Source organism: Castanea sativa, chromosome 5, assembly GCF_040712315.1.
Source record: "Castanea sativa cultivar Marrone di Chiusa Pesio chromosome 5, ASM4071231v1".
NCBI classification, from domain to species: Eukaryota; Viridiplantae; Streptophyta; class Magnoliopsida; order Fagales; family Fagaceae; genus Castanea; species Castanea sativa.
Genome location: NC_134017.1, coordinates 49,824,618 through 49,896,706, shown reverse-complemented (window position 1 = coordinate 49,896,706; position 72,089 = coordinate 49,824,618). Strand labels below are relative to the sequence as shown.

The 72,089-nt window shown below is 36.2% G+C and overlaps 2 protein-coding genes across 2 annotated transcripts; both read left to right on the top strand.

Annotated features, from left to right (window-relative positions):
* The first annotated feature begins 7,355 nt into the window (after window positions 1-7,355).
* Window positions 7,356-8,000, top strand: LOC142635350 (uncharacterized). Its single transcript, XM_075809526.1, has one exon. It carries the CDS (start codon window positions 7,356-7,358, stop codon window positions 7,998-8,000), a length of 645 nt encoding a protein of 214 aa, XP_075665641.1.
* Window positions 8,001-31,068: 23,068 nt separating this feature from the next.
* On the top strand, window positions 31,069-66,264 carry LOC142635349 (putative leucine-rich repeat receptor-like serine/threonine-protein kinase At3g14840). Its single transcript, XM_075809525.1, has 22 exons — window positions 31,069-31,200; window positions 39,958-40,052; window positions 40,130-40,201; window positions 40,477-40,548; window positions 40,676-40,747; window positions 40,888-40,959; window positions 41,052-41,123; window positions 41,248-41,319; window positions 41,412-41,483; window positions 42,357-42,425; window positions 43,133-43,198; window positions 44,486-44,548; window positions 44,640-44,675; window positions 44,781-44,821; window positions 45,036-45,409; window positions 45,478-45,673; window positions 46,010-46,144; window positions 47,290-47,408; window positions 47,552-47,762; window positions 47,871-48,108; window positions 49,811-49,961; window positions 65,828-66,264. The coding sequence occupies exons 1-22, from the start codon at window positions 31,069-31,071 to the stop codon at window positions 66,200-66,202; spliced, it is 2,805 nt and encodes a 934-aa protein (XP_075665640.1). The 3' UTR covers window positions 66,203-66,264.
* Window positions 66,265-72,089: the final 5,825 nt, after the last annotated feature.

Sequence of the window (72,089 nt, the reverse complement as noted above, 5' to 3'; positions counted from 1 at the left end):
TGTGTCTCACACTTTCTCACACCGTTTCTTTTTCTTTTCTAATTTCTTCTCATAAAAATTCTGTATGTTTCTCCCTTTATAACTAACTGATTATCTAATTGGGCTGGCCTATTGGGCCTTTCCAATTGGGATTTAGTGTGTGGCTTGGAGTGGGACCAAAAGGGACCAATAAGACACTAGCTCCAATGGGCCTTGGGCTTTTCCGTCAACTCTTGACAAGTCCAAAGTTACCATTAATTATATTTAATACCACTATATAAATATAATTGCACTCTAGGCCTTATTAATAAATTATATCCCAAGACTTTATTATACAAGTAACCCCTTCATAAAATATTCGTAGTAACACAAAGTCATAAACGTAGACTGCCACTTTGTAAATTACTACATCTTATCCTTGAGTATCCGGTTTAATTCTTTAAAGTTATTCATTATATATTTATGAAATCCAATTTCATAAATATATATACTTTAGTAATTTCTTACTAAAATGGTTAGGCCTAACTCTCTGAATAACTGAAACCATTAAACTTATCTCAAGGGAATATTTTATATCTCCATCAAGAGACTATGAATTCCATATTGAGAATATATGTTCCATCAACACTAAATGTGGCCTGCCCAACATACCGAGGTTTTGACCGTCACTTCAGTCTCACTCCCGATATATCAAAGCAACCTACACTTCATGATCGTGTCCATTATTCTCTCAGATTAAGAGTTCATGCAAATAGAAGTCGTGAGATTTATTATTCATTTGACAAATAAGTTAGAACAATAATAAATCTCACATGTCCCGTTCAATATGTTTTAACTCTTAAAACATATCAACATATCAACTAGAAGCTTCCACTTCCATGATCAAGACAAATCATCTTAGTTGACACGTTATAGTCTTCGCAGATGAAATGCCCAATTTCATCACCGACTACGAACTATTAATTCTGAGTTTACAAAAAACTTGTGATTTACATCTTCTGTGACTTTTAACATAAATCACATACAATGCATCTCATAGACTATATGATAATGTCCCATATTCATGTTACCATTATTTTAGATAATAATAAAATAACTTTATCAAACACAATATTAAGTCATACATCATGTCTTACATAATGTCATACATAATATCATACATAGCATCATACAATAGGATTTAAGGGCACTAATCCTAACATCGACAACTTCTCGATAGCATCTCGATACCTCTATCTGTCGAGGTTTAAGAAAAACAGATTTTGAGTTCTGTTTTGATTATGATCCGTGGATGTGTCTTTCAGCTTTCTTTTCTTCTAACCCTAGGCATATAAAAAGATTATTTTAAGGGCCGTCAAAGAGTACGCAAGTTGCACAAGCATTGAGAAATCCTTGTTCAAGCAAATTGTGACTTGAGACAAAGTTCTTGCCCTAGTTCATATTTTTGTGAAGAAGCTGCTGTGTCTTTGCACCATAGGGTTTTGTAACCAAGCATTTTCTTGATCTTTATCGTGTGGATGAATTGAAGAACTTTGCAGCCAACAATCTTCTCCAGTTGGTGATTGAAGTTGCTACTAGGATCCGCATAATTGGTTAGTCACATACTTGGGAGCCGTGCATTGAAAGGAGAAATTGTCACTACAGAACAAGTCCAATTAGGTATTGGGGTAAGGGTTCAACTGTAGGTTGGTAAGGTACTTAGGATTCCTTTACTTGTAACCGCTTGTTGTGATAATAGTGGAATTTCGGGAGTGGTGACCTTAAAATCACCTGGTGGGGATTTTGCCGTGTAGGTTTTTCCCATTCGTAAACAAATCACCGTGTCATTTATTTTTCGTTGCATACTTAGTTTAATTGGTGATTTGTTTGTGCTATTATGCAATTTGCATGCTAATTTGATTAATTAATAACTTGGCTAATTAATCAATCAATCCATCACAAGGGGTCAAAACGTTTTTGGCCTATCACTAATTATGGGTGTTGTGCTCATGCTTGGGCTTGCAGTAGCTACTAATTTAGCTTCAAGCTCATTGTTTGCTTGATCATTGCTGCAACAACACGACCAAGCTCATCGCCTTTAGGACATCCACGACGTGTTTATGTCCTGGGCTGCCTACATGAAGTAGTTGTAATAGTGCTAAATGGCTTTCAATCTGAATGGAAAAAGTACCAGTAGGAAATCCAACATCACCATCAAAAAAATCCTACATACCATTAGATTTAGGAGTGCTCCATTTTATGATTTATACCCTATCAATTATGTATAATTTTTTTTTAATCATAATCTTAATCTATTTCTAGCTTTTTATAAGAAGGTGGTATGTTCTAGTTGTTGAAACATTAAAGTTGACAAGGGTGTTTTAAAGGAAGAAGTAAACTCTTTACCTACAAAGAAGCCGACGACTCCATTAAGCCTGTCAGCTTCACATACATGAGAAGAAGTATGAAAGTGACGGTGCCATAGGCCGACGACCTCGATGCCCGATGGCTTCTGCATGAGACGACGAGAGTCCTCAAACGGGACAAGAGGCCGACGGGATAAAGAGCATGACGTGTCCAACGTGGCCTTGCTTGACCTCTACGAATGTCTATACAAGGAAACATCTTGTGCCCCACGATTAACCCTTATCAAGAGGATCCCTATAAGGAAAGGATCTCGCAAGATATGTGTATTAATGAGGATCTTCCCTACAAGGAAAGACCATCTCTGCCAAGAAACAAATGTCAGCTCTATGCTACTATAAAACCCCCAAAACCCTCACAAACCAAGGTACGCATAATTTACCCTAGCTCTAGCACTCTAGGCTTGTAAAAGCTTTCTAACTTAACCTTCAGAGGGTATTTGGCCAGTACAATATCTGTACTTTCTATAAGGTCTTCTTTTTCTTTAATTGCGCAGGTGTTGTCTCGAGCACGTGAGAACTGTGTAAATTACTGTGATTCTCGGCATCATCAGTTGGCGCCGTCTATGGGGATTGCCGTAGTAGAAGCCATACTACCACTTACCGGACAAAGAGTTGTATGGTACTCACTCACTTGATGGCTACCACCAACAATAACAAAAGAGATGAGCCATGTACCACCGCTTTTGAGAGACAGGTTCAGACTCTTGCTGTGGCCATGGAACGCCTCACCAAGAAAAACCACGACCTAAAGGAACAATTGCAACAAAAGAACGCAGGGCCTAACACTTAAGAAGAGGACCAAAAAGGTACCAACGCTGAGAGAAGGGACCAAGAAGGTCCGGAAGGAAAAAACGCCCCAAGTAGACAAGAGCGACAGGATCCAAGTTGTCCATCTGCCACAGATACGGCTCCACAATACATGCTCGTAAAGATGCAAATGATGAAGGAACAGATGGACTTTATGATGAACGCCCTTAGAGGATGGGTGTTGAGTGACATCGAAGAATTGGTCTATCGAATGGATTCACCCTTCATTGCATCCGTCACTTCATTCCCCCTCCTGCCGAAGTTCGACATGTCACAGGTAGAGGCCTACGACGGATCTAGGGGTCCTTTAGATTACTTGGAGTCTTTTAAAACCCTAATGCACCTGCAAGGCGTGGTGGATGAGATCATGTGCCGAGCCTTTCCAACATTGCTGAAGGGTCCCGCAAGGGTATGGTTTAGCAGGTTGACACCAAACTCCATTAATACCTTCAAGAAGTTAAGTGCGCAGTTTGCTTCGCACTTTATCAGGGGGCACAGGTATAAGAAGTCCACTGCATGCCTAATGAACATCAAGCAACGGGAGGGTGAGACGTTGAGGTCTTACATAACCCGCTATAACAAGGAGGCCCTCTCGATTGATGAAGCTGACGACAAGATACTCGTGGCTGCATTTACCAATGGGTTACGAAAGGGGAAGTTTCTGTTTTCCTTATACAAAAACGACCCAAAAACTATGTCGGACGTGCTTTATAGGGCTACTAAGTACATGAATGCGGCAGACACGCTGCAAGCCTAGGAACAGAAGCTCAAGAAGAGGAAAAGACAAGAAAAGGCAGGGCAGGACAGGGGACGGAAGACAACAAGAATTGGAGACCGACGGGAGGATAAGTGCTCCAAACCTCCTACTGGGAGGCTCTCAAGTTTCACCCCGCTGACTGCCCCGATCAATCAAGTCCTAATGTAGAACAAGGACGAAAGAGCCTTGACATTTCTTGGCAAGCTAAAGGTATACCCTTGTAAGAGGTCCAGAGACAAGTACTGTCGTTTTCACCGTGATCACAGTCACGATACATCTGACTGCTACAACTTAAAGCAGCAGATAGAGGCTCTTATCAAACAAGGAAAGTTGCAAAGGTTTGTCAGCAAGGAAAGGACGTACCCATCGCAAGAACAGGCTGCCCGAAGAGAGAACGAGCATCCTAGGCCACCCCTAGGAGACATAAGAATGATTGTGGGAGGTACTATAGCTTTCGACTCATCTAAAAAGGCCCGTAAGACTTACCTCAGGAAGGTTCAGAACGTCTAGCTAACGGGCTTCGTCCTAAAGATGGCGTGGGTCGACAACCCCATAATTAGATTTTCGGAGGAAGATGCTCGACGTCTTCACCATCCACACAACAATGCACTCGTTGTTAGCATACGGGTAGAGGACTACAGCACACATCGGGTCCTGGTTAACAACGGTAGCTCTGCTAACATCCTCTACTACCTGGCGTTTTAGCAGATGAGGATTGAGAGAGAACGGCTGATTCCGACCAACGCCTCTCTCGTTGGGTTCGGAGGAACAAGAGTGTACCCCCTCGGTGCAATCACATTACTCGTAACAGTTGGTGATTACCCTCAGCAGATTACTAAGGAGGTTGCATTCCTTGTTGTCGATTGCTTATCTGCCTACAATGCCATCCTAGGTCAACCTACTCTCAACTCATGGAAGGCCGTTACCTCGACCTACCACCTGATGATAAAATTCCCCACCGAGTACAGACTAGGAGAGGTACGTAGGGACCAAGTGGCAGCACGCGAGTGCTACATAGTGATGTTAGAAATGGACGACCATTTACAAACCTTAAGTATAGAAGAACAGCGGGCTGTTGCGGAGTTCGTCGAAGGATTTGAGGAGATACTTCTTGATAACTCTAGGCCTGAGCAAACGACTAGGATTGGCACCCTCGCCAGTCCGCCAAGCACTTACGACGTTCCTAAAATAAAATCAGGATGTCTTTGCCTAGAGTCATGAAGACATGCCTAGAATCGACCCTTCAAGCATGGTGCACAAGTTAAATGTGTCGCCCATTTTTCCCCCCATTAGTCAAAAGAAGCAATTGTTCGCCCAAGAACGAGACCGAGCTATAGCGGAAGAAGTCCACAAGCTGCAAGATGCAGACTTCATTAGGAAAGTATATTACCCCAACTGGCTGGCCAACGTAGTGATGGTCAAAAAGGCCAACAAGAAATGAAGGATATGTGTGGACTTCATGGACTTGAACAAGGCGTGCCCCAAGGATAGCTACCCACTCTCGTGGGTTGATGTCCTGGTAGATTTGACAGCAATACACTAGTTACTAAGCTTCATGGACGCATTTTTTGGCTACAACTAGATCGAATTGGACGAAGCAAAACAGGAGAAAACTTCGTTCGTCACCAGCCAAGGCCTCTTCTGCTACAAAGTAATGACCTTCGATCTCAAGAACACGGGCGCAACATATCAGAGGCTTATGAACAAGATGTTTGCACATCAAATTGGAAGGAATGTCCAAGTCTACATTGACGACTTGCTAGTAAAAAGCCAAAGGGAGGACAACCATTTGGACGAGCTCAAAGAGACCTTTGACACCCTCCACTCTTACAACATGAAGCTCAATCCAAGCAAATGCGTGTTCGGAGTGAAATCTGGAAAGTTCCTAGGGTTCATGGTGTCTCAGAGAGGTATTGAAGTCAACCCAGACAAGATCTAGGCCATAATGGAGATGGCATCACCAAGGAACATGTAAGAAGTGTAAAGCCTCAACGATAAGGTAGCTGCCCTGAATAGGTTTGTATCAAGGGCAACTGAAAAATGCTTACCTTTCTTTCCAACACTGAAAAAGTCCTTTGAGTGGATAACCGAGTGTCAACAAGCATTCGAGGATCTAAAAGCCTACCTCTTTTCCCCGTCGTTGCTAAGTCCCTTTAAACCAGAGAAAGAGCTATTCCTCTACTTGGTTGTATCCCCGGCTGCCGTAAGCACGGCCTTGGTCAAAGAAGAAGACAAGGTGCAGAAGCCCGTATACTACACTAGCTGAGCACTTCGAGGTGTCGAAGAAAGGTACCCACCAATGGAGAAGCTCACATTCACTTTAGTTACCATAGCCCGTAAGCTCAAGCCATACTTCCAGGCCCACACTATGGTCGTCCTCACTAACAAGCCTTTACGGCGAGCAATGAGTAATCTCGAAGCCGCCGGACGGATGGCACTATGGGCGATAGAATTGAGCGAGTTCGATGTACAATACCGCCCGCATACTGCCATAAAAGGACAGGTGGTCACTGACTTCATTGTGGAATTCACCCATATAGAAGTCCAGGGGGGAGAAGAACATCCTCAGTGGAGTATTCACACGGACAGATCATCTAACAGGCAGGCTGGAGGCAGCAGGTGTAGTGCTTCGTTATTCAGAAGGGGACGAAATCAAGTGCATGATTCATCTCAACTTCCTTATGACAAATAATGAAGCAGAGTACGAAGCTTTAGTGGTAGGACTAGATCTCACCAAAGCCACAGGGGCTACAAGTGTGCTTGTGTATTGTAACTCTAAGGTGGTCACGAGCCAGGTAAACGGTGACTACGAATGTAAGGGGGAAAGAATGAAGAAATACCTGGAGCAAGTAAGGAATCGAGTGGGCAAGTTACAAGCCAAGTTTGTTCAAGTCCCCAGGGATGAGAATGAGAAAGTTGACCGTTTTGCCAAAGCCGCATCAGCAGAACACATGATCACCCTCAGCAAGGTACTTTCTTTCGTTCAGCTTTCACCTTTGATAGATGTCATCAGGTTGCAGGAAATAAACTTGGGAAGCAGCTGGACCACACCTATAGTTTCTTATTTGAAAGATGGCACACTACCTGACGGTAAGAAGGCCACAAGAAAACTGAAGGTCTAGGTAGCCTGATCCATCCTGATAAAGGATATCTTGTACAAAAGAGGCTTCTCTTGCCTATACCTAAGGTCTTTAGGCCCCGAGGAAGCGAACCATGTCATGAGAGAAGTCCATGAAGGGATCTGCGGGAACCATTCCGAGTCACGATCGTTGGTGCACAAACTAATTCAGGCTAGATACTATTGGCTTACTATGCAAGAGGATGCCTAGGCTTATGTCAAAGCCTGTGACAAATGTCAAAGGTTCAGCAACGTCATTAGATAGCCAATAGAAGAGATCACTCCAATGATGGCTCCATGGCCTTTCGCTCAATGGGGGTTGGACATCATGAGCCCATTCCCTATAGCAATGAGACAGCTGAAGTTCCTAGTGGTAGGCATAGACTACTTTATCAAATGGGTAGAAGTTGAAGCTTTGGCCACCATCAAGAACCATTACTCCTCCCCCGCCCACCCTCAGGTCAACGGGCAAGTTGAGGTCAAGAATCGATCCTTGCTTAAAATTATCAAGACTTGGCTCAAGGGGGTAAAGAGTATATGGCCAGAAGAGTTGCCAAGCGTACTATGGGCATACAAGACAACAGCCAGAACGCCAACAGAAGAGACGCCGTTTTGGTTGGCATACGGAAGTGAGGCAGTTATCCTAACTGAGGTCGGACTCACAAGCTATAGAGTGGAAAACCATAATGAGATTAGGAACGAAGAAGCCATGCGCCTACAGCTTGACCTAGTGGACGAGGTCAGGGCGACAGTTGAACAAAGGCTAGCACGATACCAGGATCTCATGGCCAAGCACTACAACTTTAGAGTCAAACATAGAAACTTCCAAATTGGGGACCTCGTCTTGAGAAAGGTAAAGGGTGCCACGAGAGATCCCTCCCAGGGAAAGCTTGGACCTAATTGGGAAGGACCCCACAAATTCACGTCATGGTAAAGGAAAGGCATCTACCACCTGGAGACGCTAGACGGGCAGAAGTTACACCACCCGTGGAATGCCGAGCATCTCAGGAAATACTACCAGTAGACGACGGCATGAAGAGCGCCACTCTTCATTTCTAGTTTATTTCTTTTAGTTAATTTTTATCTACAGTACTTTCTAAGCCCAAAGGGAAGCTTGTTATTCTTTTTAAGAACAATTTTTTACTTATGCACATATTAATCACAATAAGAGGAGTTATTCAGATATGGCATGTGTATGTATACGTTTCTACAAAACTACGTCTACATGTGGATGGATCATCCCAAGGGATGCTTAGAAATTATAAAGTCCACAAATGGACGAATTTGTTGTTCACAAGTGGACGAGTTCACTACCACAAGTGGACGAATTCGCTAAGTCCACAAGTGGACGAGATCATTACTACAAGTGGATGGATTTACTAAGTCCACAAGCGGATGAGCTCATCCCAAGGGATGCCTAAGAATTATTAAGTCCTTGAACGAACGAGTTCATTACGAAGTCCACAAGTGGACAAGCTCATCCCAAGGGATACTAAGTCCACAAATGGACAAGTTCATTACTGAGTCCACAAGTGGACGAGCTCATCCCAAGGGATGCCTAAGAATTATTAAAGTCCACAAAATGGACGAGTTCATTACGAAATCCTTAAGTGGATGAATTCATCACTAAGTCCACAAGTAGACGAGTTCACTACTAAGTCCATAAATGGATGAGTTTATTATTAAGTCCTTAAAAGGACAAATTCATCACTAAGTCCACAAGGAGACGGGTTTATCCCAAAGGATTCCTAGAAACCATTAAGTCCACAAGTAGACGAAAACATTAGGTCCACGAATGGACAGATTCGCCAAAGTTCCAAGGTGGACGGGTTTGTTCCTAAAATGTATTAAATCCCTAGAGGGATGGGCACAACAAAGTGGATGAATGTATACTAACATGTGTGCTAGTCCCAAGGTGGACGGGTATACGCATATCTCAAAACAAGGAGTCAACACATAACAAAAGCATACTAAAAGTGACAGATGAAAAAATATTAAGCAGACGCCATAAATAAAAGGGTGCTTAATATTGTCTGAAAATGAGATACAAGAAAGTTTTTTTTTATTTAAATTTAAGCTAAAAGATTTTGAACATCCTCAGTAGAAGGGTTCTCTCTGTCTTGGGCTGAGGGGTTCTCTGCGTCTTAGCAAGAAGGTCTTCCACAGATGGGACCACTAGGTTGGGCAAGGACCACGCTGTCATCTTTCGAATCCTGCTCAGTGTAAATGGAGTCATTGGTCTCCTTATTGACGTTGTCACCACCTACTGGAGTCATTGGCAACGGATCCTCCATGGAGATCCTAGACAAGTCAAGATTTGGGTAGATAGACCCGACCTACTTCAAGCTGTCATCAAACTCGTCACCATAGTAGACCTTGCATGCATCAATGAAAGGCTGGGAAGCCTTGAACTTCACTATGGCGTCGGCCTTGGCCGTCCCCACCTACTCATGAAAAGTCGTCGACTCCGTCTCCAGGCTCGCCTTGGCCTCTTGCGCCTTCTCTCGGAGACAGGCTTCCTCCTTCAGCTTCTCAATCAAAGCTATCACCTCCTCGTTAAGGGTATGGAAGGCCCCCTTATATTGCTCCAGCTTCTTAGTCAGGGTCTCTTGATGCTTTTGAAGCTAACAAATCACCCCTTCTTGGGCGACGCACATATCTTGAAGTGCCTTCATACGCACTACTGCTTGAAAACAAGACAACCGTCAGCTAATGAATGAACAACAGATTGGAAGAAAGTCTGAGAAAAGAACGTACCCTAGAAAGGTCAAAGAGACCCAAAGCCCCCAAGTCTTCTGTAGTCTGCTTGGCATAAGGGTCCAAATCCATCTCCTTGATGATTGACTCAACCATCTCAACGACATGTTCCTTATGCGTAAGAAGACGGCAAACAGTTCCTTGGGTGATGGGACCCGTCACAGTCATTAAACCTTTACCAACTCCATGGCTGGGTTTGGGAGGCAACAACTTCTTTGATTATTTGTCACCTACAAAAGTGACCGGTCCTTTCTTGAGTGGACGGTCGTCCTTCCCTTCATTTTTCCGTTTGGACGATCCCTTACCAACAACCTTGGGAGCCAACGTTGACGCCCCCTCTTTTTCCTTCTACTTACACGCCGCGGCTGATGCCCTTACCAAAGCTCGTTGCCTAGCTGCCTCCATTTTTGTAAAGAATAAAGGATGAACGTTAGCTAAGCAGAAGAAAAGATGATGACGGGAAGAAAGAAGCAAAGAAGTAAGAACTTACCCCGACGGTAGTACGTGTTTAGTCTACGGGCTGCAGGCGTCGGCATAAGACCATCACAATAGGCGTGCAGCGTGTCGAAGGTGATCAGGCCCCTACACTTTCGTTCATCAAACGGGATGTCAAGCACCCAACGGATAAAATCCTCCTGCTCGTCAGTTAGACACAGGCGAACACTAGCTGAAAAAGAAGTAGACGACATTAAACACTTAATAAATAAACAAAGAAAAGATGAAAAGGCTGACGACACTAATCCTGAGTCCTTGACGATACCCCAAGTATTGTCAAAGCCATGAGGCATCGTAATCCACTCCTCCTGTTGGTATACCTCGTCCATCCCTTGGACAAAAAAGTATCTACCTTTACAATTTCTACTGGAGTCAGGCATGTCCGACACTAGCATAAATGCCTTCTTCCTCACCGCAAAGTGGTATATCCCTTTAGACAAGGAGATATGTTAGGGTCTGTAACACCAAAAGAACTCGTCAAGAGTGAGCTGACGATTCCCACCACTAAGACGACCCCAAAGGATTTCAACGCCTATGAATATCCTCTAAGCATTGGGAACAATTTGGCTAACGGATAATCCTAAGAAATTGGCCAACTGACGGTGTAGTTCTATCAGTGGCAATCTCAATCCTGCCACGAACATGGTGTTATACATGCCAACGTCCATGGTCTTCCCGGAGTAGCACTTTTCAAACATCCTGAGCAAACAGATTGTGATATTATCAGATTTGGTAACGATCCCGTAGGTTTTTGTAGCTGTTAGTCGTCATCATTGGCTTGAAACCATTGATGGTCCATATCGTAGGAAGAATGAAGGGACGGGTATGACCATCCCCTGGGCTTCTTGAACCTCCTCCCTCAGGAGCTTTCTCGTCACCCTCACCTTCATACCCGTCATCTTCTCCTTTGTACTCCTCTTTATTCTCCCCTTCTTCACTGTCCCCTTCTCCCTCATCGTACTCATACTCGTCCTCATCCTTTCCTCCCTCTCCTTCTCCTCCATCATAATCTTCCTCTTCTTCATCAGGAGAATAGGCAGAGGATTCCCTCTCTAACGACCAGGATAAGTCCTCATCGGGCCTATGTCCTGATGGGTAGATTTCATCATAGCCTGCACCCTAACGAACTGACGACGACTGTTCACTCATCACTTCTCTATCACCTGACATCTTTTCATCTACAAGCGACGGAGTATTCTAAGAACCTATTTGATAGGTCTCTCCATAGAAGTGGCGACTGACTAGAAAAACAGAAGTAAAGAAGAAATGAAAGGAAAAGAGGACTTACAATACTAGTTGACAAATTTGTAAAGGTGACGGGATCTGCAAGCCGACAGCAATAAAGATGACAAAATGATGGCTCTCTCTCTTAAGATTTGCATAAATGAAATAAGGAAAAATGAGAGTGGGTGATGGGATATTTATAGGACAAAAGGACGCAGAAAATGAAGCGACGTTTTTGTTCAGAAATGAGGCCAACCAGCCTATGCCACGTGTCCTAGCATTTGATAAAAAGCTACTCAAAGAGCCATTAATGAACACCTTTTTCCAATGGATAAATAATAAAAATAAGAGCTACACTTCATGACCTGTCAACTAGAACTGACGGAGCCATGGAGTAGGGGGCAGCTGACAAGGGTGTTTTAAAGGAAGAAGTAAACTCATTACTTATAAAGAAGCCGACGACTCCATTAAGCCCGTCAGCTTCACATACATGAGAAGAAGTATGAAAGTGACGGTGCCATAGGCTAATTGTTGGAAAATCTGGTTTTGTATCTCATACAAAACACACAACGGAAGCAACAAACAAGGATCTATTTCATTCATAATTGATAACATGCACTATGCAAATTTCAAAATTTAAGAACAAGATAGCGTATCTTGGTGTGGAGAAATTCAAAACAAAGATTAGAAGCACTTGGAAACACTTTTAATTTTCACTCCAATTCCACTTTATGCCCAAGAAGTGTGGTCTCTCAATCAGTTTTCAAGGGAGAATAATCGAGTGGCTTCACTCACACATACACACCATTTCACAATGATGTCTCTCTTTTTCTCATTAACACTTAAATATAAAAAAAATTATGTATGTTTCTCCCTTTATAACTAACTGATTATCTAATTGGGCTGGCCTATTTGGCCTTTCCAATTGGGCTTCAGTGTGTAGTTTGGAATGAGACCAAAATGGGACCAATAAGACACTAGCTCCAATGGGCCTTGGGCTTTTCTGTCAACTCTTGACAAGTCCAAAGTTACCATTAATTATATTTAATACCACTATATAAATATAATTGCACTCTAGGCCTTATTAATAAATTATATCATAAGACTTTATTATACATGCAACCCCTTCATAAAATATTCGTAGTAATATAAAGTCATGAATATAGACTGCCACTTTGAAAATTACTACGTCTTAATCCTTGAGTACCCCCGATTTAATCCTTTAAGTTATTCATCATATTTTTATGAAATCCAATTTCATAAATATATACTTTGGTAACTCTTTACTAAAGTGGTTAGGCCTAACACTTTGAATAACTAAACCCATTAAACTTATCTCAAGGGAATATTTTATATCTTCGTTAAGAGATTATGAATTTCATCTTGAGAATATGTTTCATTAACACTAAATGTGGCTACCCAACATACTGAGATTTTGATCGTTACTTTAGATCTCACTCCTGATATCAAAGCAACCTACACCTCATAATTAGATCCATTATTCTCTTAGGATTAAGAGTTCATGCAAATGGAAGTCGTGAGATTTATTATTCATTTGATAATCGTTAAGAGAATAATAAATCTTACAGCAGTCCAGTTTAATATGTCTTAACTCTTAAAACATATCAATATATCAACTAAAAGTCTCCACTTCCATGATCAAGACAAATCATCTTAGTTGATATGTTATAGTCTTCGCAGATGAAATGCCCAATTTCATCACTGACTACGAACTATAAATTCTGAGTTTACAAAAAACTTGTGACTTATATCTTCTGTGACTAAATCACATAAATCACATACTATGCATCTCATGTACTATATGATAATGTCTCAATATTCATGTTACCATTATTTTAGATAATAATAAAACAACTTTATTAAACACAACATTAACTCATACATAATGTCATACATAGCATCATACAATAGGATTTAAGGGCACACATCCTAACACTGACGACATCGATAATCGACGGCATCTGCATGAGACGACGAGAGTCCTCGAACGGGACAAGAGGCCGACGGGAAGAGAGAGGCCGACGGGATAAAAAGCATGACAAGTCCAGCGTGGCCTTGCTTGACCTCCACGAACGTCTATACAAGGAAACATCTTGTGCCCCATGGTTAACCCTCATCAAGAGGAACCTTACAAGGAAAGGATCCTACAAGATACGCGTATTAATGAGAATCTTCCCTACAAAGAAAGTCTTTCTCCGCCAAAAAACGAATGTTAGCTCTACGCTACTATAAAAACCCCAAAACCCTCACAAACTAAGGTACGCGTAATTTACCCCAGCTCTAGCACTCTAGGGTTGTAAAAGCTCTCTAACTTAACCTTCGAATGGTATTTGGCCGGTACCACACCAGTACTCTCTATAAGGTCTTCTTTTTCTTTGATTACGCAGGTGTTGTCTCGAGCATGTGAAGACTGTGTGAATTATTGACGATTCTCAGCATCATCAAAAGTAATACTCAAGAAAGTTTTATAGACCAACAAATAGTCCTTTTTTTTTCTTTTCTGGCTAAGAACCCAACAAACAGTCGTAGATAATAAAGAAAGTCGATGCATGATACTTCCTCTGCCTAATTTATGCTCAATTTTTGTCCAATTTAGTTTAAACTTACAATAATTTTGTAATGAAATTTAGTTGAAACCGATTTCTTAATAAAAAAAAGTTGGAAAAATAAAAGCTAAGTAGAACACATTACCATTATATCTAATTTAGCGTTGTTGCAGTCGACACACTTTTAAGTGGTGCTACGGTACCAATGGAGATATGGATGATCACAAGTTATATCACCAATCTTACAAGGTGCATGATGGACTCGTTGTTGTCGAGTATCCCATCGATGGATATACTCTGCCTGTACCTCCCTCCAATTTTTTTCACCTTCCTGCACAAGTCTATTGCATGCAATCTTGTACTAGTGTCAACACGAGTGGGCTCATCCTATGCCAACCCAAACTGGAGCAAGACACGATCTGGGTGGTGTGTCTCTACTATGCAGAAACATACAAGTGGCACGACTGCCCTCCACAAATCCCTCCCTGCGACACAAAAGGCAAGAAGGTGGCTTAATTCTACTTCATATGGCTGCCACATAACCTTCAATAGATAAAAAAAAATTATGCAAAAACATTAGGCACCTTTCATATTGATGTAATGGATCTATATTATTACATGAAAAAAATAGAGCAATTAAGTGTCTGCTTCATAGAGGTATTAATGAATTGGTAAAATATAAGTTACCAATAAAAATTATTATTTACAATACATCTTTAGCATTATTTCTTTCAAATATATGTATTGCTTATAGAATTTCATTGTTACGGTTGCTTCTACAAGAAAAAATCAAAACAAAACAAAATTTAAAATGATAGAACCCTATGTAAGATCGACATTACAAAAAAGATTGGAGCTATTTTATTACCTGGTCCAACTGAATTCTAACTAATTTCTCGTGATAACAGACCAACGACATGCCAGATGGCCTATACTTTGAGCTTGGCACCCACGCCCACCTACAGTTAAGAGGGAATAAGATAATACCACACTAAGAGAGTTGTGCACACTAACACAGTGAATATATATATATATATATATATATATATATATATATATATATATATATATATATATTGTGATGAGTACTAACATAGTGAATATCATATAGATACTTACTTAATGCAAGTGGAGCTTTTGGTGCTAGGCCATAATTAAATCTAGGCGGGGGCATTATCTTCGGGCACAAGTATGGAAACCTTGCCCATGCCCAATATTGAACCAAGATCATCACCCCACCAATCTGCCTTGCACCTTTATGGCTTGCCTGACATAACTCTTGGTACAACCACACCAGGCAACCACTACCCCAACTATACTATGGAGGATCACGAAGGTTCCACAGGAACTCCAAGAACATCATATGCACCCTATCTCCTAACTTGTCCATGAAAATCGTATCCCTTAGTAGAGCTAAAATATAGCTCAGGGCATATTGATGTACCTGATTTTCTGTTGCATTCGCTAGCAATGGGTTTGCAATGTGCTCAAGAAGCTATCTGATAAGAATTCTTTGCCCCACCAAAGTTTTTGAATTATCTAGAACTTCAAAACCAAGCAACTCTTACACATATTACTCCAGCACCCCCCACTAGTCGGCCCAACCAAGACCTCACCATCTATAGGAAGTCCCAAAATAACCTCCACATCTTGTAAGGTGATTGACATCTCACCATGTGGAAGATGGAATGTATGGCTCTCCGGCTACCATCGCTCAACCAAGGCCGATATTAGACCATGATCTATCTTTCTAGACGAGGCCCTACACAATCCTTCTAAACCCACCAACTTGATAATATTAATCACCCAATAGTCCAGCATCAGGTCTTTTTTTTTTTTTTCCATCTCATTCAAGCGTACACGGCAATCAAGTGCCCCTGGGACTTGCAAAATCGATAAACAAGGTTAATAGACCTTACATAAACCACTACATAGATCAATAAAATATAAAACTTTGAAAGAACTTACTAAAAGTCAAAGAGAACATATAAATTAAAGCAGTTGTTAGAACTAGATATTTCACATCGCCATTCCAAATATCAGTTGATTGATGTCTTGGTTGTTGCGTCAACACAGTGTCATCAATGGGACCAAGGTACACGATCTCTAGTTCCAAACCTATCCGAGGATCCATACTGCATGAAGTGTAAGTGTGAGTTCATATAAAAACATTGTAACATGTTGATTTCTATATGACAACTTGAAATCAATTAAAGCAAAAATCCAATCTCTCTCCATATTAAAAGTACCAATCTATCAAAGCATGAATTCAAATGCTATACTTAACAATTTGATTACTAATTCCACGTCCTTTTCTTCTATATTAATTAATAGATCATAGGTTACACAGATATGATATGGGATTCCCCTAATCTTATATCTTCTTATTCTATTAATTATATTACATAGCCAAATCAATTGCAACCTAATAATATTAATACATATTATAATTAACTGTTTGGTGCGTCCTAAAACAAAAGGAAAGAAAATCAGAAAAGATCCCTAATCCCATATCTTCTATAAATTAATAGATTATATTACATAAATTTGATATGATATAGGATTCCCCAATCCCATATCTTCTTATTTGATCATATCCATTTAAAAAAAAAAACACCTTGAAATCAATGCGTAGAATCCCAAGCCCTAGAACACTCAAACAATGCCCTAAAATTCTTTTTCTTTTTTTTTTCTTTCACTGATAATAACCCTAAAACTCAAAACTTGCATCAGTATTATTAATTAAATCTTCACTTTTTAAAGAGTAAACATAAGCAACAAATTAAAAATATAGAACGAGTGAGGATTTTCTGCCTGCCGATGAGAGGAGCTCGTCTCCGGTAGACTGAGGGTTTGTCGTTTCAGTGTTTGGGTGTCTAAAGGAGCAGAGTGTTTGAGTGAGAGGTCATCGATGAGTGAGGGTTTTCTGCCATCGATGAGAGGAGCTCGTCTCTAATAGAGTGAAGGTTTGGGGTTTGAGTGTTTGGGTGTGAAGGAGGAGAGTGTTTGAGTGAGAGTGTGAGTGATTTTGCTCGTTTAAATAAGAGTGTATGTGTTTTTGAAAGCATGTTTGAAATTATAAGATTTTGCTCATTTAAAAATCGAGTTTTTGTAACTCGCGTTTCAAAGAATCGAGTATTATAAACTCGACTTCTACGTGGCTCCACATGGAAAGTTGTCCACGTCAGTTGTTTGGCAGTTCAGTATCTCAAGGATTAAAGACTCGAATGCCACCATTGGACTTGAGTTTTTAAAACTTGAGATGCTAGCTTCCCAGTTTCTTTTGAAAAGTGACAGCTAACGAAATTCTTAGAAATATAAGGTTAAACGGGAAAAAAAATTAATTCAAGTTTTATGTTATGTTTGGAAGTTTGGAGGGAGAGGAGAGTAGAAGGGAGTAAAGGAGAGAAGAGTAGTGGGGAGGAGAGTAAAAGGGAATGGTTATCCTCCACTTTGTTTGGATGTTTTAAAATTAAGTAAGGAAGGGGAGAGTAAAGGGAAACATAGTTTGTAATTTAGTTAACATGGTAAGGACAAATTTGGTAATTCATTCTGTCAAACAATTCTATGCTCTACTCTCCCTCCAAATCTCTTCAATTTGGGGGAATTAAAAATGAGAGGGGCCAAAATGGGCAAATGCCCATTTCACACAAAAAATCTAGCATTTTGCCTCCTTTCCCAAACTAATTAGGGAAATGCCCCTCTTTTGAAATTCGATTTTCTCAAAAATGAGTTTCAATGTAAAACTCAATTTGTAGAAAATCAAGTATGGAGCGATCAAACTTTAAAAAAAAATGCATGGAACTCAAGTTCATGGAGCTTGAGTTCCATGCAAAAATGCCGTTAGAGGGCTTTAAAACGCCGCTAGAGGGTTTTAAAACACCACTATAGTGGCGTTTTATTTCATCCATGCAAGTTTTTTTTTTTTTTTAAAGTTTGATCGCTCCATACCTATAGCTTTCAGTGAGCCCTATAGTGGCGTTTTTAATGGAATTCAAGTTTGTCCATGCAAGTTTTTTTTTAAGTTTGTCGCCCCATACTTATAACTGTGTTCAGGGAGCCCTATAGCGGCGTTTTAAACACCTATAGCGGCGTTTTAAACACCTATAGCGGCGTTTTTGCATGGAACTCGAGCTCCTTGAACTTGAGTTCCATAAAAGTTTTTTTTTTTTTTTTTTTAATTTTTAAGTTTGATCATATAGCTGTATTCAGGGAGGCCTATAGCAGCGTTTTTACAAGGAACTCGAGCTCCATGAACTCGAGTTCCATGCAATTTTTTTTTATAAGTTTGATTGCCCCATACTCGATTTTCTACAAATCGAGTTTTACATTGAAACTCAATTTTGAGAAAATCGAGTTTCAAAAGAGGGGCATTTCCCTAATTAGTTTGGGAAAGGGGGCAACACGCTGATTTTTTTACACAAAATGGGCAAAAACCCATTTTCCCCAATGAGAGGTTAGAAGTAGTTATAACCCCTCCAAATCTCTTCCCCTCCTCCCTTAGAAAACATCCAAATAAGATAATTTAACTTACTCTACCTCCTTCTACTCTACTCCCCTCTACTCCCCTTCCATCTAAACAAAGCATTAGGTTTGGGGAAAGGATATGTTAGCATGAAAGATGAGAAGAGATATTTTTTAAAAAACTTTATTGTGTTTTTTTTTTAAGAAGTATCGATTTTTGTAATTTGTATTTTGTGGAGAAAAAAGAGATTTATTATTATTTTTTGGTTAAAATATAAAACTGACCATCTAAGTTTCTTCATATTTTATTTATGTCCTCTAACTTTGCTTTTGTTCATTTCAGTTCTCTAAATTTCAAATTTATTCAATTAAGGTTTTTTCATCAACTTTTGTTAAAATTTTTGAAAAAAAAATTGGAAAATTTTTTTCAATCATTAATTGATTTTTTTTTTAATTTAAAAAATTTGAAGAAAAATTTAAAAAATTGAAAAATTAACCACAACATATAGCAAAAGTTGATAGAAAATCCTTTATTGAATAAACTTGAAAGTTAGAGAACTAAAATGAACAAAAATAAAGTCAAAGGACTGAAATGAAATCTAAAGAAACTTAAAGGGCCAGTTTTGCATTTTAGCCTAATTGTTTTTAATAATGCTGATGTGTAAAAATATGAGAGTTTTAAAAAAGTCAAATATTAGTAAGAGGTTTCGGTTTTATAGTATATATACATTATAAATAGTAATATTTTCATAAAATGATTGTATTCTTTCCCTCTATATTACACCCAAACAAAGTTACCTTCCATTACTTTATTTTAACATATTCAAATAATATTACTTAATTTCATTCTATTCATTTTCCGTGCTTAATGGTTGGTGGGCTCCCAAGCCATATTATGTTTTACTTCAAAATGACTAGTCAAGTCACAACCGGAGCTTTTCTTAATTACTTATAGGGGTAATTACATTAGACCCACACGTGGTTTCGCTGAAGACCTATATTTTATTTTTCTTCTTTCTCTCTTCATCTTTTTTTTTTTTGCTTGCGTTTAAATGAAGATCCCCTGACTTCTTTAGCTTTTCCCAACTCTTTTATACAATGATGATGGGCAGTAGTAAGTTTTTTTTTTTTTTTAAGTCATCCCCTTATGCAAAAGGGCTTGGACCACAACGGGCATTAACTCATACTATGCTCTCCTTTTTTGGGCCTTTCGGCCAATTTTTTGGCTTGGGCCTAGGCCCAAAGACATATTAAAATCCGAGGGTATATCAGCAGATTCAGCAATAAAAAAACAGTGGAAACCACCCTCTCTCTTCAAGCGGAGGCTGAAGCTCAAAGGTGGGCAAGAAGCATGACAATTGATGAATTAGTGGTAGTGGAAGTCAATTAGAACAATTTTTCAAGATATATAATAATGGTGTATATCTTTTAACTGGGTTTCCAGGTCTGCAAATGCTGCAGCTCATAGCTTTAATTTTTGGGGTCTTTTGGTATTGGCTGTGTTGTCCTTGTTTGGTTTATATTCTTGTATAGAACTCTGGCCCTTTTAATTCTCTGGTGTTTGTTTATAAAGTCTTTTATTCATACAAAATAAAAGTTGTAAGTACAATGTATTTACAATATAAAATTACATTGGAAGCACAGTGTATGTTTCTATATATAAAAAGAGTAAATGAGAAAAGTTACAGCAATTTTGCTACAGTAGTTTTTGTTGGTACAATTTTCACTACTTCACTCACCCTTTTTTTTTTTTTTTTGGTGAATGCGTAAAGCTGCAGTAGATTTTCTATATTATTTTTAATTTGTCCAATTTGCACTATTTTACACTATAATAAAATATTAACACAGCAAACTAGCATAATATTTTCACAATTGTTGAGGTGTTAATTTATTATAGGTCAAAATAAAATAATAAAATATTATACTGGAACCAACCATAACTAAAAATAAAGTTACTGTAAAAAAAGAAGTGTTGCATCCACATTATATTTCACAACACTTTCATAGCAAATCATAGATGGTAAATTGTTATTGGTTCTAATTTAAATTTACCAATGAAACTACTTTTTTGCCTACCAATAGCAACCTGTAGAAACCTATTATATACTTATAATTTGTTGTAAAAATGTCATGGAAATAACATTTTTTGTGTAAAAATGTTAAGACATCTTGTTATCTTCACAATATTTTCAAAACTGCTAAGCTGTCAATTCATTACAAGTCAAAATAAAATATAACAAAATTATAAAGGTATTATGAAAATGTTGTGTCATTCTGCTGTGTTTTTAGAAATATTTTGTTGGTTTAATCAACTTTATTGAGCCGAAATTTACTATTTCACATACAATTTTCTTAGGTTGACTTTTTGTATTTTATTTTCTTTGCACACCATCTTAAGTAAAAACATATAGTATTACACACAAAAACAAAACAAAAACTTAGGAAAAGAAACATTATTCATCCTTTATGTTTGGGGTAGTTTACAATTCCTCCTTAAACTTTAAAATCAAACAATTTTTCCCTTAATAGCAAATTGTAATATTACTATTCTCTCAGTTAAACCCTAATGAAAGCTTATGATTCTTAATGTATTTTATTGTGTAATGTCTAAATTACTCCCGTTAAATTTTAATATCCCAAAAATTTTCTTCATGTATTTTTGAGTTTTAGATGGTAGAAATTCTTGGAAAGTTGGAATGATGATATAGATTGTTTTATTTGTTATATGAAGAATGTTGATTTTCTAGGTTTAAAATTCGAAAATTATAATTTATCTAATGAAAAAATTCGATGACACATACCTTTTGTTATCTTTTAAAAAAAAAAAATTCTTAGCAAAACTTAGGGGATGTTTGGTACCATTATTTAAATAACAGTTTTCAATGTTTAAATACCACAACACGTATTTTCACAATACTTTTTAACTCACACATATTTCCACAACACTTAAATAACTATACTAGAAATCTCTTACCAAACGGGCTCTCAGTTGTTTATTGTTCGAAGATGATGATATTCGTTATCATTCTTAGAAATTTTTAATGAGTGGATATATTGCCTTTTGCAAGTAGATACTAAAAAAGCTACTCCCTCCATTACATTTTGTTTGTCCTGTTTGAAAAGTCAAACTTTTTAAGGAATATCATTTATTGTCTTATCTGTCTTATAAAAATCTATAAGTTTACAAAACTACCCTTAAATAAATTTATTAGTTTTTTTTTTAAAGAGTTATTCTTAATAAGGCAACTAAAAAGGTGCCCCAATTAAATTGATTTTAAAAAAATATATTAGTTAGTTTTCTTTTCAAATAGTTTTGAAAATAAAGTAGGGGTATAATAAGAACATTAGTAAACTAATAACTTTTATTGTTAAAAATATGACAATATTTTGAGACATCCCAAAATGGAATAAAGGACAAACAAAATGGGACGGAGGGAGTATTATAGTAAAATAGATATTTATATGTTAAATAGCTACTCTAATTTTGTGATTGATCAAAATTCTTACACAATGAGATTAACTTTTTATGACATAATTATCAAAATTCTTAAAATGAATATCTTTTTTTATTAACGTAAATCTCTGTGTACTTTAAAAATAAAATAATTTATATCTTTGTTTTGTGATATAAATAAAATCTAGAATTAATCTTAATCACTACGCTTTTTCCACGTCAAGCACCATCCTAACTAGTAATTTTAAAAGTAGCAAAAAACGATAAATTTATCCTAAAAGCTTTACATGCATTGTTTTCAAAAAAAAAAAAAAAGTTTTACATACATTCGTACTATGTATTAGTCTGATATATACTAGTCAATAAAGTAAAGCTAAGCAAGGGCCCCTTCATAAAATTCATTGGGACCATTATGTAATAATATCATAGTTTTAAAATCGGACCGGACCGGCCGATCCAACCAATTCAATCGAGAACCGGCCTTAAATCCGGTCTAGTTATGTCATAAAACCATAAATGACTTAAAAACTGGTAAATAGTACAAACTGGCCGATTCAACCTGAGAATCGAAAACCAGCGCGGTCGAACTGGTTACTTACCGATTTGTCCTTTCCCACACATCTAATCTGATCTCAGTTCTTCTCACACTCTCATCTGATCTCAATTCTTCTCACTTCTCACTCTCAGTGTTCTTTCACGCCTCTCAAGTCTCACCGTCTCACAAGTGGTGGAGTGGCCAGTGACAAGGCCTTTATCGAAGCAGAGACATCATAGACTTATCAGTAACAACCCAAACCCCGACAACCCGTACACCGTTGACGCTTCCGAGGCGTAAACAGTACGTTCTCTCATCGTACTCATCAGGAACAATTTTATCAAGAATTCTTAGGCGGCGAAGTAACGAAGGCCGAGCCGGCATAGATTCCGTCGATGGCGTTGAATTCCACAACCCAAATCTGCTTTTAGACGGTTTCCGAATCTGGACCCAACCGGTCCATGGATCCTAAACCCAGATCTGAAACCTCCACATCTCCACCTTTGCTCTTCAATTTCGGCTTCCGATTATTAGCACCGACGAGGGTTAACCTAAAGTCGGTCTTCGTCTTCGTCTTCGGCTGAGTCAACGCCTCGTCGCGCTTGAGGATCTTGACCTCCACATCTCCACCTTTGCTCTTCGATTTTATCTCTCTCTCTCTCTCTCTCTCTCTCTCTCTCTCTCTCTCTCTCTCTCTCTCTCTCTCTCTCTCTCTCTCTCTCTCTCAGCTTTTGATTCTTTTTTCTCTTTTTTTTTGGGCAACAAAGTTTCGGCTTTTGATGATAATAAGTAAGCAATTATTGCTTATTTTAGCTTTGGGGTTGCTTTTTTGGATTCTTGTGAACAAATGGGAAAATGTTAAAGATTTAGAGGACTACAATTTTTGGTACAATTTGTTCACATATTTTTATCATAATGCTAATTGTGAAAGATAAAGTAAAAATGATGGGTTCACAATGACACCGCTCACAATTTATTTGTTATTTCTTATTTGCCATTTGGATGTAAATGTAATGACTGATGAACTTATTTATTTGGTTTTGTTGAAAGTTTATTATGTTAAGGATGATTGCTTTGTAATGCTATTATGTTAAATTCTTTAAAAGGATGTTATATACTTATATACTTGTATTTTATTTTTAAAGGAAACATATTTATTACTATTTATTTGTTAGTTTTAGTATATTAAATTTTTTTTAATTATTTATATAATTTAAATGAATAATAATTAAATTATTTATGACGTCACCGGTTTGACCATTAGTCGGACCCTGATCCGACTATAAAACTGGTAATTAGCTCTTTTTTCGGTTCTTTCACCGTACCGGTTTTTAAAACCATAAATAATATTATATCATACTGATATGTATTAGTCTGAGCAAGGACCACTTGATCTGATATGTATTACGCTGATGATATTTTTTCTTGAAGCATTATGTGATAATATTATATCATACTTTAAATTTCTGTGATTCGAAAGCAGAGCTCGTGAATACCTACTCAGCGGAGTAGACGATGGCAAGGATTTAACTGGGTCTCCAGGTCTGCAAATGCTGCAGCTCATAGTTGTAATTTTGTGGGGTCTTTTGGTATTGGCTGTTGTCCTTGTTTGGTTTATATTCTTGTAAAGGACTCTGGCCCTTTGTAATTCTCTGGTGTTTGTTTATAAAGTCTTTTATTCATAAAAGAAAAAAAAAAAAAATTTGCGGGGTCCAAATGACTTGCTGGTTTGCTCAAGTCAATGTTTGCCGACAATCGTATAAATAATTGAAATGCAATTTGCAGTCAATTTCCATACGAATAAACGCGTAGCATACTATTCCATCACAAAAGCAAAACACAAACCAAAAACAAAACGCGTAGCATTCTAATTTATGACAAGAAAAGCACTAGTTGAAAGTTACTACAAAAAATAGAATGATTAGAAAAGCTAATAAATTATTGGAAATAAATTAATCAATCACATATTTAGAATTGGTTAAAGCTTAAAATCAATGAGCTATACCCCTAGGCTCAAGGTCCTGTCAACCTATAACAACATATAGTTGCAAAAACTAAAATGTTAGAAATTTTAAGCAGTTTTTGTGTAATCAATCTTGAAATTATCATGGAAATTTTTAAGGTATTCTTACTATATATAGTTCCAAAAATAACATAATTGTTATACTCGGTTGTTTGTCTTGAGCGGAAAATTTTAAATTCAATAAAATATGCATAAATTAGGTTAATTGCTAAAGTTTGAGGTTAGTGAATTATGTGTCTTTGTTCATGTACGTTGATCATGAGGTGTCATGATTTTGAAAATTTTGGTTGGAAACATTTTCTCTTAGCCAGTAGTCATTATGATTGCCCAGTTTGTGCGATTTAAGAATTTCTAACATGGATTTTGATTTTATGGTGATTTGTGCATGACGTTGTAGTTTGGATGTTTCATCATTAGGGCCCTGTTTGAAAGGTAAGTTCTAACGCATATTTGCACACACTTTTTCACCCACACGAATATCAAAAATACCCAAACAATATAACTCAAACTCCTCTTCCAAATGATGTTTGTGGAAATGTCCAAATATATATATTTGAGAGAGAGAGAGAGATTACATCATATCACTCACAATTTCTTCTACTATATAAAAAGGGCCAATAGCTTTTACTATAGTGCTCTTCGTTTGGTCAAGTGTTGCTTTTTGTTAAGCCAAAAAGGTTGGTTTGGCTGAACTGTGAAAACAAAATAGGATTAGGAAGAAAAAGAAGAAAAGGGGATGTGAAGACGGATAGGGCAAGTATAAGTGCTTGCGGGGTGTGGGGGCAAGGTCCGGGGTTCAAGTCTCCAGGAGGGAGCTTCACACACATATACACTTAGATTATGCTAAAGTAGAATTCTATCTTGTAAAAAAAAGTGAAAGGCAGTGAGATAATAATATATAAACACAAAAAAAAACTATATATATGTGTGTGTGTGTATATATATATATATACAATTCATAGAATTAACAATTCTTGTTTAAGATCAACATTACCATCTTTACTATTTTTTACCTCTTTTTTCAGTTGAATTATTTCTTGTTTAATAGTATTAATTTCATGTTGAAGATCTTTAACAGTTAATTCTTTGGTTTTATCTTTATTAAATCTTTCCAAAGTTTCTTCAAAACTTATATTAGACTTAGGTTTTTTAACCTTTTCATCTTTTATTAAGTTTTGCTTAAACTTGTCAAGATATTCTTTTTGTAATTGAGGATTATCAATTTTACTAATTATAGTTAACAACAAATTATCTTGTTCTTCACTTTTAGTTAACGTGTTAACAAATTTGATAGCATTACAACATGAATCTCTACAACCAAGTTTAATGTTGGGAGAATTAGAGGTATCACTACAAGAGTGATAAGCAGAATCATATGAGGAGGAGAAATCCTCTTCAAATGAATCAGCCAAAGTAGTATTTTCAAGTATTTGAAACAATTCATTTTGATCATCATCATTAATGTTTAACAGATTCAATTTATTTTTCAATTTACCAGGTTTTTGGTTACAGTCTTTACTGAAATGGCCAAATTTGCCACAGTTAAAGCATTTACCTTTACCTGAACTCTGTTTATCATGTTTCTTAAAAGCAGATTTCTTTTTAGCAAAAAAATCATTGGGTTTAACAAAATTGGTTCTGTATCTTTTATGTTTTTTATGGGAATAACTTTTGTAAACTTTATCATGTTTACTTTTTTTTTTTTGTCTAGAAGGGGCAATAGGAGGTAAACCATATTGTTCACAGAAATTACCCATTTCATATTTAGCTTTTTTCTTATTTTTTAATTGTTGTTTTAACAGTTTTTCATCATTACACATGTTGATTCCAAGTTTTTTAATAGTACTGAAAATATCACCATAAGTTAAATTATCATAGTCAATAGAATCATTTTTACCAATTAATTAATTTTTTACCTTATGAGCAAAGAAAGGAGGCAGACCATCAATAAACCTCTCTTTCCAATAAGGCTTTGTGGAATCTTTCCGGAGCATCACTCTGGAAATAAACACATCTTGGTACCATCTGTAATCAGACATAGTAGGACATCTCAAATTATTCAAATAATCAGAAATTCAGGATGAAATATTAGATGGAGTACCAACAAAATGTTTAAGGATAGTGTAAACCAAAGTGTTAACACCATCAGGAATACCTTGGTTAATATTTTCATAAAAAATGGGCATACCATCATTATCTCTTTTAACAGCATGTTTAATAGATTCTCTGGATTCCTCAGTGAGATGTGAATCCCACCAACCTCGAAGAGAGCCAGTAAAACCAGTAGCAATCAAATCAACAATATCAGGGTGATCAAGATTATCATGATTGTTTATGTAAGCAATACCAACCATAGATATGTGAGCCATTTTGTTAATAATTTCTTGTTTAGACAAACCATCAATATTCCATTCATAAAGCTTTTCGGCAGAAACAGAAAATTGAGTTTGAAAATGTCTTTCTTCAAACTGCATATCAAGAGGAGTAGGTTTGGAATACCAGTTTTTTGTAAAAAACATGGGATTGGGTTTTCCAACAAATCTTTTAACTTCTGGTAAACCATCATCAAAAACATTTTTATAAGAAACAGAAGATAATGAGTCAGAATCTGTGTTTTCTTCAGAAATAATTTCTTTCTCATTTCTTGAAATAGCACAAGTAGCATTTTTTGAAGTAGAAGTCTCTTCAGGTTTGACTTTCAAATCAGTTTTGGCATGTTAATTAGCAAGCATTTTATCAATCTTGTCAATAGTTTTACTCTGAGAAGATTTGAAAATAATCTTTTCTCTTTGACTGGGTAAATCAATCAAAGGTTTCTCAGGTTTTGAAACAACAGTTTTTTCAACAATTTTTTCTTCAATACGATCAAGTTGTTGACCAATAATATGCAAGGATTTATTAGCAAAATTGTTTTATTCAATAATGGCAAAAATACGGTTTTATCATCAGCAATTTTGAAAGGGGTGGCTTTTATCTCAGCCTTTTCCTAATCATTTTGGCAAGTGATTAAAACAGTTTCAAGAGGTGGATGACTAGACCGAACAACGGTTTTGTCTTCCTTTTTAAAATTTGATTTTTGTATCACATTCAAAGGATTAGTATGAACATCATTTTTGGAAACATAATAATTTTCAAGATAATCAAAAAACAAAATATGTTTTCCCAACAAATTCATTTTTTTCTTTCCATTTCTTCTTAACTTTGTCTTTTTCAGACTGAGCAAAAGTACTTTGGTAATATTTTCTTTTACTTCTGTTTTTAGCAAAAATAAACTCATTATACAAAGCAACCATATCAATTTGAAAATCTTTGTCAACAAGATTTAAAACTCGTAATTGATTTTGGTAGGGAGGGGTTTCAATAGGTGGAAAATCAGATCCAGAAGGAGCATTAGATTTTGCATTATCTTCTTCTTCATTAGCATTAGAGGGAAATTCAGCTTTAATTGAATAATAAGCATTGCTAACTTGGAAATTGTTGCTCGCAACTCCTTTTAGCCTTAAATCAGGTTTTTCAAAATTCTTTTTCAAAAATTCATTAATATCGTGATCTCGTTTAACAAAACTTTCAGATCCAGCAAAGGAATGTCTTCCTTCGTTGATCCTTAAAGGTTTATGTTCACCAAAAAATATTTTTACAGTACCATCATCATATTGTTGAATATTAGTAAGATCAAGTTCATCAAAAACAGGTTTAATAGGTGGAGTTTCACGTTCCAAAGTCCATTCTTTGGGAAGAGTAATGTCTTGCCATGGAATCATTTTGGGGACTTGGATCTTAGCATCAGGGGTTGAACATTGGATTAACATAGTCTTACCAGCAAGATCTCGTCCTCTAGCACAAGGAGTTAACTGAGAATCAAGCAATCGGTAATAAATGCAGTAAATAAGAGTAAAAGACTTACTGCCTCCATCCATATCATAACCAGATGTTAATATGTTCAAAGTCAAAGCTTTAATAATATTAGGATCATCCAAAGCAAGAGCAAGATCAAGATCAAGATAACAATCAAAGAAAACAGGACCATCATACAAAGAAGCAGTAATCATACCAAGAATGATATCATTAAAATTTTTAAATCTAGCATCACGTAAACACATGAGAATAGAAGCATTAATTCCTTTTCTAGTCAAAGGTTTAACAACAACTTGAACAAGTCCAATATGTAAATATTTGAGTTTCTTAGTCATGAAATCATTAATATTTTTCTTGAAAAATAAACAACATTTTTCATGAGTTCTAGAGATAGAAAAAGTTTGTTCAACAATTCTAACTCTGTACTCAGAGAAAATAGTATTTTCAGACCAACTAATTTTGTAAACAGATTTAGTAGAGACTTTAGGAATATTCAATTTTCGGAAATTAGGGTACTCACTTTCTTCTACAGTGTGATCTTTTTCATTCACAATATCAGGAAGACAACCAGTCCTAGAGCTAACAGAGGAGTTGGAGCTCCACATCCTATCCACAGCTACCTTAGTTATAACACTCAATTATCATGTTTTTCTTACAACCGTTGCATTTCGTAACACATACCGCAACCAACCCTATTCCTCTCATGCCCTCACGCTCTCCTAGTTTCACGGGCCTTACTGTTCGGATTTGGGACTTCAATTTATGACTACGGTGGCGCCAACAACGGTAAGATAGATACAACAACGAAGTATCACAAGGTCAGTAAAGACTGTAACCAAAAACCTGGTAAATTGAAAAATAAATTAAATCTGTTAAACATTAATGATGGTGATCAAAATGAATTGTTTCAAATACTTGAAAATACTGCTTTGACTAATTCATTTGAAGAGGATTTCTCCTCCTCATCTGATTGTGCTTATCACTCTTGTAGTGATACCTCTAATTCTCCCAACATTAAACTTGGTTGTAGAGATTCATGTTGTAATGCTATCAAATCTGTTAACACGTTAACTAAAAGTGAAGAACAAGATAATTTGTTGTTAACTATAATTAGTAAAATTGATAATCCTCAATTACAAAAAGAATATCTTGACAAGTTTAAGCAAAACTTAATAAAAGATGAAAGGTTAAAAAACCTAAGTCTAATATAAGTTTTGAAGAAACTTTGGAAAGATTTAATAAAGACAAAACCAAAGAATTAACTGTTAAAGATCTTCAACATGAAATTTATACTATTAAACAAGAAATAATTCAACTAAAAAAGGAGGTAAAAAATGTTAAAGATGATAATGTTGATCTTAAACAAGAATTGTTAATTCTAAGAATTGATAAAAATATGGATAAACACCAATCTGATAATGATGAGCAAGAAGATGGAGATGAATCCACTCAACAAGCTCCTCCTTCTAGTAATGTTTCTGACAATGTCTTGATTAATTTAATTGATAATCAATTGTCTCTTGTTAAACATATGATGCTCCAAAAATGGTTTACAAAAGTCAAAATTGTTGTTTCACATGATTATGCTTTTAATACTATTGCTATGATTGATTCTGGTGTTGATGTAAATTGTATCCGGGAAAACTTGATTCCTTCCAAATATTTTGAAAAATCTACTGAATGATTGGTCTCTGCTAATGGAACTCAAATGAAGATTAAATATGAATTAAGAAATGCTCATATTTGCCATGAAGATGTTTGTTTGAAGATTCCTTTTTTGCTTGTTAAAAATATAACTGATAAAGTGATTCTTGGTCTGCCTTTTATTGCTACTCTATATCCTTTCTTTGTTGAAAATAATGGAATTACTACTGATCCTTTTGGACAGAAAGTAAAATTCAAATTCTGTTCAAAGTGTGAAACTCATAATGATGATGCTTTTAATCTTATTCATGCTAAAGTTAAACATCTCAACTTCCTCAAGCAAAAAGTGAGAACCAAGAAAATTATTGAACCACTTTCTAATAAATTATTAAGATTCAAAATTGATAAGAAAATCTTGAGAAATGATGATTGCTCTAATATTCCCAATGCTTTTTGGCATAGAAAGGAATATATTGTTGACTATGTTAAAAACTTTGGTGAACATAATTCTGCAACAAATTGTCCTAAGTATGTTGCACTTCAAATAGGATTTCCTAGTTTTCTTATTCATCATAGACTTTTGACCAATTCCTTCCAGTGGGCCAGGTTACCTTGTCACCAATGTCCTAACCAAGTTTTTCCACTATCTCAATACTTCCAAGATTGATTATTACCACTCTAAATTCTGTTGTCTTGCACAACTAAATTATATTATTACTATATTAGAAGTTTTAAAAAATGATTTTCAAAAAATTTTCCTTTATGATATTCACCCTCATGAATTACCCCATCACAATAGGCCATTAACTTACCGTCGTTGGCGCCACCGTAGTCGTAAATTGAAGTCCCAGATCTGAACAGTAAGGCCCGTGAAGCCAGGAGAGCGTCAGGGCATGAGAGGAATAGGGTTGGTTGTGGTATGTGTTACGAAATGCAACAGTTGTGAGAAAAACATGATAATTGAGTGTTATAACTAAGGTAGCTATGGATAGGATGTGGAGATCCAACTCCTCTGTTAGCGCTAGGACTGGTTGTCCTCCTGATATTGTGAATGAAGAAGATCACATTGTAAAAGAAAGTGAGTACCCTGATTTCCGAAAATGGAATATTCCTAAAGTCTCTACTAAATTTGTTTACGAAATTAGTTGGTCTAAAAATACTATTTTCTCTGAGTACAGAGTTAGAACTAATGAACAAACTTTTTCTATCTCTAGAACTCATGAAAAATGTTGTTTATTTTTCAAGAAAAATATTAATGATTTCATGACTAAGAAACTCAAATATTTACGTATTGGACTTGTTCAAGTTACTGTTAAACCTTTGACTAGAAAAGGAATTAATACTTCTGTTCTCATGATGCTAGATTTAAAAAAATTAATGATAGCATTCTTGGTATGATTACTGCTTCTTTGTATGATGGTCTTGTTTTCTTTGATTGTTATCCTGATCTTGCTCTTGCTTTGGATGATCCTAATACTATTAAAGCTTTGACTTTGAACATATTAATATCTGGTTATGATATAAATGTATATATATATATATAGAGGTGTTTAATAGAAATATTTAAACAATATAATATGTATTTTTATAACACTTTTTCATTCACAGGTATTTTCATTATTGATCAAGACGGCAGACTTTGGCAGTACATGTTCGCCTCGGCATAGAATCTTGGACAATCTATACAAAATTTAAAGCCATTGAAGGAAAGAAATTTTTTTTCTAAGATACTATTTTTTTATGACGAAAATTGATTAGCTAAAATTGATGTACCATAAGTTTAGTGCACTTCTCAGGGGGACCCAACTTTTGGACATGGTCTATCATTAGAATTCATGATGACATGACTGGCATAATAAATTTTCCAACTAAGCTTCAGGCATAATAAATTTACCATTATGCTGCATGTGCTCTGGGACGTGTAGTGTTGACAAAAGAAAACTAGCTCTATATATAAAAAAAGCCAATGAGTTAGTGCTACAGTACTATTGCTACATTACATTGGTTTGTTCAATTTTTTTTTTTAAAGGTATACTTTGGTTTGTTATGCTTGTGTCCGTTGAACTTCTTTTTTTTTTTTCTTTTTTTTTTTAAGAACTGCGTCGGTTGAACTTGCTTATATAATAATAATAAAATAGTAATACAATAAATTGCCACAATAATAAGTAATAAATTGAACAAACCAATGTACTGTAGCAATAATACTGTAGCACTAACTCATTGGCTCTTTTTATATATAGAGCTAGTTTTCTTTTGTCAATACTACATGTACCCGAGCACATGCAGCATAATGGTGATAGACTTAAAATAAGTAATAAATTGACAAAGACATACACATATAATAATGGAATCAGTTTCAGAACACCTTTCTCCTTAACAGACAAGAAGTCCTCTAAAGTTATTTTAGGGAATCTTTTTTGGCTTTTCTTTATCTTTATTCCACAACAGTTATTTCAGGGATTCCTTTTTTGGCTTTACTTTATCCTTTTTCCACAACAAACAATGGAATATGTACTAATATTTTGGAAACAGAAGTATTATTTAAATTCATTCTACCTCGGATGCTATTGGTTCGTACTCTTTAAGGCTTTTAGCTAAAATTTCACCTTTTATGACTAGCTAATGTCAATATTATCATTCTTTTAACCAAAAAAAAACATCCTACCTCAAATCCCTAAGGATATACATTTGCTGAAAAGAATCTCAATATTTAAGGACATGAGTACTAATTAGCCAATAACAGACAATGATGACCCATAAAAAAAAAAAAAAAACAGACAATGATTAGATTACTACAAATCTAAAGGTAGATGATACTATAAACTCTACCCAGAAGCACTTAAGAATTTACATATTATTTTCAAAAAGAAATATATATCTCTTTTCAAAAGTTTGTTTTCAGAAAGATTTTATGCTAAGATTTTACTCTAAAGTCCTTCTCAGATTTTATCTAAAATATTTGTGTCCCTCTCAGAAATAAACAGCCTTCTGACAGAACCTTTTGAATAAGTTCCCTCAGAATTTTTATTTACATGGTCAAAATAAATTAGTTTAGTATATAATTTTTTTTTGTAAGTACAAATATATATAAATTAGTATTATATAAAGAAACTTTTTTTTTTTTTTTGAGAACATCTAAACAAACAAGTTAAAAGTTAAATTAAAAAGCACCTGACAAACCTAGAAAAAGGCCTGACAAATGGATGGAAAATTAAAAAGCTAACAATAAATTTCGTGACAAGGATTTTTTATTAAAAGTTAGCTTTTCGTTGGTTTTGTAATACGAAGAAATCTCTTTTATGTCTTAGGAATGGGGCGTAGTCCTAACTCCTAACTATTGAAGATTCAAAAGCAAAAACAAAAATTATTGAATGTTAAGGGCCCAACTCTTTGAATTGTAGGGGACCGTTAACATTTAACAAGTATATCTATCAATCTATCTATATATATATGTGGTATATCAGACTTTCTGCACTTAATTTGCAAGCAGAGCTCGTGGAATAATGGCAAGGCTTGTTCTTCCTTACATTAGCTTTATAGTGTTCTTGTTATTTATGTGCATGGCAACACAACCCGGAACAGGGACAATTCATAGTGATGAAGGCCAGGACATTCTTTGCTCTGTTTTCTATCCATATAATATTTCTGTATATTTTTACTTCATACATAGGATCAAATTTGTTCTTTCAAACTGGACATCTATACATGCATTCAGCTATGTAGCCTGTGTTCAACAAAAATCGTCAACATTAGAAGGAGTCAATGGCGGCGCCACGTTCAGGCCAGGGTGTTCCCAGGAACACCCTGACCTGAAAAGAAAAAAAAAATATATATATATATATAATAATTTAAATTTTTTTATTTGTTTACCCTTAAAAAAAATATTAGGAACACCCTCAAGCAAAATCAGGAACACTCTCAAATTAAAAAAAATTTACCCTTACAGCCATTGTTGAAGCTTCTCAACCATGGTGAGATGCTGGCAGACCATGAGCTTGCATCTCCATTTCTTCTTCTTCTTCTTTTTCTTCTCTCTCTCTCTCTCTCTCTCTCTCTCTCTCTCTCTTTTTTCTGCGTTTTTGCCATTTCTGCATTTTTGCTCTTTCTAAAGTCTCTGCTATTCTTTGCCCGTTTGCTGAGGATGAAGACGAGCTTTTTATTTTTTCTATCATGGTCTTCCACAAGTCATTAAATGCTTGGCTGTTAATGTGTAAAGTGTCAAAACTTTCTTCTTTTACTTGTACCAGATGATTAGCTATCAACCATTTAATTGGGCTTGTATTAGTATTTATTATTTAATTATTTTTTTTAGGGGGACTTAATTAATTTTGTAATGGGCATGTCTGCTACTCTTCCGGATTTTACAAGATATATATATATATATATATATATATATATATATATATATATATATATATATATATATATGAAATTTAATACATAGTAAATGGACTTGGGCTGTTGGGCATAAGTTAAGATTAATTTAAATATAGACTAGCACAAAAATGTTATATAAGTATGTGGGTGTATATATATATTTAATCTTTTCTCTAACTTAAAACAATTTCCATGATGTTATCAACTCCTTGATTAAGAAACTTGATATTTAATTTATGTTTGCTTATAATTTAGTATTTCTTTTTTTTTTTTTATGAAAGTTATGATATAAAAAATACACTTGAAAGATAAATCTCAATATTTATTTTGACTATTTTAGTCAATTTTTCTACTTTTACTAATTAACGTATTTATTTATCTTTAAAAAAATTATTAAATTAATTATAACGTCATTACGGTTCATTAGCTTATTTGCTTATGAAGTTAGTTTTGATTATTCCTATCGCTACTGCAACAGTAGAAAGAAGTTTTTCGGCAATGAAATATATAAAGAATTAACTGCGCAATCGAAAGGGAGATTAGTTGATGAATGATTTTTTGGTTGTGTATATTGAAAGAGATATAGCTTCTAGCATTGATAATAGACTATCATGCAACGATTTCAAAATACGAAAACTCGTAGAAGACAATTGTAAATTTTATGTATTTGCGTTTTTTTTTTTATTGTTGTTGTTGTTGTCAATATATGAATTTCTCTTTTTATTAAATTGTGTAATTTATGCTTCTTAAGGAACACCCTGAAAAAAATTCCTGGAGCCGCCACTGGAAGGAGTAGGCAAAAACAGTATAGTCGATATCCGATATATTGCTCTGATTGATTATTGTTATTTGATTACTTTAGTTGTATTCTATATAGATTTATCATGTGTGTCAGAGTGTGTTTGTTTCTTTTCTTTTTTTTTTAAAAAAAGGTTCTATAAGGAAGTTTAGAAAACCTCTAATAATTTTCTGTCACATCAGATTTAAAAAAAAAAAAAAAAAGAGTTAAGCAACGCACAATTTTATTCTAAAACAAAAAAAAAATTATTATTATTATTTATATATAAAATAAAAATAAAAATAAAAACCTTACAAACCCACCGAAATTTGGTTGGCCAGGGAATTGGTCATGGATATGAGAAAGACAGTTATGTGGAAAAAAAAAAATAAATGATATATATGGACTTTTGTCTTTTTCAAACATGATATATATCATCCACAGCCACGGGTTTCCTTCCGGGATTGAGATTCAGGAGATGCAATAATTTTTCAATGATTGAAAGTATTGGAGTTTAATTTTAATTTTTAATTTTTAATTTTTCAACTTTTCTCACCTAAGGTTAAGATTGAAAATTAAAATTTTTAATTCTCAATCTCACTCTCTTTTGCACTAGCTTAACTATAGAACGTGTTATATATTAAAAAAAAAAGGCTTAACTATAGAACGGGAACGGGATTCATATCTTTCCTCCATCGCCTACTCTGATATGGACGGTGATTAATTTGTCTTCATACATGCTGCATGTGTGATTTTACTTTTGCATGTTTTTCAAATCTTTTGGGGATAAGAGTATTCACGTTCGAGATGCTCAAAATTTTAATATTTAGATTGCGTTTAGGATTTAAGAAAAAAAAATGGTTTATTTTACTTTTTAGTTTATTTTTCTACTAAAGTGGGTCCCATTGCATTATTAAGTGGGTCATATTGCTCCGAAAGTCAGCTTTTAGCTTCTTCTTTTTTTTACATAATTTCAACAAAAAAATTTCAGTTTCAACAAAATAAATAGTTCTCAAATGGATACCTAATTAGCACCTCAAAATACTACTTTATTTATTTTAACACATCATTTAACAATATACCCTACATCTCATCTTCTATTTTAACATACAAGCATACAACCCAATAAAATTCATTTTCCTATAACTCATGACACCTCTAGAATCATCCACAACATATAGCAACCATTGAAACTATCATGATCACCCACTAGTTCACATCACCCATGCACCATCGAAACCCAAAACCACCATGATCCACCACCACCACCACCAACAACCAATCAAAAACTTATTGTGGTTAACCCAATCAAAAACCCACTAGATCACCCATAGCTGACAACAACACTATTGGCACCCAACAAAAAATCACCATGATCAACCCAACCAAAAAACCCAAACCAAACTCAATCAACCATAGTGACAAAAAACCCAGATCAACACCTCAACCTACTCTAACTTAATCTAAATGTATATGTGTGTGAAACTTCCTCTTAGAGATTTGAATCTTGACCCTTGCTCCTTACACCCCACAAGTACTTATACTTGTAAAATGACTATCGTGCCAAGAAAATAATATTCCAAAATTGAAATTTGTTCTTGTGAAAATAACTTTTAACTCTACTATTGTAATCAAGGAAAATATTCTTATTTGTAACCTTGAAATCATAACATATTATCACAATATTTTCTAACTAATGTTTGAATTTCATAATTCTTTAACAATGTTATATACTTTTTAAAGTCTTTTGCAATGTTAGATACTTCAAAATGAAATCTAAGATAGAAAGAATAAATATTGGTACTTGCAATGTTATATACACCTCAACCTACTCTAACTTAATCTAAATGTATATGTGTGTGAAACTTCCTCTTAGAGATTTGAATCTTGACCTTGCTCCTTACACCCCACAAGTACTTATACTTGTAAAATGACTATCGTGCCAAGAAAATAATATTCCAAAATTGAAATTTGTTCTTGTGAAAATAACTTTTAACTCTACTATTGTAATCAAGGAAAATATTCTTATTTGTAACCTTGAAATCATAACATATTATCACAATATTTTCTAACTAATGTTTGAATTTTATAATTCTTTAACAATGTTATATACTTTTTAAAGTCTTTTGCAATGTTAGATACTTCAAAATGAAATCTAAGATAGAAAGAATAAATATTGGTACTTTTAAGTTAATAAAAAATAAAAACTCATGCATGTTCTTTAGAAAATCAAGGCCTGCATAGAATATTTTGATATTTTCAAATATATGATCATATTGTTGATATATACTTCTAAGTTAATTTTTTTTAATTTTACTTTTTAAGTATTCAAGTAATTTGTGTGAATATCTTATATTTATATGAACCTTTGAAGTTTGAACTTCATAAGTGAATGACTATATATTGATTATTTATATATTTTATTTGTTTGAAATATCTATTTATAGTGAGCTTAAATTGTGAATGAATAGCTTAAGCATATACTAAGTCTAAACTAGGCTTGAAAAAATCAATTGAAACCAAGCATGGGAAAAGAAATTATAGGTTACATTTATCTTATATTTACTATTTTAATATTTTTCCATTTAATAAATTAAGTCATTTTTTTCTTATACTAATAATAAAATTTAGAATTAATTTTGTCCTCAATATTATGTTTTAATCTTGCTTCCCTAAACAACTAAATTAGAAACACTAATAGGTATCAGGTGAGATTCAAGCCTCTCAATCTATTATGTTGAAATGAAGGCATTAACAAACTCAGTGCCAACTCTTTAGCCCAACCATTTTAGTACTTTACATAGATAGATAGGGTACCCATGGTCAATTGGCCCAATGAAAGAGCCCAATTGCTTATTCAATTTCTCATAGCTCAAAATAAAACGTGGGAGAAGAAAAGACCTTGGGAAAACTTTGAAGATTTTGATCTTAATTCTTTTAATTTGCTTGAGGCAACTCATTTCTTATTCATTAATGAGGCATTACAATTGGATTTTTTTCTCTTTCTTAAAATTTTTAATGCGCATCTCAAGGTTCAAGTTACGGTGATAAGTTTTTATGGTTTTAATTTAAATCCACAACTTAAATTACTTTTTTGTCTATCCATAACAGTTAATAGTAACCTAGCACTTAAGATTTATTATGAAAATGTTGTGGATATAATATTTTTAAGTTAAACTTTAATTAAGATTTTTATGATCATAATATTACACTATCTGAATTTATTACTTGGTTAGGGAATTTGAATGCTATTGACTATATTAAATCTAAAGCCAACAAAAAAGGTAAAAGGTTAAAAGGAAATTGATTGAGTTTGATTTATCATGCAGTGAAAGCCCTTGGTGAAATAGCTGAACAATTGGGTAAGAAAGACTGGAACACCAACGTGGAACAATGCATAAATGACCTAAGTTGGTTAACGCCAAAATTGAAATGGACGCCACCATCCAAGTACAACAATTCTCTCTTTTGCAATTGCTCCTACCCGGACAGTGTATGCCACGTCGTTGCATTGTAAGTAAAAGTTAAACTTTTATTTTGCTAATCAACCAAAAGAACAAACTGCACAGTCTGAAAATTTTCTCCTTGTTAGATGGAAGAAGTGGCAGCTAGTTTAGCTTATTTGGGTTCACCGTAGCTTCTTCCTTCTTTATATATATATATATATATATATATATATATATATAGACACACACACATACAGATACTTAAGTACCTAATTGGCTTACCTACTAAGACTTATTTAATTGAATTACCCATTTGAGTCTTGTCCATTTAACCCAAATATTTAATTGGGTTGAGTCAAGACTTACCCAAATTAAGTGGGTCATGGGTGAGTTAATAGGTTTAGGTAAAAAATTGTCATCTCTACTATATACAGGTCTTATTGTATTGCTTGAGAAATTATACAATATGTAGAGTTTGTTTTATTCAATTGAAATTAAAGCCACAATTTCCAAATTTAGACTTCGCTCTGTTTGTTTCAGCAATGATATTTTCTAGAAAATGAATTATTTTCTAAAAAGCATTTTCTATGAAACTATCTCATTTTTTAATGTTTGGTAGCAATTTTAAATGAGTTGAAAAACAACCTCATAACTTCCCTTATTTAGCTTGCTGTGAGATAGAGTTGTTTTCCAAAAAAATTTAATGGAAAACAATCTCCAAAAATAAGCCATACATTTTATGTTGACCAAAGATAATTTTTCTTTAACTCATCTTTTTTTATGCTACCAAACACTGAAAAACAAGGAAAACTATATTTACACAAAGTTTTCCATTGAAACAAACGGAGCGTTATTTCCATTGCTCTTGGAGCATGTGTAAAAGTGTGTAAAATAATTTATGTGTAATAAATACTATTCTTTAAAATTTTGGGAAAGTGATCCCCTCTATTCCAATTGAATCTTGATTCTCTCAAATTTTTAGTTGGTTGTAAGCACATAATATTTATTTAATTTTTTTTTAAATGAGATGGAAATAGAGCATTAATAAGAGAGCTTATACCAAATTTTTTTTAATACTTTCTCTCTTTTTCTCTCCCTCTTTATTCCAAACAATTCAAAATATCCTTGTCTCACAGGGTTCTTAAAGGGCAGGATCTCGGCGGTAAGCTTCCACGATCTCTGGTGAAGCTACCCTACCTGATGTACTTGTAAGAAAGAGTACCCATTGTTTGTTTTACTAAATAGCACTCCCATTATTGATTTAACCACATAATTGCACAATTTCCTCTTGATTATAGTGATCTCACTCGTAACTTCCTTAGTGGTAACATACCCCACGAATGGGCTTCTACAAAGTTGGAATTTTTGTAAGTGATTCCTCAGTTCATGTCCAAGATTAGCCATTATAGGCTCATTCTTATTTAATTAAATGAATTTGCTACAGGTCCCTCTCTGTGAACAACTTATCAGGACCAATTCCAGGCTTCTTGGGAAACATTACCACACTTAGATATATGTATGCTCTTATTTTATCATTATTTCTGGAAAATACTCGAGTTACTACCAATTTAACAACATAAAAGTTACAAACTGATGTGGCAATAAAAGTGATCAGTGTACATCAATCACCTAATGAATGAATGTTTGAATTGTTTATTGGTGATTGGTGACACATTAGAGCAGAAAAAATTGAAGTATTTCTATCATCACTCGTCATATAGAAGGTAAATTATGTCATACTTCCATTTAGTCTAACCGGTTTTAATATTTAAGAATATATTATACATTCAGGAGTATCGAGAACAATCTGTTTTCAGGAATGGTTCCCCTTGAACTTGGAAAGTTGGTTAACTTGGAGAATCTGTGAGTTTCTTTGTGTTTTTTCCCTTAATTTTTCAAATAAATTTTGATTTGTCATTTCTAAATTGTCATTGATTTGCTTAATCTTGAACACAAGAAATGACCTCAACTTTAATTTTGGTGACTATAGCATTCTTACTGCTAACAATCTCTCGGGAGAGTTTCCATTCGCACTTACTAAGTTGACCAAATTAACGGAACTGTAAGTGTTTAAAACCTTTTCTGTGACTGATAGTACTTTTAGATTTTCCTTGAAAAAAATTGTAGTCATTTTGGTGACTGTGGCATTTTTCTTGTTTGTATTTTGTTCAATAATGTTTCCGTTTTGGGATACACATGCAGTAGAATTAGCAGTAATAACTTCACTGGTAGAATGCCTAACTTTTTCGGAAGTTGGAAACAACTTGAGAAATTGTATGTGCTTTTTCTTACATCCTTGTCTAAATCTCTTTATAGTAAAAGGTTTCAAGTGTGATCTAAATCCATTTGAATTGTGTTGTTAACAGAGAGATCCAAGCTAGTGGTTTTGAGGGGCCAATTTCTTCTAGCATTTCTATCTTGAGTAACTTAACTGAGTTGTGAGTTCTACCTTTCAAGATAACAATTCTTAACTTTATCTCTAGGATATGCTCATCTGATGTTTTAATTAATGAAATTTAATGTTGAAGAGCTAACAGTTATTGATGGTGCAACTCTATGTAGAAGGATCAGTGACTTAATTGGAGGGGGTTCAAAGTTTCCAAACTTAAGTAGCATGAAAGGCATGGAAAGATTGTAAGTCATTCTTTTGTTGAACATTGCTATAGACTGGAATGAAAACAAAATTTACCACAGTTTTGCTCACCAGAAGTTTATTTACATTGCAGAATGTTGAAGAGTTGTAATATCTCTGGACCAATAACTAAATCTATATTGGACATGACCCAACTTCAAGTCTTGTATAGTGCTACTATCATTTCTCCTTGTACCTCTTATTTATTTCCTTTCTTAATGGCAAAAATAGCCAAATAGCACTATTTTGCAAATTATATTGTAATCTTCCACTGTTTCGAAAATATGTAGGGATCTATCGCTTTATGGGTACTCGAGTGTAGCGGAATCGAGTTTTCCATGGTACTCGAGTACCATAAAAAATTTTCAAAATTTTATTTGAGTACATTTTTTCAAATAACTCGAGTTTCAAAAAATGTGGTAGATTCCTGCAGATTTCCTTTTTTTTTTTTGGAGAAACAATTCCTAAATATTTCCAAAACAGTGGTATATTGCTAATTTTTTCGGGAAACAATGGTAGTGGGCCCTTTTCGCCCTTTCTTAATGGAAAATGAGGGTACTGCAGTTCCCGGATGATTGGACATTTGAACAGAACATGGTCAATTATTGCATTTTTTTAATTATAGATATGTAAATATGAAAGTCCGAATCTTTTGGTAATATAACAGGTTATTTCTTCTTATCAAAAAAAAGAAAAAAGATAAAAAGAAACAGATTATTTATATTAACAAATTTACGGGCTTAAAATTTGGTTAATATTTTATTTTCTAGAACTTAGAGCAAGAGTTATTTAAATACAAATTTTGGCATTAGTTTTTTAAAATGCAGAATAGAAACTTAAGCTAAAATGGGAACTATTTGACAGAGATGTGGTATCAGAGCACATAATTGTCTCAACTGATTAATGAGTTTCTCTATGAATTAGTTGTTGCATTATATTGTGTTTTTTATTTTGACTTGCATCCTTTTTAGTAGTTGACATTTTGTCTTATAATTTTTTCCATTTTCAGTTCAGATCTGTAAATCTTCTTTTCTTGCAGAGATCTCAGCTTCAACAGATTGGATGGAAATATTCCAGATTTTGGTGGTTTATCGCAATTGAAATATTTGTAATCTTCACAAAAAAACCCTTAACTTAGTTCAATCTTAGTGTAAATTCAAATAAACAATTAGGCAGCTAAAGCACGCACAACTATATGTAACCAAGTTTGGCCTATTGGCCGACATCCATGGGTGAGTCTGCAAGGAGCTTCACTTTGTATGCACCCAAAATTAGAATCCTATCCATTTGCTTTGTCTTTTAGAATAAGTTAAAACTTAAATATAGTTCTTTAGGTGGAGTATATTAGGGGAAACCGTAAAACACATAGTTACATTGTTTGAATTTAAGTGTCCTTAGAAAAGATAACATTGTTTCTGATTTATTGGTTAATACATCTTTTTGAATTTAATTGGAGAACTTAAGATATTGCTCCTAAGGAATTCCACCTAAGTTTTTCCCTTTAGAATAATCCTAAAATGACCTTAAATAACTAGGTCTTTACTAGAGAAAATAGAGTAGGGCCCTTTAACATGGTGTCCGATTCGCATCCTCTTATTTTAGCAAGAATATTTTATTAAATCCAGTTTTTTCTCACCTTTTGCCAAATAAACAAATAAAATAGCTTTAAAAAAATCGAAATAATATATATATATATATATATATATTTGTCACCTTTCAGCAAATCAGCTACCAGAAAATACAGGATGCCAAACTCACCTATGGTCATGCTATTAAGTGTTTAACCAATGATATTTTTGTTTGTTTACTAAATAGGTTTCTGACAAGTAACTTGCTCACTGGGCTCATTCCAAAATGGATCAAAGACAAAGATAATACTCAGTAAGGGTTTACATCTTAAATTCTTCAATTTTGCATTGACTTGTGAGTATAAAGAAACTGATTTTTGAAGTTTCTACAATAATATTATGAGTAATGATAGTTACACTCCTTATTACTCACTCAAAGTGCACACTGCGACATGATTGAAATCCTGTTTTTAAAACATGATTTCATAATTTTAACTAAAATTGTGTTTTTAAAACATGATTTCGCACTTTTAACTAAAATTGTGTTTTAAAAACACACAATTCCAAAACACAGTGTGCGTGGAGTGTGCAACAGGGAGTGTGTAATAACATTTTTTGGGATATTATGTACTTCACTTTGGATAGTGCTTCATTTCATGGTCTCTTACGGGGTTAGTTACAGTGGAAAGACCTTGACAGCTACATCCTTCTATGTGACTTGTGTTTATAGTGAATCCAATATATGGTTTATATAATAGAGAACTCTAGTGTTAATGCTTGCTCCACTCTACAATAGGTTTGGACCTCTTGGGCCACGAGATCTTTGACGCCACCTAAAACTTATGGTGGAACCTTGAGTTCCTAAGGACTTGAATGTCATGAGAAATCTAGAAATGCACAAGACAGATGACGCTGATAGTGAATGGCCACTATAGATGATGATGGCTGACACCAAATGCCAAAACTAATTGATGGAAGTATTGTGTGTGGATAGCGTTGATTGTGCCTGGACTACTTGGTGGTTCTAGTGGACTTAAATTGTGTGTATGGACGTTACCTCTTGTCAATTACAATTTCTAACCACACTTTGAATTACCTTCCAGATTCGAATCCAAGGGGATTTCTGGGCTTTGTTGCCCTTGCATGTCAGGTTCTCTACCTCCTGCTTGTAGGTGATTGTGTTGTCAGGGCTTGATGGTTGAGGAATAGATTCATGATGGCTTGCCAAATATTGGATGCCACCTTAATGTGTATTGGGTACGGCCTTAATGTGCTTTGGCCTAACAGCTTATGTCCACAACAGAAAACCTTTGTTGGCTACTTCTTTTTTATATTACTTGTGTTCAAAATGAAATTAATGTATGGTTTATAGAATTGAGAATTCTAAGCTAACCCTAAACTAACCCGAAGTTAATATGCTTGATCTACAAGTATATGAGCCTACAATAGGCTTTGGCCTCTTGAAACGTAATTTCTAACACTTTCCATCTTGAATAGCTTAAAATGATGACAATTTTAGCAAAATACTCTTTAAAATGTACTCTTGTTCTTGATTGGAATTATAGTGAGGTACAATATAATAATTATGCTTTTTGTGTAGCCCAATAGATCTTTCTTACAATAATTTGTCAGAGCGTTCTGCACCATCATGTCGAGACAATCTGTAAGTTTTTACCTACTGGAGCTTTACACACTTTGCTCTCTTCTTAACCTTTCCAGTTTTCTGAAAGTAACTGATTTTTCCATTGCATCAGAAATTTGTTCAAAAGCTTTTCTGAAAGGGACAACTTGTAAGCTTCAAACTTGTAAACTTTTTAGAAGAACAGATGCTCTTAATGTTTTCTTTTTCACTTTTATCTTGGATAACTAACACTTTATCTGCTTCACTGATTAAGATCACTTAGTGAGTGCCTGAAGGACTCTCCATGTTCAAAAGGTAATTATATATCTATTGAAATCAAAGTATGAGGTATATGCTTCAGTTACCTAGTTGGGCCTGCCTATTTTGTAATTTCTTTCCAAAATGAAGAAAAGATTTCAGTTTAATATTTCATCTTGTACAAGACAACTACATAAATTAATTAGAAATGCAACAGAAAATTCATTGCTTTTTTATTATGTCTGCTTGATTTGGTGCTGCTTCTATATAGATTATTATAAAGTACATATAAATTGTGGTGAGAAAGCAAGTACCGTTGGAAACATAAAGTATGAAGCGGATGATCACCCAGCTGGACCAGCAAGTTTTGTTTGGAAGGAGAACTGGGGATTTAGTAGCTCTGGACGATTTTGGGATTTAAACACTACCGGAAATGACTATGTAGCAAACAATGTATCCATACTCAAAATGAATGAGTTTGAACTATACACAAGTGCACGCCTGTCTCCTCTTTCAATCACATACTATGCCCGCTGCCTAGCAAATGGACCTTATAAATTGAAACTTCACTTTGTGGAGATAGTAATCAGAGACAATAGATCTTTTTACAGTCTTGGAAGGCGGATATTTGATATTTATGTGCAGGTATTCTATCATATTTATTTCTATCTGTATATTATAGTAGAGGAGTTAATTGAGTTAATTTGCTGCAGGAAAAACTGGTGTTGAAAGATTTTGATATTGAAAATGCTGCACCAGGGGTTGATAAAGTAGTTGTTAAGGAATATGAAGCAAATGTAACAAATAAAGTTTTGATGATTCGCTTTTTTTGGGCTGGGAAAGGAACAACAGGTGCCCCAAAGAGAGGAATATATGGTCCCCTCATATCAGCTATCTCTGTGGAAAATGGTAATTGTATTGGAGATTGAGAATCTTATATATTGTTGTCCAATTTCTTCCATACTCAGATTAGATTGATGAACTGTGGAATCATAGGAATTTAGTGGATCGAGAACTCCATATGTATATGCATTTAGATGAAAGACTCAAAACCATGTTGAAGTACATTTAGATGGAACACTACAAAAAACTATATCATGATCTTCATCATTTTATAACCATGCTATGGCTGTTTGTCTTTTAACCATATGTTGCTATCTTGCTTTGGATTTTCTGTATGGTGCTAAATATATTTCAGAATGCAGTCTTAAAATTACTGTCCTTAGTTATTTTTATTTTCTATAGATTTCAATATCCCTGATGATGGCAAGATGAAGATTGTGGTCGGAGCTGTAGTTGTGGTGCTACTCCTCATTTTTATGATTTTGGGCATTCTTTGGTGGAAAGGTTGTCTGGGAGGGAGGAAATCAAGGGAAAATGGTAATTTGTGCAAATCTTATGTGGAAATTATACAGGACAGTATTCACTATCTCCTACTATGGCAGGAAGTTGGAATAATGTATAGAAAATGAAAAATTTTATTTTTCTTTATCTTTCCCTAGAAGATCAGCAGTCCAAAGTACACTTTTAAAAGAATCTAGAGGATTTCTTGGCTCAGAGCATATAATCTTTTCTTTGGGATGATGCATGATGATTTGGGTCATTTAGTTCCAATTTTGATGATAATGAGCCCATGGAATCATGAAAAAAGAAAAGCCTTTATCATTGCTTTTAAAACAAAAAAAAAAAAAAAAAATCTACCTAAAGTAATTTTTCAATAGAATAATGCATTTTTGGCTTAAGTTCTCTATAGTCGATTGATGTCTAAATATTTTCATAAACCAAGTTTCTGATATAGAAAATATTATTTTGAAAGATTTCACTCTCAACTTGTCCTCAAAGTCACGTGAAATTTGGTTTGTTCGTTTAATATGCTTATTTTAGTTGCAAAATGAACTTGTGACAAGTGTCAAGCTATCTCATTCTATGATAACTGAATAGACTATTTTCACCTTTCCATTTAGTTTTTTGATTCCCAATAAAGTACTTGTAATTGAGAAAGAGGAAAAAGACAAAATCTAAAAACTTAGGGTTTCCTGTACTTGTTCATACTTCATACATTTCTCCTTCACAACCCCCCTGGTCCCCCCTCGCAGCTTCTGCGACAATATAGAGGGCGTTTGGATTCACGTCCAGCCCACGTCCACGTTTTGGAGACTTTTTTTTTTTTTTTTAAAGCAGCCGCACATATTGACTTTTAGTTATGAACAGTACACAAAATTACTGTTCATGGATCCCACAAATTTCACTTTTCATCAACTTTTTCATTAAAAATAGGTTCCACAATACTATTCACACATTTAAAAATTATTTTGCTACAGTGTTTTCAGTTTTCAGTTTTCAGTTTCAGCAAAATAAGTTCTATCCAAACAGACCCATAGTGTTCATCCAAAGCCTTTAATTTTCTTATCCTCTTTAAGATTCATCTAACTAGTCAAGAGCATGCATTTTTTTTTTTGGGGTTAAACATTGGTCTTGTTATACTATAAGATGCATTCTAACATCTTAGTTGATGCCTTTGACAGAGCTAAAAAGATTAGACTTGCAAACTGGTTTTTTTACATATAGAAAAATAAAAGCTGCCACTAATAACTTCAATGCTGCAAACAAGCTGGGGGAGGGTGGTTTTGGATCAGTTTACAAGGTACTTGACAATTCTTTTTCTTTTCTAGAATGAGTTTTCTTTTCATCCCTCTATTCTTATTCTCCTTATTGATCCTTGACATTTGAAGAGTTACACAATAAAATACATACTTGAAAATTTAGATTTTTCTATTCTTGATGCAGGGTATACTATCTGATGGTACTGTAATTGCGGTTAAGCAACTTTCTTCAAAATCAAGGCAAGGAAGCCGCGAATTTGTGAATGAAATAGGCATGATATCTGGTTTACAACATCCAAATCTTGTTAGACTGTATGGATGTTGTATTGAAGGAAAACAATTATTGTTGGTATATGAGTATATGGAAAACAATAGCCTTGCACATGCGTTGTTTGGTAAGTTAATGTTTTATACCTTACCATGCATTTTATGTTGATAATAGAAGAATGAGGACAAACACTAATCATGAATTTCATTGATTGGGTTTTGGACATCAATTTCAGGTCCTGCAAATGGCTGGTTAAAATTGGATTGGCCTGCAAGACAGAAAATATGTGTTGGTATAGCAAAAGGTCTGGCTTTCTTGCATGAGGAATCAACGTTGAAAATTGTTCATAGAGACATCAAATCTACTAATGTATTTCTTGACAGAGACCTTAACCCTAAGATCTCTGACTTTGGATTGGCCAAGCTCGATGAAGAGGAGAACACACATATTAGCACTAGAATTGCTGGAACAATGTGAGCTGACTTTCTTTCTTTTGCCCCCTATGTACTTCCTTTTGGAGTCTATTTTTTCCCTCTCTTCTATTTCGTTACCTTTGCAGATCTTGATTATGAGTTATTGTGATTTGATGCCAACCTATATGTTGGTAATTTTAGTTGTGCCCTGAAAATTACACCAGAATATGGCCTAAATGAAATCTCCGCACTAAGACAAGTATAGAAAATACTGTCAGAAGAGTATTGACCAAAGTACTTGACTGGATTTTATATCTATTTGGCATCAACATGTAATAGTGTCCATGCTTTTTAAACTGAATTCTAATGCAACGCCCCCTTTTTTTAATGAATAAGCAAACATTATCAACCAAAATGACACAATTACAGCTCAAACAACACAAAATACAAGCTGCCATGCTGCAGACACTAGGTTGTCAAAGCAACCCCCTACAATACCCCCAGGTGCACATAAACCTCTGCCCAATACCCACAAGCAACAACACAATTCACCCTTACACAGAGCAGCTTATTTGCAATTACTAAAACCAGCAGCTATATAAGCACCTGGGACAACATATGAACCTCCGAAACCCCAGACACATTGTCAACCCCTACCAGAAGCCAGTCACAAAAAACAAGAAGCTGGAAAACAAATCTGGCAGCACAAAACAAAGCCCATTCGCAACTGAATTCTCAGCTTAGAGCAGAGAGCTTGACCACTGATTGAAGGTTTGGAAGGAAGAAAAGCTCCAGGCCTCCATCTCACATCATTCAAGATATTCTTCACCTTGTGATTCTTGGAAATTAATGGGCCCTAATGCAGTATCTGATTTTTCAACCTCAAAATGTGATATACTGTTGCTGCCACAACAACTTTACTAACCACCTGAGAACACCCCCATTGCATCAAACTCCAACCAGTCACAGGGGACACTCCTGCCAGGACATCGCCAACTCGCTTACAAACAGTTTGAGCTAGAGGACTAGAATGGCAATCCACCTCGCCACAACAGTATTCCACACCAATTTCCACCAATCCACCTCACCACTCCTAACTCTTATGGCTTCCCAAGTAGAATGGCAAGAAAAACACCACTAGTTGTAAGAGTCCACCTCACCTTATCTTCATCGTGCAACTGATCCAGCAAGCATTCTAACTACAGCACTAACAGCTTCACTTCTAGGTGGTTTCCATTTCCATTCACCATTCAAAGTAATACTAGACACTCTTGAAACTGCCATCAACACCAATCACGATCAATCAAGTCCAACAAAATCAATTATCATTATAGGTCAAATTCTTTGGCTAAATCATAATGTCCCCACCTTCTCACATATATAGGGAGATATAGCAGACCGGACGTATGGAATAATTCCCTCCCCCACACCCCCCCCCCCCCCCCAAAAAAACTTTTAGTGCAACTACTCATTAACTTTGATCCACTTTTAGAAAACATAATATCTCTATTTTAATTTACTTATTACTCTTGCTTTATTTTTTTTTATTATTGCTTCTAGCTCAATGAAGCTAAACACACTTGTGGTTGCTTCCAAAAAAAAAAAAACTCTTGTGGTGGCCTTATTAATTGCATGATTGCATACATAACAATTGATTGGTAATTTGATGGTTGGTAATTGACTGATGTTGGCCTTTTTGGATTTAGAAGTTCATAAGATCATATTAGTGAACCAAATATCATGATAAATTTATGTGCTACAGTGGCTATATGGCGCCAGAATATGCATTATGGGGTCATCTAACCTACAAAGCGGACGTTTATAGTTTTGAAGTTGTTGTATTGGAAATTATTGCTGGGAAGAACAACATGAAATATCGACCAAATCAGAACTTCGTATGCCTTTTAGATTGGGTAAGATACATCATTCTCATGTTGTTTTGAAACTTATAGCTAAAGAATATAATGAATACCAAGTTTTTTTTTTGGTAGAAATATGAACCCAAGTTTCTTCTCTTGGAACTACTCCATTTGACTAGGTTAACCTGCATTATGTTCCACTGGGTTCAAGTTGGAAAATAAACATCATTTAGTTGAAAACATACATGTGAGAGAGGTAGGCAAATTAAGCAAGGTTTTTCTTTTTCTTTTTCTTTTCCATCTTCTTCTTTTTGGTTGAATTTTCAAGGTTCAAGTTGCATAAGGGGTTGTAAATGAGTCGAGCTAAGCCGAGCCAAGTATTAAAATTCCAGGGCTTGTTCAATTAATTTCATTTCAAACACGAGCTGAGCTTAAGCTCATCACCAAACAATTTTAATGTTCAAGCTTAGTTAATTTTCTTATTGAACAAGCACGAGCTTGTTTACAAGCTACTTGATCAACTTATTATTTTCCCATATATAATAAAATCATGATTAAATTTTTTATCCCTTCACAAATCTATGAATTTTTTCTACTAATGCACTCTATATTATCAATAACGTATAATAACTAATTTGATAGTATATGAACCTATTTACAAAACCTACGTAATCCATTCTATATAAATATAATTTTAGACAAGTATACGTATAAAACTATAACACTATATATTGTCAAATCAAACTTTCATGTTCACAAGCTTATTCATGAACACGGTTTTTTTTTTTTGATAGGTAATATAAGAATTATTATTGATGAAAAAAAGAAAAAGAAACATCAATATGTTCATGAGAATGAACACAGCAAAGCACAAAACTAACACAAAAGAAAGCAATCACGAGACTAAACTAAGAGAAGAAAAGAACTGAACAATAGAAGAACATTTTGTGAAACTCTAGCACCAAGACCAATTAAAAAGACTTCTCTGGCATAAGCCTATTAACTCAACCAAAAACTTCTTAGAATTTTCAAAGGACCGACGATTACTCTTCATCCATATAGTCTACATCAAACATCCTGGAATTAAATTTCAAATATCTTAATCATGTTTCCCAAGCTAATGATTACAACAAAATAATAATTCCGCCACGGAGCTAGGCAATACCCACTGAATACCGAAAGCCTGAAGCATAAAAACCCATAAAGAATTTGCCATATGACAGAGAATAAGGAGATGGTCCACAAATTCTCCACTGCACCAGCACATACAACACCGATTTGACAAATGGCAACCTCTAATGTAAGAATATGATCATGAGCTGCCTTCCATAAAATAAATAAATAAAAACCCACCATTTTGGGAACCTTTGCTTTTCAAATGCCATTCCAAGGGAAGATAGAGTTGGGAGTCGCCCTTAACTCATTATAAAAGGAACGAGTATCAAACTTATCATTTCCATTAAGACCTCAACAAAGAGAATCATTGCCTACTCCACGTGAAGATGAGCTTGAATAAAATCAAAAAGTGAAAAAGAAGCAGTAAGCTCCCAGTCTTCAAAATCCCTATAAAGTCTCAGATTCCAAAATCTAACATTATCCTCCTCTTGATGACTCACAACATCAAAAATACGAGCTTCCTTATTAGTTGAAATCACATATAACTCAAGGTAGAGGATTTTAAGGGAATCAGCCCCAATCCATCTATCATGCCAGAAACGAATCTAGGCACCATCACCCACAACAAAGGAAAAATGCTTAGAAAAGCTTTCCCACCCTTCATTAATAGTACGTGTCTATGCCACAAACCACACCCATGAGTTCTCATACAAACTTTAGTACTCCAACCCCCTTGACCCTCTCCATATTTAGTGAATATAACCCTCTGCCAAAGATGAGTAACTTCATGCCCGTATCTCCACAACCACTTCCCTAATAAAGCTTGATTAAAGGACTCTAAATTTCTTATCCCCAAACCTCCCATTTCAATAGGTGAGCAAACCTTGTCCCACACCACCAAAGGGTATTTGAAACTCCCCTCAGACAATCCCCAAAAAAGTTTCTTTGGATTCTTTCCAGCTTAGCAGCCACAGCTATAGGAATAGCAAATAATGATAAAAAATAAGTAGGAAGGCTAGAAATAGTGCTCTTCAATAAAGTGAGCCTATCACCCCTGGATAAATAAAGACGTTTCCATAATGATAATTTCTTCTCCATCTTCTCTGGAATGGGATTCCAAATAGAAGTTGTCTTGAACGATCTACCAAGTGGGTTATTCACAAACACATTATTATGTTTTAGTTTGTCTAGTTTAATATTCAATCCCAAACTTGGGCTTGAGTTGACTTGTTTGCTAAAAAACAAACATAAATAGCTTTTGAAGCCATTAAATCCAGGTGGGTCTGTAGGGATGCAAATATTGATACTCATATGTTTGCTAAGTGGTCTCTACATAGCTCTATTTGTAGTTGTTTTGATATGGGATTTAGCCCCACTTCCCAGCAAGTTTTGTTAATGTTATCTTGGGTAAGGTTGCCCAGTATTCTCCATAATGTTTTTCTTTGTTTTGGTTAATAATATTTCATTCAACCAAAAAAAAAAAACCCTGTAAATTTTTTTTAAGCCGAGCTTGAGTTGTTTATAAACAGTTTTTGTTCACTTACAAGCATAACTAATTTTTATTTGTTGGAATTAAAGTGATGTGCTGACGAGTGATGTTGTCACAACATCATATAATTCAATAACAGTGTCCACATGTTCTAATTATCGGAAGGAAAAAAATGTCTGGGTTCTTTTCATGAGAAAAACTTGGATTTGATCTCCAAACTTCTACTTCTTTTATTAACAGACACAGACACACAAAAAAAAAAAACTCATTAGATACCTTTAAAATACAAGAAAATTAAATTATGTTTGGCTAATAAATGAAAAGTGTGGGGGGTAAGATTTATAAAATAAACAAACGGGTCGTGGGCTTGATTAATTGGTACTATTTTGTTTTCGTCATTGGGCCCCTAAGCCTACAAGTTAGCCTACACTATAGACATCTGAGGAATCATTCGGGGATGAATGTCTCCTCGGATGGGCTTGGCGAACATCCTGGGACTTGCCAAGAAGATTAAAGGCAGAGTTCTGGAAAAACTATTGGGTAAGAGGGGGATACAAGTACCCTCTAGAGGCAACAGTGTGATAGAAATATTTGAGAAAAAGGCTGCTACCGCCACATTAAAGACCCTGTACCAACCTCCCTAGCCGCATTAATGGGGAAGTGACCCCTGAACAGTAGAATTCAACTTTCCTGCTTTTACTTAAAGACTTCAAGAATGTGGTAGAAAAAGGGAGAGGCACCTAAGGATAAGATTTGTGTGACGTGAATGTAAGAGGGAAGAAAAAGAATATTTAAGAAGAGAAGGGGAAAAAGAAAAGAGGGGGATCTCTCAGTTAGCTAAAAAAGAAAACTAAGAACTGTAATTATTGGCATAAAAGAGAAGCAATATACAAATCGTTCTCGGCTTACGTCTGAGGAGTTTTACTTGTCATTTTGTTTATCATTTGCAAAGATTGTGGCATTCTAGCCTGCTTATCAAGTTTCCAATACCTATAAACTAGATATCAAATTCACTCTACAAATCTTATTGTTTAAGGCTCATTGGGCTTGAGCCCACGTCTATCTTTGGGTCCAGGTGCAATTGTGCGCTTACAATTGGCGCCGTTTGTGGGAATCTAGTGTTGAAGGAACTGGAACACCATGGCAGGCTTAGGCTCACACCATGCAGAATCTCAGGGATCGCAACCTGGAGATCTTTTCGAACGTCTTGAGCGCCAGAGGGATCGAGAGGGAAGCATTCACACTGTATATCCTGGCGCGAGTCACACTCGCGGTGGAGGCAGTGCCACCCATGAAGATGAGGCTAAGGCCATGCAAAGGGAGATAGACCACCTCAAGAAGAAGCTGCGCCGCGTTAGACGAAGGTGTGCTTCACCTCCATCTAATCCTTCTTCTAGGGAATCCCGAGGAAGTAGTTACAATTCAAGGTCGTGGTCACCCCCCAACAAAACTTCTTCTTGCAAAGAGGGTGACCTATTAGGTCGCAGGCATAGGAAGCTCCCCTCCAAGGGCTTGGGGAACGACGCTATGAGCCGGGCGCTACACCAACTCTCCAAATCGCCATTCTCGCGTAGGATTGAGAATGTGAGGCTTCCCAAACAGTTCACTCAGCCCACCTTTACCATTTATAACGGCTGGACAGACCCGGTGGAACATGTAAGCCACTTTAATCAGAGAATGGCGGTGCATTCTCACAATGAGACCTTGATGTGCAAAGTCTTCCCTTCTAGTTTGGGACCTGTTGCTATGAGATAGTTCAATGGCCTAATATCGGGGTCTGTCAGTTCGTTTGGGGAATTCACTAGAGCATTCGCGTAACGGTTTATTACATGTAGCAGAGTTCCTCGGCCGTTGGATTCCCTTTTATCTATGGCCATGAGGGAGGGTGAGACGTTGAAAGCATACTCCGACAGGTATTGGGAGATGTTTAATGAGATAGATAGAGATTTTGACGAGGTGGCGATTAATACTTTTAAAGTGGGTCTTCCCACTGATCATGATTTAAGGAAATCCTTGACCAAAAAACCCGTACGGAGTGTACGTCGCCTCATGGACCGTATTGAAGAGTATAAAAGGGTTGAGGAGGATCAATAGCAGGGAAAGGGTAAGGCAAAGGTTATCTCGCAGTAGAAAAGGGATTTCAGGTCGGACAGGTATCACAACAATAAGCCGAGGAGAGATTACTCTGGGCAGTCTGGTTCAGCCACTCCTCAAGCAGTTAATACTGTATTCCGAGAACCAGTGCACCAACTGCTGGAGAAAGTCCATAAGGAACCCTACTTTAGATGGCCTAGTAAGATAGTGGGGGACCCTGCGAAACGGAATCAGAAGCTTTTTTGCCAATATCATCAGGATGTGGGTCATACTACTGAGAGTTGCCGAACCCTCTGGGACCACTTGGAGCAGCTTGTTAGCAAGGGAAAATTGAAGCAGCACCTATACCAACCTAACGGGCAAGGCAGTCAGTCTGGCTCGAATAATCAGAAGAATAATTCATCTCGGCCGTCCTTGGGAACGATAAATGTTATCTTCGCTGCACCTGGCAGGACTGGTTCATGTCCCACCAGGTTCATGTCCCACCAGAGTGATGGCAGTTTCACACTCCCAGGCCGAGGAATCAGGCACGAAACCGAAGAGGCTGAGAGTGAATCTGCCCGTTTTGGGATTTTCAGAGGAGGACAAGGCTGGGACCATCCAACCCCATGATGACGCCTTGGTAATCACTTTGAGGATAGGGAATTACGACGTCAGAAGGGTGATGATTGACCAGGGCAGCAGGGCAGATATTATGTACCCTGACTTATTTAAGGGGCTGAAGTTGAAATTTGAGGATCTTACCCCTTACAACTCGCCGTTAATAAGTTTTGAAGGGAAGACCGTTATACCAAAGGGACAGCTTCGGTTGCCCGCACAATCTGGCTCGAAAACGGTTGAGGTGGATTTTATTGTGGTCGACGCATATTCCCCATACACAGCCATCCTTGCCAGGCCCTGGCTGCACGCTTTGGGTACTGTCTCCTCCACCTTGCATGTTAAGGTAAAGTTCCCTTCGGACAGGGACGGAGCCAGAACTTCGAGTTAGGGGGGGCAAAATTCTTCTAAGATTGAATCTCACAAAATGACTCATTTTTATTTTTTTATAAGAATAAAAGGACTAATTATTATTACTAAATAAAGACAAATATAAGAATGCAGATAGTATGCATTAAAAATTAATTATAAATTTATTTCTTATCAATTCATAATTTAGTTTTCAATTTATAAATTTATTAGCTTGTTATAGTTAACACATTTCCCTCGACAACCCATTAGCCAACCAAATGTTTTTATTAACTGTACAATTATTTTTTTCTTTAACTACTTTTTTTAATAAGTTTCTTTAACTTTACTAAGTAACTTTTTAGTAATTACTCACTTAATCTATTCTCTTTATAAGTTATAATAGGTCACGCTCACACACACTCAACACTTTATAGTTTTGCAACATATTTCACAAAGAAAAATTTAAAATAAAATAATAAAAAAAAACAACAACAATGCAATCACAAACAAAGACACAAATAACATAAATGGGTATGGAGGGAGATTCCAAGAGATAAACAAAATACATAAATGGGCATGGAGGAAGTGAAAAGAAATGTTTGCTATTCACGTACACTAAATTGTTTGGGTCACGTCTTATTATTTGGGTTGGTTTGTTGTGTTGCTTAGACATTTTTTTTTAAGGGGCCAAGAGTTTGGAGATGGGGGGCAGGTTTAATTCTTCTTGGGCCTAAATTGTAACTCAAGCCTATTGCATATATATGGCTGTTGGTTTTCAAAATCTCAGGGGGGGGGGGGCAATGGCCCCCCAATGCCAAACTGTAGCTCTGTCCCTGCCTTCGGGGGAATACATTGAAGAAATTTTGGGCAGCCAATCAGTGGTCAGGCAATGCATATCGGCTGCAGTACTACGTCAGGCCGGAACGGAGTCCTCGGCCTCAGTTGTTAAGGACTTATAGCAATTAACGACTCTGGATGCGCCTGACGCGGTGACAGCAGAGGAAGCCACATGCGAAGACTTGGAGAAATTTTTGATAGCCGATGATCTTGAAAGGTTCTTTCAAGTTGGTGTACGCCTACCATACCAGGAGAAGATGGAGTTGTTGGAGTTTTTGAAAGACAACATCGATGTCTTTGCCTGGGATCCCTATGAGGCTCCGGGGGTAGACCCAAGCTTCATTTGTCACCATTTGAATATCAACCCTGTTACTGTTCCTAGAAGGCAGCCACCTCGGCGTTCCTCTAAAGAGTACTCCGAGGCTGTTAAAGAGAAAGTGCTCAAGCTTAAGAGGGTCGGGGCTATAAAGGAAGTATTCTACCTAGAGTGGTTGGCGCATATGGTCGTGGTGAAAAAGAAGAACGGAAAATGGAGAGTATGTGTGGACTTTACAGATTTAAACAAAGCCTGCCCAAAAGACTCGTTCTCTATGCCACACATTAATCAGCTTGTGGATGCCACAGTCGGCCATCCTCGAATGAGTTTTTTTGATGCCTTTCAAGGTTATCATCAAATTCCATTGGCGGCGGAGGATCAGGAGAAGACTGCTTTTATTACTCCAACAGGGAACTATCACTACAAGGTTATGCCGTTCGGATTGAAAAATGCAGGGGCTACTTACCAAAGGATGATGACCTGAATGTTTGAGTCGCAACTTGGAAAGACCATTGAGGTATACGTGGACGATATGGTAGTGAAAAGTAGGACAATACCTTCGCACATGAAAGATTTGGACGACACCTTTCAATTACTTAGAAAATACAAGCTGCGCCTTAACGCCTCAAAGTGTTCTTTTGGTGTGGGTTCTAGAAAGATCCTAGGTTATATGGTTACTCATAGAGGGATAGAAGTGAACCCGGCACAAGTTAGAGCCATTCAAGGCTTACAGCCACCTCGGAATCTAAAAGAAGTTCAGAAGTTGACCGGAGTGATCGCTGCTCTTAGCAGGTTTATCTCTCGGTCAGCCGACCGGTACAGACCTTTTTTCCAACTATTAAAAAAATGGAAAGGGTTCCAATGGTCCGAGGACTGCGTTGTAGCCTTCCAACAACTTAAGGAATATCTTTCCCAGCCACCCATTATGTCTCGGCCGGAGGTTGATGAAGTCTTGTTTGCGTATCTGGTAGTGGCCGTCCATGCGGTCAGCCTAGTCCTCATAAGGGATAACGGTGGGGTGCAAAGACCGGTCTACTACGTCAGTAAATCCTTGAATGAAGCCGAGGTGCGTTATCTACTTTTGGAGAAGACACTTCTAGCCGTAGTTCATGCCACACGGAAACTTCCTCACTATTTCCAGTCCTACACCGTTGTAGTTTTGACCCAACTGCCTCTGAAGTCAATGTTACGTAGTGCTGACTACTCTAGAAGGGTGGCTAAATGGGGAACTATTTTGGGAGCCTTTGATATCAAATACATGCCACGCACCTCGGTGAAGGGCCAGGTTCTCGCAGATTTGGTAGCAGAGTTTGCTGAACCATTGTTGGAAGAAACTGTGAAGGAATCACATATGGATGAGAAATCAGTTGGCATGATTACCAACAAAGGACCTCCGATTTGGAAAGTGTCCGTTGATGGTGCAGCTAACCAGAGAGGGTCTGGTATCGGTCTTGTTTTGATATCCCCTGAGGGAATTGTCTTTGAAAAATCTTTGAGGTTAGCGTTCTCGGCGACTAATAACGAGGCCGAGTACGAAGCAGTCTTGGTCGGCATGAATATGGTGCATAGGATGGGCGGAAAGGAAGTTCATATGTTCTCAAATTCTCAGTTAGTGGTCGGCCAAGTGACAGGGACCATGGAGGCTAGGGATCCAAGAATGCAAGAATATTTGACCCAGGTCAAATGTTTACAATCAGAATTTGATTCTTTTATCCTTTCTCACGTTTCCAGAAATGGAAACACACATGCAGACTCATTGGCCACCTTGGCAACTTCCTCGGCTCAATGTCTGCTTAGGATTATCCTCGTTGAAGACCTACTGGAACCCACTCTGACCACTGTCAGGGCCGTCTATATCTATCTGATAAGGCCCGGACCTAGCTGGATTGACCCTGTAGTATCTTTTTTGAAAAACGATATTCTTCCTAAGGACAAGTCTGAAGCAGATAAGATCCGTCGAATGGCCCCTCGTTTCTGGCTATCCGAGGATCAGAAACTGTACAAACGCTCATTCTCCATACCATACTTGTTATGCGTGCACCCCGAGCAAACGAAGGCGCTTTTGGAAGAATTGCATGAGGGAATTTGTGGAAGCCATACCGGGGGAAGGTCCTTAGCTCATAGGGCTCTGACTCAGGGATATTGGTGGCCCAATATGCAGAGGGAAGCTCAAGATTATGCAAGAAAATGTGACCAGTGCCAAAGGTTCGCTCCCAACATTCATCAGCCTGAGGGAACCCTTAATCCTCTGTCCAGTCCTTGGCCTTTCGCTTAATGGGGATTGGACATAGTAGGTCATTTTCCAAGGGCTGTAGGAAACAAAAGGTGGCTACTTGTGGGAACCGACTATTTCACCAAGTGGGTCGAGGCTGAACCCTTAGCAAATATCAAGGACGTCGATTCCAAGAAGTTTATTTGGAAGAATATCATCACTAGATTTGGGGTACCACGCACAATCATTTCGGACAATGGTGTTCAATTTGATAGTAGAGCTTTCAGGAAGTATTGCAGTGACATGGGTATCATAAACAGATACTCCACTTTAGCCTATCCTCAAGGAAATGGGCAGGCCGAGGCCGTTAACAAGGTCATAGCCAGCGGACTCAAGAAGAGGCTGGACGACGCGAAGGGCAGATGGGTAGAGGAGCTACCACATGTTTTATGGACGTATCAAACTACGCCGCGCAGATCCATTGGAGAAACACTGTTCTCTATGACTTATGGGACCGAGGCAGTAATACCTTTAGAATCTGGTTTCCCAACTCTAAGGACGAGTTCTTTTAGTTCAGAAAATAACGACGGCCTCTTGGAGAAAGGCCTGGATTTAGTTGAGGAACGGCGAGAGGCCGCCATGGTCCAAATGGCTTATTATCAGCAAAAGCTTAAACGAGGGTATGACTCCCACGTAAAACTAAGGCCGCTAGCACCTGGGGATCTGGTGCTGAGAAAAGTTATGGGTACTGCCAAAAACCCAGCGTGGGGAAAGCTCGGACCCAATTGGGAAGGACCCTATCGGATCATCTCTGTAGCGGGCATAAGATCATATCGGCTAGCTGATCTAGATGAAAGAATTGTACAACGCCCCTGGAATGTAAACAACTTTCGAAGGTATTATTATTAATAAAAAGCACTTTTATCATTCAGGGTTCAATTTATGAATATGTGTTTGGGTTTATCGCTTACAATTTTCAAGTATCAAACAGAAACTTAGTTATGTATGGTCTTCGGACCACATACCTTGTGAAAATTGATATATTATCAAGTATCAAACAGAAACTTGGTAATGCATGGTCCTTAGACCACATACCTTGTGGAAATTGATATCTTATCATTTGTTAAACAGAACCTTAGTTATGCCAGGTCCACAGACCTTCTACTTTGGGAAAATTAACATCTTGAGTTACTTAGTTATGCATGGTCCTCGGACCACATACCTTGTGGAAATTGATATATTATCAAGTATCAAACAGAAACTTGGTAATGCATGGTCCTCAGACCACATACCTTGTGGAAATTGATATCTTATTATTTATTAAACAGAACCTTAGTTATGCCGGGTCCACTGACCTTCTACTTTGGGAAAATTAACATCTTGAATTACAAATTTTCAAGTATCAAACAGAAACTTAGTTATGCATGGTCCTCGGACCACATATCTTGTGGAAATTGATATATTATCAAGTATCAAACAGAAACTTGGTAATGCATGGTCTTTAGACCACATACCTTGTGGAAATTGATATCTTATTATTTATTAAACAGAACCTTAGTTATGCCGGGTCCACTGACCTTCTACTTTGGGAAAATTAACATCTTGAGTTACAAATTTTCAAGTATCAAACAGAAACTTAGTTATGCATGGTCCTCGGACCACATATCTTGTGAAAATTGATATATTATCAAGTATCAAACAGAAACTTGGTAATGCATAGTCCTCGGACCACATACCTTATGGAAATTGATATCATATCATTTTTTAAACAGAACCTTAGTTATGCCGGGTCTAGAGACCTACTACTTTGGGAAAATTAACATCTTGAGTTACAAATTCTTCAAGTATCAAACAGAAACTTGGTAATGTATGGTCCTCGGACCACATACCTTGTGGAAATTGATATATTATTAAGTATCAAACAGAAACTTGGTAATGCATGGTCCTCGGACCACATACCTTGTGGAAATTGGTATCTTATCATTTGTTAAACAGTACCTTAGTTATGCCGAGTCCACAGACCTTCTACTTTGGGAAAATTAACATCTTGAGTTACAAATTCTTAAGCATCAAGCAGAAAGTTGGTAATGTAGGGTCCTCGGACCCCATACTTCGGCGAAATTAATGTTTCAAGTTACAAATTCTAAGTATCACATTGATATGCGCGGTTCTCGGCTCATATGCCTTATGCAAATTGATATTGTACTTATTATCAAAACAAAGTTTGTTTATGTCTGGTTCGTGAACACTTTGCTTTAGAAATGCCAACAAAAATCCATGTCGTGTTAATGTTGAGATTTTGATGAAGTATTTTTGATCACTTCATGCCTCAAATTGAATTCTAAGTTAGTTTGTTAAGCGTTATTAGTGCGTTGCACATGTTATACTCTTAAGGTGTAGTTTGTAAAGCACAAGTTAAGCATGTGTACTATTATTTAAAGTTACGATAGTTTAACTATTGGAACTAGAGTTAGTTGTCTCATTCATTCTTTCTTTGTGTTAATGAGAGCTCTTATGGTAAAAACAATAATAACATAAATACACTTCAAATGAGGATCAAACAAGACAGATTTCATTAATTGTTCTTGATATACATTACAAAGAAAATCTTAATTACAAAAAAAAAAAAGTCCTAGGCTCGGCCCTAAGCTTTTGGAGGGGGGTCTTGCTGGGAAGTACTGGTGGTCTCAGTACTCTTTAGTTCCATTTCAAAGGAAGACAAGACTTGTTTTCCTTTGTTCGCTGTAGTTGGTGGGGGAACGATGGGCTCAGTACTTTGACTTGGGGCCTTCTCAGTACCTTCACCCTGTTCCTTCTCTTTATTGGAACTTGTAAGTTCTGTAGGTGCTGGAATGGGCTCTGGGACCACTGAAGGGGGCGCAGAAGGAGCTGTCTCAGGGGTAAGAGCAACAGTAGGAGGCTCTTCTATCTCCTGTATGTCCAGGGGAAGCCAAATGTTCTCGGGCCTCCTCAGCTCGGAAGTTGAGGGGATCCTTGCTGCAGTTAAGGCCCCTCCCCAAACCTGCTAGCAGTATTCTCGACACAGAGCCACGAACGCCTCTATCAGCTGGTTTTTTGTGGCCGCCACCCCTTCGGCGTAAGTTGCTTTCTTCGCGGCCTCCGGCGAACCCTTGAAGGTACGAGCCTCGTCCTTCATCTTCGCAAGCTCCTTCTCAAAGTCAGAGCGGTCCTGCTGAGCTTTGGATAGCTCTTCATCCTTTTGATGAAGAAGCTTACGCTGCCCCTCCACTTGGGTTTCCATGGTTCTCAGGCTGGCCTCAGCGCCGTCTCTTTCTCTTTTTAGACCTCCCAGCTGAGAAGTGAGCTTCTCGTTTTCCGCGAGGGCCTGGCCTAGAGACTTCTCGGTTTCCAACCGAAGCTCCAGCTCCATTCCAGCTTTCTTTTGAGAGTCCTCAACGAACTTCTCAACAGTAAAGACTTCCTGGACGGCCTGTGACCGAGTATTAGAGGGTCAGACGCATAAAAATGTCTACTAATAGTTAGATGCAATGAAAAAGGAAGTAAAGATAAAGAGTTAAAACTCACCAGGGCCAAGTCCTTTTTTAGCGAAAGGAACATGTGGGACTGGTTCATTTTTTCCTAGGCTTCCATGTCCTTGGGTAGCAGGAGAGGACGTTCCAAGGCATCGGCCAGGTGGAGAGCATGGCCTTGTTGGAACATCCTGATGTTGGAATGGTTGGGGAGGGGTGCCCCGTCCAGCTTCAGCTCGAGAGACCAAGTAGCTGGTGCTCGGCGCACTTCAGCAAGATCCCTTATCTCCCCGCTTTCTATTGAAGTAGCACGTCCTTTGCCTTTGTCCAGTTTCTGCTGCTGGGGTTGCTGTTGCTGTTGTTTCAGCTTCTTCTGCTTTTCCCCACCAGCCTCCTCGGCCTCTCCCTTCCTCTTTTTCTTGGGCTCCTCGACGGGAGGCTTAGGGTCGGATAGAGGAGGGGGTGGTGGCAAGGACGGAGGGACTTGAGATCCCCCCGCTCCTTTTTTGGCGATTCTTTCGCCCCTCTTATGCATTAGCCCTTTCAGCACATCCGCCATTTCCTCTTCGGAGCTGGAGTCGGGGCGGGCAACTACCAAACCTGCGATCCCGGAAGTCTCGGCGGGCTCGTCCTCCTCGTCCGAGAGTACGACAAACGGGTGTCCTCGGGGTTTTTCAACGTCCTCAAGTTGGAACTGGTCTATCTCCTCGTCCAACGAGTGCGGCGAAGAGGCTTGTTCTTCTGGGACGGCGGTCGTTTGGGAGTGCGCCGAGAGTGGAACTGCCGCAATAGGGTGCGTGTACAGGATGGTATTTGGTTCGTCGGGAATATTGTGGTCGGAGAGAAAGTGCGGCCTTGCTATGTGTATCCTTCTGCGTCGCCTGTCCCCTGCAATAATCGCGTTTTCTATCTCCTAGAAGTCCGTTGATATAGGGTCGTACCCTAATATCAAGTGTGCCGCTCTCACTTGTAAGTCTTCACTCACGAAAACTTCCGATCGGAGGACACAGTTCAGGTTGGCGATGTTACAGAAGCTGAGACGTGGGCGCACGTATTGTTTATCTGCAAGGAAAAACGTCCGAGAAGAAGAACATGGTCAGACTGGTGATAAACATCAAAGCAAAAGGAAACAATGTGCGGTAAAAGTTGAAAAATGGTAAAGGCAGTAGGATTGAATTAGGGGTTAGCAAATCTAATTCCTAAGAAGTCACACCTGGATCTCCCCATTCGACTGGGCAGTGGGGACCGTCATACCAGTTCCCTGAGGCGATGAGGTAGTCGTCCTTCATGTCTTTGTTGGATTTGGGTAGACATGAGATCAACCTAACTACACTAGACCGCGACTTAATGTAATAACCTACGTTTCTAAGTTTGTGGCATTCGTACATGAAGGCAACATCGTGCCATGTGAGGTTCAAGCCCATCTGCTCATTTAGAGCGTCGACACTTCCTAAGACCCTAAATACATTCGGTGCGCACTGGTCTGGGCATATTCTATGGTTGCGGAGGTATTCCCTAGTCACACTTCTCATAGGGAGAGTTATTCCACCTTCTATGAAGGCGATCATGGGAATGATGACTTCCCCCATTTTTCTAGAGCCTCCTACGGCTTCTACAGGGCAGTATTTTAGACTTATGTCATTAGGAATCTGGTATTTAGCCCTGAACCCTTCCATACCAGCGTCGGTATCTACTAGGCACTTGAACCTACCCATTTAGGAGAGGTGAAAATACAAGTTTTGAGAAGAAAAGAAGTTAAGAATGGAGCCGAGGACAGAATCCGAGAAGGGAGGAGCAAAGAAAGCAAGAACTTACAGGGTTTGGTTATGCGAGTCTTCACGAGTTTTTGGAGAGAAAAGGCTATGACTTATGCTTTGATGTGATTGAATTCTGGAGAAATGAATGAAGGCGCGGGTTTCCAAGAGTTTTGACGTGCGGGAGGCGGCCTCGAAATTAGATTTGTCTCGCTCAAATTTTTAGGGGGTGACTTGGACCCTTAGATATTCATCTCACCATTGAACGTGGAGAACAGGGTGTAACTTGCAGTCATAAATGCGCGCGTTCCGGGATTTGAAGCGCTAGACGACATTTTCTGGGAAACGAAAGGACCCCCACACGCGTGGCGATGTACAAAGCGTGTGGGAGGTATTCTGGTCTGATCAAAACTCTATTTCTCTCCTCGGATGGGGGGAAAAATAAAGTTTTGAGGGGCTATTGTGGGGGGTAAGATTTATAAAATAAACAAACGGGTCGTGGGCTTGATCAATTGGTATCAGTTTGTTTTCGTCATTGGGCGCCTAAGCCCACAAGTCAGCCTACACTACAGGCATCCAAGGAACTATCCGGGGATGAATGTCTCCTCGGATGGACTCGGCGAACATCCTGGGACTTGCCAAGAAGATTAAAGGCAGACTTCTGAAAAAACTATTGGGTAAGAGGGGGATGCAAGTACCCTCTAGAGGCAACGGTGTGATAGAAATATCTGAGAAAAAGGCTGCTACCTCCACATTAAAGACCCTGCACCAACCTCCCTGGCCGCATTAATGGGGAAGTGACCCTTGAACAGTAGAATTCAACTTTCCTGCTTTTATTTAAAGACTTCAAGAAGGTGGTAGAAAAGGAGAGAGGCACCTAAGGATAAGATTTGTGTGACATGTGGATGTAAGAGGGAAGAAAAAGAATATTTAAGAAGAGAAGGGGAAAAAGAAAAGAGGGGGATCTGTCAGTTAGCTAAAAAAGAAAACTAAGAACTGTAATTATTGGCATAAAAGAGAAGCAATATACAAATCGTCCTTGGCTTACGTCCGAGGAGTTTTACTTGTCATATTTGTTTATCATTTGCAAAGATTGTGGCATTCTAGCATTCTTATCAAGTTTCCAATACCCATAAACTAGATATCAAATCCACACTCTACAAATCTTATTGTTTAAGGTTCATTGGGCCTGAGCCCACGTCTATCTTTGGGTCCAGGTGCAATTATGCGCTTACAAAAAAGATGAATTTACAAAACAAATGTTGATTTTAATTGCTTTTATATTTTAATGAAAATATCATTCTTTTTTTCATTATTAACTGTTAATTTTCTTTTCATATTTTAATTAGAGCCATGTTTATTTCATGCACTATTACACACATAGTACATACACTCACAAAAAACAAGGGAAAACATGACTTGAAGTCTCAATTTCGAAGTTTGAAATCATGACTTCAACTTCCAAATTGTGACTTCAAGTAATGTTTTCCCTTAATTTTTGTGAGCATGTGTACTATGTGTGTGTGATAGGATTTTCCCATTTAATTAACATGGTAGCCTATTGTTTGCTAACTTGGGGAACATCATTGATAGAAAAAAGCAGAATTGAATTGTTTGTTTTTTCTTTTAATAACTTACAAACTCTTTTCATTTGTCATTTTAGGCCATCGTGTTACAACAGAGAGGGGATTTGATGGAATTGGTGGATCCAGAATTGGGGTCTGATTTCAGCAAGGATGAGGCACTTAGAATGATTAAAGTAGCTTTATTATGCACTAATCCATCACTAGTGCTTAGGCCTGTCATGACTGCAGTAGTGAACATGCTTGAAGGCCGGATTGTCATTGATGAATTAACCAGAGGTCCAAGTATTTATGGCGATGAATGGGGGTTTGAAGCCTTAAGAGATCAATATGGTGAGAGCTCACGACCAAACTCAATGGAAAGTCAGAGCCTTATTCAATCATCAAATGCAACATGGATTGGTTCTTCTTCCGCATCTGCCCACAATATCTATTCCACTAATCAAAATGAATGAGGAGTGTGGATGGCAATAAATGTGGGATTTTAAGTAAAATTAGTTTACATAGGCATGTAAAAACTCTACAAACATGGTTAATAGTGTTTTGCTAACCGTTAGATCTAAAGTAATCTACTGTTCAAAAAAAAAATGTATACCTTGTTGAACCTATATAAAGTAATCTACTGTTCAAAAAAAAAATGTATACCTTGTTGAACCTATATATATATATATAAGCAACTAAGGCTCCAGCTTATGTGACGAGCATTGTGCTTGTTTAATTATAAGAAACAATGAGCTTTGTGGTTTTAATTCCAAGATAATACTTTGAATGGGATTTGGTTGGGAGGGAGAATTTGCTCTGCGAAAAGCACATATTTATTTAGCATTTTGTCAATTTGTGGACCAGTATTTGCTCTATAAGATGAAGGCATGAAGCTAAACGGTATTTTCGAAAATGATTCCTTCTTGATGATTGTAAATTTTACATTAGACAGTATAGTCAGATGATTAATTATGGGAGTAGCGAACACAGATCAAAGCCTTGCATTGGTTCATTCCACATTCTCCTCGGTGCAATCTAAGTCAGCCATATGCCATTTATCGGTACAATCTGTAGGTTTATACCAAAATTGCCTCCAGGCCGGCCCAAGGCATAACTAGGCCTAAGGCCCCAGCTCCATTATAAAAAGGCCCAAGTACTTTTAATGATAATTGACTTCTTTTTTAAAAAATAAATAATAAAAAATTGGTGTACTATTTTCCCACCTATGCTTCGAAATATAGGGCCCGTTTGGTAGATAAATTTGAGTAATATTGTTTAGGTATTTTTGATATATGTGTAGGTAAAAAAGTGTGTTGAAATGTGTGTAAAGTTGTTTAAAATGTGAAAATGTGTGTTAGAACCACACAACCAAACAGGCCCATAATATCACAAATATGTGGAATCATCAAATGTTAATTAAATTTCCCTAACTAAAAGATTGAGGCTTTAAAAATTAGTCACATAATCTTTGCCATAATCACACACTAAATAATCTCTACCTCTCTTAGTGGAGGTTACTCATAAGTTTGAGCTGTTAGACTCGAGCGTTAGAGATGTTTAATCAAATATGGCCAAATGAGTCGGGGAATAACAAAACACTTTATGGATGTTGTTATCCTAGACTTCAAATAAGATTTGGTATAGTGCTATGAAATCTTTTCTATAGGTGTGCTCATGGTTGCAGAGCCTATTAACCAATATGAACAAAGAGGATAATGGAATGAGAGATGCATGGTTGGGCCATGCCCACTATGTGCAAGTGAGAGATGTTAGAATTTGATCAACTGGGTTGCCTGTTAGTGGGCATGACCTCGCTTGTTTAATGGGATTAATTCCCACATAACATAGACGTAACATATATTGACATTACATGGGAGTAGGTTACAAAATGCACCCCCCGCCCCATCCATTTATGTACTTGCTTTGCTCAATTAGCAAGTACCACCGTGAGCAACATTTTTTGGGTCATGAAGGCATGGTAATGTGGAAAAATGCTGTATATAAAGTCCTAGAGGTATGTATTTGTTTGTTTTCAAACAAATTAAAAGAAATATAAGGTCACCAACAAATGTGTTGTAGTTACCTCATATGTGACATTGATACTATCCAATGTGACCATATAAGGAATTTAAAATAAAAACAAAATATATAATGTTACTAACAAAAATGATGTAATGTAATTACCATCATAGAGAGATTGTGTTACTATCTAATATGCCATTGGTACAATATAACGTGACTATGTGAGGATTAAAAAAAAAAAAAAATGACGCTACAAATAAATGTTGTAGTAGTTATCACCATATGATATGTTGTTGCTATCCATAATATAAATATAATAAATTAAACAAAAACTGAAACAAAACAAAAAAAGTGCTGTTAGGGATATCATAATTCGATGTAATGTTATTGTCCAATGTAACGTTGTTGCCATCTAATTTGATATTACTTTTCCAACGTAAAATAATAATAATAATAATAATAATAATAATAATTAATATCTATATATATATATTAATAACCTATGGTGACCTATTAGTTAGGTTTCAAAAGATATGGATATATCGAAAAAAAAAAAGGATCGGCCATGTGTTTTCAACTTTCAACTCCAAAATTTGTAAGAGGAAACCGAATATATTTTTCACAAACTGAAGAATTGTTTCGTCTCGATGACTACATGTGGTCTTAATTATCTTTAGTCTTGAGCTTCCAATAAATTTAGAGACGTATATAGTTTTCTTGTACGTCTGCCCAAAATCTCTATCCAATAAATCTTGATTCTTATTAATGTAAGTATGCTACTGCCCTCTAGGTTATATGATAAGCAAGATGCTTGTTTAATGATAAGAAACTATATTTGGATTTAAATTTATATATTGAGGTTACTTCAATAATTCCAGTAGTTAAAAAGCTCAGATTTGTGCTTTCGAATCTAACAGGATACTGTTTAAATGGAATTTAATTAGTTTGGACTTGGGAATGACACACGTCTATGCCAAGGGCACACATTTGTTTAACCCATGATCAGATTGAGTTTTTGATTATTTGACAACAGTCTCTGAGTTATACTTAATAATTCCCTACGACATTATTGTTTGATTCTTTGTAACTTTTATTTTTTTGGACAAGGTATTAAGTTAACTAGTCACATACCCGCACGTTGCGCGTGATAATTTTTTAAATAAAATACTATTTTAGCTCCTAGATTTTATAAAGAGTTTTTTTTATAAAAAAAAATAGTTTTATCATATTTTTCTTAATCTTATCTATAACATTTTTTACCATCACTACAACAAAATGTATTTTCAGTGACGAAAAAATTCGTTACTAAATGTCCAGTTTTTCGTCACTAAGAACCTTTAGTGACGAAATCGGACTTTTAGTGATGAAACTCATTTCGTCGTTGAAACCCCGTCACTAAAAGTCCTGGTGACGAAAAATTTCGTCACTAAAAGTCCGATTTGATTTTTTTATTTTTAAACTTTTAGAAACGAAAACGTTTCGTCACTAAATGTTTTCCTCGCTAAAAACACCATTCAGTGACGAAAATATTTCGTCACTAAAAACATTTTAGTTTATTAAAACATTTTAGTTTATTAAAACATTTTAGTTTATTAAATCATATTTAGTGACGAATAATTTCGTCACTAAAACTATTTTCGGGTACATATAGTGACGAAAACTTTCGTCACTAAAATTATTTTTAAGAAAATCCATGCACATATAGTGACGAAAATTTTCGTCACTAAAACCATTTCTTACAAAATTTTGCTACATTTAGTGACGAAATATTTCGTCACTAAAACTTATTTTTTGTTTTTATTTTTTTCATGGCTTTGATATTAACCTGTAACTTGTTATTACATTACTAAAACCTCACATTTGAATAATACATTTATTTCAACAACACATTTATAAAAAAAGATCCATACATTCCACAAGTAAAAAATAAAATAAAAAAGTATCTAATTCAAACTCCTTCCATACAATAATTGTTTGCAACATATACAATAACTCAAGATATTTTATAACAATACAAAAAGTGTAGCATAATATAATTAGAACTAACGGAAGATGTGCTCATATGTCTTCAAGTAATGCCAAAAGTAAATCTCCTAATAGCCACCAATGAGAAATCAGCACAAATATAAAAACAATACTACGTTAAAATCGTAAAGTAAAAACATTAATTATGTTATATGAAACATTTCTAACAATGCATTAAAAGTAGTCACACAATGTAATGTGGGTTAATTGCTAAAAGAAAGTGCTAACCAAAAAATGTTTTAACTTGAAGTTGAACCACCCGCATAGGTAAGAGCATCATCATAACCATTCCTCCTTAAAAAGTTAAGAATATTCTTTTGGACCTCTTCTTGCTTAGCTCGTGCCTCTTGGTCCCTAGCTCGCTCCTCTTGGTCCCTAGCTCTTGCCTCTTTGAGCTCAATGATCTCATTTTCTAACCGTTGAATATACTCCAGTGAGGAATTAGATGAGGCGGTGGTTACTAGAGAAGAGGAAGGTCTCATGCCAAGTCATTTCACAATACCAGACTTCTTCTTAAAAACAAAGTTTGAGATCTCCTCTTGTGTAAGGAGAATTGCATTAGGATCTTGACAATGATCCTCTTGCACTTTGAGAATATTTTCCTATCATTTGAAAAAGAGAAAGAAAGAAACAATCACAACATTAATAATACATATGTTATAGCTTTACTAACATGATAGGGATGGAATGATATACATACATATGTCGCTTCATCCTCATGGTGTATCCACATATTTGTATTTGGATTGAAATGAACATCTTTGAAGATTTTTGCCGATTCAGTAACTTGACCGTCATTACTATTTGTCTGATTAATTAGCATTCAAGTGTTAGATATATATACTTAATTAATCACAACATGTAATATACTAAGGTTTAAGAAAAATGAAAAAACACGCACCTCCTCATCAACCCTAACAGCAAGTGCCTTTTTCTCGCATCTATGTTTGCCTGAAGTTTTCTTCCTATTTTCAGAGTTCTTTCTTGATTTTTTCTAATAAACAACATTCAAGATATTTATTAGATCATGAATAAAACAAGTATAGAGTTTTATAAGTTTTTAACTAGAATTTACTTACTTTGCTCAAGCTAAGTTTACAACTTTCAGAAAAAAATCCAAAGTTAACTTATGTTCTTCACCTTGTCCCTCACAATTTCTTCAGCCACAAAAGAGAAAGAGAGTTGGAGATAAAAGAAAGATAATTTTTAGTTAGCTTTAGCCCACATACCATTGCAACTGTTTAAGCCATAGGCATGGTAGACTTACCACATAATTATTTTATATCAATGGATAATCTACAAGTACATGGCACTTTTAGTGTAATCCTTACATATACAAATAAAATAGCTTTAAGATTAACAATCTAATCAAATTTAACCAAAAAATAAGCTAAGGTAAGATGTCACCAATGATTTACAAGCTGGACTTGTACATAACTTTAGGATAAACCTTATATAGCAAACAATAATTCCAAGAACACAACAACATATAGGATCTTAGATCAATAATTATCAATTAAAAAAAATAAACTTGCACTAAATAGAACTACACAAAACAAACAAACTTTGTAAGAATAAAAACTTTATGTTCATGTTTACAACTTAAAACTACCAACTAAAGCCTGCACCTGCATCATAACCCAAAATGTGCAAAATACAGAATAAAAACTTTAAAAATAATAATAATAAAGAAAAGAAAAAGGCAAAGAAATCAGGCATTTCTTTTTCTTTGTTCATTTTCTTCTATTGACATCTTCATTTCCCTATTTTTTTATACAAAATTCAGGGCATTATACCTCAAATTGAGGCGTCAACTCTGCAGACGCGATTTCTTTCTCTAACCTTACCAAACTTTCACAAAATCACAATTTTTTTTTTCTGTCTATGTCATATCTACCCCTGCAAGGCCCATCATCAAACCATCAACTCCCATAACAAACAATTTCCAAAAGAATTGAAGATACTTTCACACACAGAGAGAGAAGGAGAAAGAGTGAACAAACCTTTGTATGAGCTGTGAGCATATCTACCTTTGTAATAAGATAAATACAAAAACCTTTAACACTCAAACACCAAAAATAAAATAAAATAAAACCAAGAAAACCAATTTCATAGTAAAAAAAAAAAAAGAATGATATAGAAAGATATATGTTACAGCAGCATTACTATTACCTAAAAAGTTGAATAGATAAATGTTTGTTTTACTTTTATTACTACTTCCCAATGCAATGAATTCCTCCTTAATAAGGGCAATTAAGCATCTTTTCACACTTCACATGCCTAAATATTTATCATTAGGGTAAACTACATAAA

Coding starts and splice junctions, on each gene's coding strand:
- LOC142635350 (XM_075809526.1), top strand. CDS start 7,356: ATGGCTCCATGGCCTTTCGCTCAATGGGGGTTGGACATCATGAGCCCA.
- LOC142635349 (XM_075809525.1), top strand. CDS start 31,069: ATGGATAGGATGTGGAGATCCAACTCCTCTGTTAGCGCTAGGACTGGT. Junction 41,484..42,356: donor ATGACCCAACTTCAAGTCTT/GTATAGTGCTAC, acceptor CTTTTCTTGCAG/AGATCTCAGCTTCAACAGAT. Junction 45,674..46,009: donor AGCTATCTCTGTGGAAAATG/GTAATTGTATTG, acceptor TATTTTCTATAG/ATTTCAATATCCCTGATGAT.